The 56,656-nt window shown below is 43.7% G+C and overlaps 1 protein-coding gene across 2 annotated transcripts; it reads right to left on the bottom strand.

Annotated features, from left to right (window-relative positions):
* Window positions 1-10,681: 10,681 nt before the first annotated feature.
* On the bottom strand, window positions 10,682-54,420 carry KCNV2 (potassium voltage-gated channel modifier subfamily V member 2). 2 transcript variants are annotated; one of them, XM_054031245.1, is made up of 4 exons: window positions 53,506-54,420; window positions 38,643-38,723; window positions 16,114-17,882; window positions 10,682-11,928 (listed from the first exon to the last, which is right to left on the bottom strand). In XM_054031245.1, exons 3-4 carry the CDS (start codon window positions 17,545-17,547, stop codon window positions 11,659-11,661), a joined length of 1,704 nt encoding a protein of 567 aa, XP_053887220.1. In that variant the 5' UTR covers window positions 17,548-17,882; window positions 38,643-38,723; window positions 53,506-54,420; the 3' UTR covers window positions 10,682-11,658. The 2 variants fall into 2 exon arrangements, 1 of the variants encoding a protein (XP_053887220.1); XR_008445277.1 differs by lacking the exons at window positions 10,682-11,928; window positions 16,114-17,882; window positions 38,643-38,723 and adding an exon at window positions 39,356-41,659.
* Window positions 54,421-56,656: the final 2,236 nt, after the last annotated feature.

Below are 56,656 nucleotides of genomic sequence, written 5' to 3'. Positions count from 1 at the left end.
ACTTGGCTTGAAGCTTGTTTTTGTTTTCGAGTGTTTGGTTTTTATTAGAACGTCTACTGGCAGCTACCAAGGAAAGTTGGAGTACAAGCTCTTTGGAGCAAGGACTGTCTCTTACCAAGTGTTTACAGCAGCTAACATAAAGGGGCCTCTGGGCACTGCAATAAAATGTTGTTTTGGTTATGCTAAAATTTCTACTGTTTTCACAAGAGAAACAGGTCAAACTTCTGTTAGTGTCACACAACACCACTGAAAACTGATTGAGATGGGGAGGAAGATTTTCACATCTGTTATGAAAGGGGCTTTTTTGAGGGTTAAAGAACTAGTCATATGGAATATGTAAATCATAACTTATTTATAAAGAAAAAGGATTTGACACTGGGGGAGGGGGGTAATTTTTCCTGATCCCTGGTGAAACTAATTTAACAGACACCATGTTGTTAATTTCCTCGTCTGCTGTGGGACCTCCTTTGTGTGGAGATGGAGATTGATAGACATGGTGATTAAAAGACCTTGAGTATAAAAAGGATTTTGATAGTATTTCCTTGTTCTTCCCTCTCTGAAATATTGTACCTGGTAAGCCACTCATGTTAGATAATGTAACTTACAATATTGCCAATATTCAGTGTGTACTGTTAAGTTGTTTTTCTAATACAGTAGAAGATGGCTTATAACTCACAAGAATATTTCAGGAATTTAGAGCTCTTATTTGTGTTAAAACACCTAGCCAGAGGAAAAATGATTCTCCTTCTAGGTCAGTGACGCTCAGATCTCAGTGGTTCAAGAGCCAAACTACTGATCAACATTACCCAAAAGAGTAGTGTGAATTCATTGTTTCATTTACTATACTACTATACATTCAGATTTAAACAGTATGGTAGGGAAAATATTTAGTTTTATGTTAGAGTTGTCGATAATCGCAGTTAACTCACATGATTAACTCAAAAAAATTAATCGCGGTTTAAAAAATTAATCGCAATTAATCTCAGTTTTAATCACATTGTTAAACAATTGAATACCAATTAAAATTTATTAAGTATTTTGGATGTGTTTCTACTCATTTTCAAATATATTGATTTCAATTATAATCAGTAGTGCAATCTCTTCATCATGAAAGTGCAAATTACAAATGTAGATTTTTTTTTTGTTACATAACTGCACTCAAAAACAAAACAATGTAAAACTTCAGAGCCTACAAGTCCACTCAGTCCTACTTCTTGTTCAGCCAAATTGCTACGACAAACAAGTTTGTTTACATTTATGGGAGATAATGCTGCCTGCTGCGTATTTACAATATCACCAGAAAGTGAGATATGCTACCAGCAGAAGGTTGATTTTCTTTTTTGGTGGTTCAGGTTCTGTAGTTTCTGCATCAGAGTGTTGCTCTTTTAAGACTTCTGAAAGCATACTCCACACCTCATCCCTCTCAGATTTTGGAAGGCACTTCAGATTCTTAAACCTTGGGTCGAGTGCTGTAGCTATCTTTAGAAATCTCACATTGGTTCCTTCTTTGCATTTTGTCAAATCTGCAGTGAAAGTGTTCTTAAAATGAACATGTGCTGAGTCAGCATCTGAGACTTCTATAACATGAAATAAATGGCAGAATGTGGATAAAACAGAGCAGGGGACATACAATTCTCCCCCAAGGAGTTCAGTCACAAATTTAATTAACACATTTTTTAACGAGCATGGAAGCATGTCCTCTGGAATGGTGGCCAAAGCATGAAGGTGCATACGCATGTTTAGCATATCTGGCACATAAATACCTTGCAATACCGGCTACAAAAGTCCCATGGGAATGCCTGTTCTCACTTTCAGGTGACGTAAACAAGAAGCAGGCAGCATTATCTCCTGTAAATGTAAACAAACTTGTTTCTTAGCGATTTGACTGAATAAGAAGTAGGACTGAGTGGACTTGTAGGCTCTGAAGTTTTACATTGTTTTATTTTTTAATGCAGTTATTTTTGTACATAATTCAACATTTGTAAGTTCAACTTTCATGATAAAGTTATTGTATTACATTACTTGTATGAGGTGAATTGAAAAATACTATTTTTGTTTTTTATAGAACAAATATTTGTAATCAAAAATAAATATAAAGTGAGCATTGTACACTTTGTGTTCTGTGTTGTAATTGAAATTATATATTTGAAAATGTATAAAACATCCAAAAATATTTAAATAAATGCTATTTTATTATTGTTTAACAATGCGATTAATCATGATTAATTGTTTTAATCCCTTGATAGCCCTAATTTTAGCATGGTGTTTTTCCCAGTATAGGCAAGGTCCATGCAGGGATCTGTATCTTAAAATTTATTCCCTAATATGAAATAACTTGAGAGCTTAAACAGATGAAAACATAAATCACACCCAAACTGTGCAGAGGGGCCTAGGGGAGTGTTTTTCAAACTTCGGGTCGCGACCCAGGACTGGGTCGCCACATGTCAGGCACTGGGTCGCTCTGGTCAGCACCACCGACCGGGACGTTAAAAGTCCCATCGGCGGTGCTGCCCAGCTAAGGCAGGCTAGTGCCTACCTGTTTCGACACCGTTCCGCACCCCAGAAACAGCTTCTAGGCTTCTAGGACTCTGAAGGGGAGGATGAGAAGGCTGAGCTTGATGCAGAAGACAAGAGGTAGCCATTGAAAGTGTTCAGAGAGGCATAATTTGTCTGAGCAATGGATGCTAAAAGCACTGCATTTTGGATGCTGGGTGCTTGGGAGAGCAGATAAGAGGTTTACATTAAATCAACACTGTCGTAAAGGATTTTGTTCTGCTTCCAGTGCATGGAGACTTACAAATTCATATAGCCCCCATGCAGCAAAATAAGAATTTACCCAGACAGCCAGCTCATTTTGGCTTTCTGATCCACCATTCCATTACAGCTCCTGAGCTTGCCATTTGGCTCCAGCCATATCTTGTTTTAAAGCAGAGAAACACATGTTTGTGATTTTGAGAATGTGCATTGTTCGCTGCCTGTTAATCCCATCAGCAAAAAGATGAAGATTAGTGAAGCTGGTCTAAAGCTTAGTATGTTCAACCTACCATTAAAGTAACTTTAGCTTGTGCCCTCATTCACTGGTCAGTTGTGGTGTTTTTTGTTTGTTTCTTTCTTTCTTTTATTAATTGGGTTTTGGCACTTTTTTATGTTATCTACACTTCCTTTTAAACTTGGAAATGTGGACTCTGGCCTTAAAGGAGAAAAATTGGCAGTGAAATTGTAAAAACATTCACTGATCTTTTTGAAACATGCAAGCTGAATATTAAACAAATCCCTGAAGTTCCCTGGGACCAGTGCCTGGAATCAGTGCTGTTTTGTGCAGTGACTTTTGGGAAGTATTTAGGCATTGACATTGTCTTATGCAAGTAAAAAGAATGGGGAAATTCATCTCTGGTGTAATGTATATAGAATTAGACTGAGGGTTCATCTAATTCAGTGTGGTAACAGTGTGGACTTTACAATGCAGGTTAAAAAGTTACTTTTTAGTAGCGTCACCACTGATTGAATAAATATGGAAAACAGAACAGGGACTTTAAGTGGAGTTGCTGTTGGTAAATATGCTCATGTATTTGTCTTCTGTTTTAGCAGGACAGGAGTAGTGGCAGAAGAGGGAAATCAGACACACTCACCCATTAGCCTTTTGATGACAGTTGTCCACTGTTCTCAACACAAAATACTTTGCCTAAATATTCTCCAGGAACTCCTGCCCTAGCACTTGTGCAATAAGATGAGGATAGCGCCCCCATACCACTACAGTCAGTGTTATAGCTATGTGTACATGATGATAAGATATTATATAAAGCAAATCTTCCTGACCTGTCAGAACATTTTTTCATTTGTTTATCCAGTATATAATAAAATATATAAAAAGGCTGCTATGTTTTAAGCACTGAGGACAGGATCCAGACACTAGATCTACCTGAGCAGACTCTTGCCCCCGCATGGAGTCCCCTTGACTTCAGTGGGGCTCCAGGCAGGCACAGAGATATGCTCACATCGATTCTGTTGCAGGCTCTGACCCTTTGGTTATAGCTACACTCCACAGTTAACTCGAGTGATTGGCACCTGGACTAGCCCTAGCCCAGTGATGAGTGTCTCCACTGCAAAGTCCTGCCTGGTGACTGTGTCCTCACTATTTCTGCCCACGCTCACATAGCTGTGGGCATATCCCTTGGTTCTTTATGCTGAGATGCTCTATGATTCTTTCCCAGTCAGTTGTGTCAATTGCAGGAGAACTTCTCTGCCTTTCATTGGGGAATTGTTGGAAGGAGTTTGGAGGTCTATTAGCACTAGGGGGATTTTTCCCTGTGCCGTCACTGCAACATGCGAGTTCCAGTCTAAGTTAAAGCAGAGTCAGGCTCTAACCCAACTCCTAGATAAGCAAGACTTGGCTTAAAGCAGCATTTCATAACTGTGGCCACCATGGCTGCATGCGGCCACCAGAGGCTTTTCTTGTGACCACAGCCTTCTGGGTAGTGATTCGGTGGGAGGGGGAGGACAGCGTTGGGTCCTGCCTCCTTCTGGAGCCATAAACACTGGAGGAGCAGACAGCTGGTGTGAGTTCCCTACCTTTCCGGGGGCGGTGGGGCTCTGGCTTCTGGCTTCAGCCCTGGGGGTGGCAGGCAGCAGGCTCCAGGCAGGCTCAATCCACAGGCTCAGGCCCCCCAGCCGCAGGGCCAGGTGGGCTCCATCCCCCATCACCCCTGGCTCCCATTGCCTCCCTCTCTACCTCCTCATTCAAGGCTTAGGGGTTGTCTACACTACTGCGCAGGGTCGATCTGAGATATGCAACTTCAGCTACATGAATAGCGTAGCTAAAGTTGATGTACTTAGATTTACTTACCGCGGTGTCTTCACTGTGGTAAGTCGACAGCTGACGCTCTCCCGTCAACTTTGCTTGCGCTCCTCGTTCTGGTGGAATACCGGAGTCGACGGGAGAGCACTGAGCAGTCTATTTATCGCGTCTAGACTAGGTGTGATAAATCGACCTCCGCTGGATCGATCGCTGCCCGCCGATCTGGCGGGTAGTGTGGACAAGCCCTTAATTTGTGCCTGAGCTTGCCCTGGCTGAGTAAGTCTGCTGTGAAAAGTGATATCTGTATGTTTGTTAATATCACGTTTCACTGCCTCCCAGCTAGCTAACAAGTCTGCTGCTGTGAAAAGTGATATTAATAAACATAAAAATATCATTTTTTACAGCAGCAGACTTAGTAGCTAGCAAGTCTAAAACAAAAATGCAACCAAAAAATGCAAAAGAAACAATAAGACAAGAACAGGCAAAGCACCTTATCTATGTTTCTATTCTGTTTAGATCTAGTAAATAACAGAGACAACTGTACATTATTTTTATTATTAAGTCTGCAAAAAAAACCCTACATAGATAGATTACAATGATTTGGACATCTATATGTTTATGTTTTTTCTAAAGTTAATTAAGTATTTTAGGAAAAATTTTCATAGCGGCCACCAGCAAGAGTTGCACTCTAAGGCCACCAAAAATTTTGTTGTGCTAACTCCTGGCTTAAAGCATCTTCAAACCCAGGTCATAGGGTTTTCTGTTTCGACAGTAGTGGGATAGGCTAAAATCGGGCGTTAACTGTGCAGTGCTCTTAGTTATGGTTTCAACCCGCTTCCAGCATATGCTGTTGCCTTAAAGCAGTGGTGGGCAACCTGAGGCCTGTCACCGTAATCCACTGGCAGGCCACACGACAGTTTGTTTACATTGACCCGCGGCCACTGGGAGCTGCGGGCGGCTGTGCCTGCGGACGGTCAATTAGCAATGGATATATTCCAGCCAGTGTCACCTACCAAAACCAATGAAGGCAATAGGATTACACAATGAGGAGAAAACTTAGCGTGCAAAATCTTTATTACTGGTAACGATGGATGGGAAGGAAAGAGCACAACCTGACTTTCAGATCCCAGCCTGGGTTTGCTTGGGCAGCAGTTAAGGGAGGAAAAAATTCTTTTGCTTGTAAACTGAGCAAACTAGATGTGGAATTTACTGAGACAGTAAATATGGAACCTCACACTGCTATTCTTACCAAATCACTTTATGGAGTGGAACTGAACATCAACTGTCGTAGCTTTATAATGAGGTGTTTGGTAATCCCCTGTCTAAGGACACCTGGATTATTTTTAGGTTACTCAGACTATTTTTATTAAATTATTTTAAATAACATTCCAAGATACATTTAAAAAAACAACAACAACATAGTGCCTCTGATTGTTCTTTTACCAATCCAAGCTAAAGTCCTGAATGACTGTTATATATTGTACAATTTCTCTACTATTGAATAAGGAAGTTAATAAAGGTTATGTAAATAACAGATAAGCACGGCACATATATATTTTAAGGTACATAATAATAGAACAAACTCAGTTACCAAAACATCTAAAGATCTTTTTAAAGCTAGCTGAAGTGAGCAGAAGCGGTTTCCATTATCTTGGGTTTTAATAAAGTCCCTTCATTTTTTAAAAATTTGAACTTTTTTAGATAACTCTTTTTATGATTCTTAAACCTAAAACTGCCTAGTTTAAGATAAAAAAATTACTACTTGCCTTGGAGGCATGGGAGTAGTACCAGATTCCCATTAAATTATTATTCTTTGGTTGCCCCTTCAACAGCTATATTTCTACATTAGAAAAATAAACTTAGATGCTTAATTGTATCTATAGCGTGATGAACTTTTCAGACAAGCATCTGTACAAAAGCTCTTTCCAATGCAGCTTTCTTTTAATCCTTAATGTTGGGGGCTCACCCTTGGGAGGTCTGCCTTGCCTTTTAATCCTGCAGCGCTAAAATAAGGGAGGGGGGGAAAACAATAATTAATTGTTCTAATGGATGAGACCAGTCCATCTTGAACACTGGCTGCTCCCTTGAATGCTGGAGTCAAGATCTTCACTAAACCTGCATTGAAACATATGGAAAGAATGGATTTTTGGTCTCCCTCAAGGGCTCATTAGTATCTGTAATCGCTTAAAATGCAACAAACTCAAACATGGCACATTAACAGGACAGAATTTTAATTTCACAATGCCATGAAAAAAGAAACACCCTTAACTATCCCAAACTCCCTCTTACACAAAACAAGGACTTCTAGCTAAGGTCTCATGCTCTGTCCCTCCTAGTATTTCCGCTGATGTCTACTACATGCATTGAACATTCCTTTGGTTATCCAACTACTGTTTTCTTCATGGTGGACAAATAACTAAGGTTGCACTAGATGATTTTAAGTTCCTTGACATACTGTACTTGACTTTCATTTTAGTAAGCTTAGTGCACTGAGTACACATACGGAGGCCTTTGTGAATGTGGAAGAGGAGGTGAGAATAATGAAGGCTTTTTATATGTATGCACCTAGGGCTAGATTCACACAAGGATTTAAGTGCCTAAGTGCTACTTCCTCTGCCTAATTAGTCTGTGTATCTGCATTCGATCCACAAAAATTATCTGCAGATATCTGCATATGTGGATTTCTGCAGATTTGCAGGGCTCTACACCGGGGGCCAGACTGAGGCTCGAAGGCATCCCCCCTCCCCGGAACCTGGTCAGGAAGAGATGCGCTGGCAGCTGTAGGGAGTCTTGGTGGACCCTCCGCCTGCCTTGGGCAGGGAGAGGGAGGGACGAGCAGCCCCCGGTCCCTATCCCTGCCCCTAGCTTCCCCGCCCAGTGTCGCTGCTCCTCAGCCCCACCCCACCCAGGGCAAGGGACCCAGGTTCCCCACATGGCTCTCCCCAACCTGGCTCCAGCCGGGGGTCAGCTCAGAGCCACAGTCCGACCATGATAAGAGCTAGGTGGGCAGCTGTGGGGAGCTGTGGGGGATCCTCCACCTGCCCTGGATGACAGGCCCGAGCAGGCCCCAGCCTGTGTCCCTGCCCCCGCCACCCAGTGTCCCTGTCCCCCTGCCCAGGACAAGTGGAGGAACCCAGGCTTCCCACAGCTGCCAGCGCAGTTCTCCCCTACCAGGCTGCGGCCAGCAGGGGAGGAGGCTCAGAGCCACAGCCCGGCCACGGTAAGAGCCAGGTGGGCAGCTGTGTGGAACTGGGGTTGACCCTCCACCTGTCCTGGGCAGGGAGCCCGAGCAGCCCCCGGCCTGTATCCCTGCCCCTCACAGGCCCTCTGCTGAGGGCAGGTGGAGGATCTGCACCGCAGTTCTTCACAGCTGCCAACCTGGCTCTTACCATCAGAGCCCTGCGTGGATACAAAATTTGAAGCTGCATCTGCACTGGTATCTGCAGAAACAGGTCACGGATATACAGCAGATACCCGCGGATTTGCAGGACTCTTCCTGTGGGGCCTGATCCAGTAAGTGTGTTCAGAGCTCACCTACCGACTTGGCCCCATCTATGAGCTTACACAAAATGGCCAGGGGGAACATGAGTAGGATGAGGCCCTCCCTCACAGCTTTTAGCCTAGTGGTTAGGGCAGTCTCCCTGTGCCTCCAACCCCCTCCATGCCTACCAGCTCTGAGATGGGCCTTCCCTGTGCCTCCAGGTCCCCACCGCTCAGCTCCTAGGAGCCCCCTCCTGTGCCTCTGGGGCCCAGCCCCCCCACAGCTCCCAGTAGTCCCATGCATGTGTCCCCAGGTCCCAGCCCCTGCAGCTCCCAAGGATCCCTCTTTGTGCCCCCAGATCCCAGTGTTCCTAGCTTGCGGTGCGGGGCCTTCCCTGTGCCTCCAGGTCTGTGCCCCACCCATCTCCTGGGGGGGGGTCCCTCCCTGTGCCCCCGACCCTGCTCGATGCCTAGCCAGGTCCCAGGGGGCCCCTCCCTGTGCATCCAGGTCCCCATCCCTCAAGCTCCCGGGAGGGGGCTCCCTGTCCCCTTAGTCCTCCTCCATGTCCATCTAGCTCCCAGGAGGGTTCCCTCCCTGTGCCTCCAAGTCCTAGCCCACCCTAGCTCTCAAGAGGCCTTCCCCCCCGCCCCTTAGTTCCCATTGTCCCCAGTTCTCAGGGTGTCCCCCCAGGTCGTTGCAGTTCCCCCATGCTGTTTTTCTGACCCCCCATCTTCCCATTGTCCCTAGTTCTCAGGGGCTCCCCCTTTTTTGTGCTTATCCCAAAGGGAGGTGGTAGTGCAGCAGGTTGGAGATATTTTTGGGCATGAACCTTCCACCATCACCACCCACCTGAGCTACCTTCAGTGTGCTAGGACATTTGCATTTGAACCTCCTCCATCCTCCAATAACCCACCTTCCCTGGGACTGGGCAGGAGCACTTGAAGGGGGATGCTCAGTATTGGGGTGTGGGGAGAGATCTGCCCTTTTGGCGCCCCCATGACGCTCTACCCCCTGCCCCTCACATCCCCACACCAGTGAGACTCTGTACGCCTCTGGTTCCTGCCCACTCCCGCCCTTTTCTGGGGCTCTCAGGTCACCATACTCCCCTGCCACCATACCCCTCTGGTGCTCTCTAGTTGCTGGGCCTCCCCTTGGACTGCTGACCTGTTGTGGGGAGCCTGGGCAAGCAGTAGAGGCTGGGTGGCAATGGGAACCAGGGCGCACCAAAATACAAATTCACCCAGAGCGCTATTTCCCCTATCGCCGGCGCTGGTGCTCTGAATACGGTTTTTGAAGTGAGAGTTGAGAGGTGAGGTTATAACAGGTTTGTCTGATGAGCGAGAGTAAGAAAAGCAACTGGGTTGCTAATTGACTTCTCCTTTGACAGAAAAATAGTTCTTTCTGCTTAACACCACGGTTAAATTTTCATGGCTATGGCAGAGTTAATGCCCTTCCCTTGTGTTTCTCAGCTGTCTGAGAGACTGCCTCACACTGAGGTCTCCAGTGTCACTGTAAGACTTGAACTTGGCAACTTACATTCAGCAGTACAATGCAAACAGCAAACAACAAGCAAAAGCCGACCCATTTAAAATACACATCCCCTGTCAGGTTATTTTGCTATGAAATGACTGCTGTGCTGAATAGCAGCCCTTGATGGCATCAGTCATCATTATTTCCTCGAAAGAGCTGACCACTTTCCCCATTTTAAGCCCTATGTGAAGGCATACAAATAACATTTCTAGCTTTCAGATCATTGCCCTCATTCCTATTTTAACACCCCCCTATGATTTGTCTTATGTGAAAAGAATGTTCCCAGTGAACTAAAACAATGAAACCCTATGTCCACTTGATTTTGGCTATAGCTAATTTAGAGTCAGATTCTGCTATTCTTACTAATGGGGCATTAGAATAGACCTTGTTATGCAAATAATCCCATTGATTTCAAATGATGTTCTCATGGAATAAAATACTACTGAATGTGACCTGGGGTGACAGAATTAGATCCTCAGTAGGTACACGATTCTATCAGGAGGATCAATGTATACTCATATCCCCATTTATTATGATTTTATCAATATTGAAACAAATTCAAATGCTTCTTGTCTTACTATTATATTTTCAAAACTACTGGAAGACCTATTGATAAAATCCTGAGGATGAACATGCCCTATTAGCTAACCATGTCCTTTCCCTTCTGATGGGCAGGGATGGTGTTCTTAGCCTCTGTTTGCCAGACGCTGGGAATGGGAAACAATGGATGGATCACTTGATGATTGCCTGTTCATTCCCGCTGAAGCACCTGGCATTGGCCACTGTCAGAAGACAGGCTACTGGGCTAGATGGACCTTTGGTCTGACCGAGTATGGCCGTTCTTATGTTCCTCTCACTCCATTTTGGCTGTTTTTGAGAACTTTATTTTAACTTAGATCTGAACCACAACTAACCCATATTGTTCTTAACACACTAATAGAAGATATTCACATTAAACACTGTTGCTCATATAAAGTACATTTAGTTTACATCTGCATTCTTAAACAGATTTTTGCATTAAAATGGGCTTAGAAATATATCACAAACATTTACCCAAACTTACTCACCAGTTCTTTGCCATTATGGAGGATATTAATTGAAAAAACAAAACCAAAAAGAATAAAATCAACATTTTCCTCACACCTAAAGTTACTCGCTCTGAGCAAGGAAGCAAGTACAATTTTGCAAGGCTGCATTAAAAAATAATATTGGCAAATCGAACCATGAACTATGTGTTATAGCACAAATAATGTCCAAAAACCTAAGAAAGATGTTGTTTATATGTGAAAGCAACTGATGTAGCTATAGCGGGTACATACTATCTGTGTCCTCTCCATGTTTAAAAGCCTAATACCTAACCTATTTCTGCACAGCAAAGCAATATATTGCCTTTCCCCCTTCTACATCTGTTTAATTTTTGAGGTTAAGAGTCATCCTGCCTATTGCTGAGTAGCAATATATTGCTCAGTTTCCTTTGGTTTGGCCATGGTGGGTCATTACTGTAGGATGTATATTGGGCATGGCATTACAGCCCTGAGTCAGCTGTACAACTCAGAGTCTCTGGCTGGCTAATTCATCGAGCGCCATCGATACTGGCGTCACACATATAAACCAGGCGCATTGCTGCTCTAATAATGAGCACCAGCAAAAAGGTGAGAAGAAACTGTAGTAAAATAGAGCTGTAATTTTTTTAAAAGACAAAAGCTTGAGATTCGCTTTCAGTATTTTCTTATTCCTTTTAGAGCTGTTGCTTTATCTTTATTTGACTTGGGTGATCCGTTGTAATAATGTTTTCTCTGCTTTCCCCTTCTGCTCCTCTGTCCCTTTATATTTCCTGGAGCATTAATTGTATCTAGATCTTGGTAAATAATGGGCCTTCTCCACAGCACTCGGACATTTTCTTCCTGGCTCTTCGTGTAAAGTCAATCTTGCCTCTTTCCTTCCTTACAGCTGTATACTCATAGGCTTTCAGTTTGCTGTAATAGTCTGAGAATTTATTATAGAGGATGGAGATGGGCATTCCATTCAGAATTATTCCAAAAGCAATGCAGAGGAAAGCAAACAGGCACCCGAGGTGAGTTTCTGGACACATGTCACCATAGCCCACTGTAGAGATGCTGACCTATAGGCAAATCAATATAGTAATTCATTATCCAAACAGAGGAGCGCACATACTTTTCTTTAATCTATCCAGCTGGGGATATAGCTTTTCAACACAGTTAAGATATTTTGAACACTTGTATACTAAAAGCTGAATTATTACACACTGGCTCTACATTGTTCCCCTTCTCTCCCCCCCGCCCCCGCCCCCCGGGTACCATCCCAAAGTGTAAAAACTATCCTTAAATAATTAACCCCACGATTGTAATTAGGAAGTCCTCTGGCTTCTGCTGTGTGCTGCAGCCAGCATCCCTGAGCCAACCACACGCAGGTCTGCATAGATGGTCGTGTGCGTTAGGTCCAAGGGAGTGGACACAGATTTATGACCTGACCCATCCAGTAACCCTACCACTCTGTGCAACTAGCTGCAGTAGAGGCTGGGTTGAAGCTGCACGGCAGCCTTGTGCCCTTACCCTGTTTTTAAGGAATGGACTGGTCCTCACCCCCCACCCCCATTCACTTCAGTCCACTAACTTGGCGGTGAAGTGTGTGTGTGAAGTGAATTTTACCTTTACCTGTCTGGTGCATAAAGTGGTGAATGTGGTGAAGAGCAGGACCCAGACTTGGGGTGTGTCCTCTAGCAGTAAAATACATTTTAAAACACTTGCCTCTGAGAAGAACAGTCCATTACTCATTTTAATATGGATTTTTTTAAAATAAGACTAAGGAAATGTGTAAATAACAAAGAGCCTTTTCAGCTGCTTAAAAGTTTGTTTTGTTTGAAGTGTATGTCAGCAAGTGAGTGATTATCTTTCCTGCTCAAATTCTGCCATGTTACAGGCACAGAGAGGATGGTGGATGAGTGCATAGGACTGCTCTGGGTGTTTTAACTGAAGTTTGGGTACTGGGAAACCTTTTGACACCAGATCTCAGTGACAACTCTAGCTGTTTCAGCGAAATCATTTTTAAAGTTCAGGAAATAATTTTTAGGCATCACCATATTACGTGAAAGTGTGAATCCTGCCCTCTCTTTATCCGTATCTCGTCTGAGACTTTAATGACCGCCCCTCTTCATTCAGTAGCATATTTTGCCTGCTCCACCATACACCGATGGTGGAGGTGTTATGCTGGCTTTTACATTGACACGAAATACTGCAACAGTTAGAACTGCATCAAGCGTCCCACTAACATTTGGTCTAGCATAGATCCCAAGTGGGCATTACCAGTCTGCGTCTACAACATACATTTTGGGGTGGGGTGTGTGTGTGTGTGTGTGTGTGTGTGTGTGTGTGTGAGAGAGAGAGAGAGAGAGAGAGATAATAATAAACATGCTAGCAGAAACCAGTGCTCTTGTGATTGTAGCACTGAATTAATTTTTGAACATTATGGCAGGCAGTGTGCCAGCCTCTCACCTTTTAGACAGAATGTTATTTCAGATGAATGAAACAGTAGATTACATGGGGCTGTACCTGGTGCTTCCTGTACCATAAAAGGCATTAGGCATTTGGTTTAATGGCACTTCAGTCACTGGAATTGAATGATCATACAGGATCAATATCTTCAAATACTGAGTTGAAAGCAAGATACATATCTACCATAGCCCCTACAAGATTTTTATCCTGTGTTAAGGGTCTAGTCCTCTTACATTCACTCTTGTGTTAGAATTTTGAGGAAATAATCATTTGTGTGTGTGACTGACAAAACTATCCACTATTTAACTTATCTGAATCTCTTAATTTTTTCCTATAATGCATGGGGGTAAAAGAGATCCATGCCACATAATTGCTATTTGCACATTAAAGACAGTCCTGCAAATCTTTGCTCTTATGTGCAAACCTTTTTTTACAGAAGCCCATTAAATCTAATGGGAATCCTTGGATGAATAAAGATTATTCGCATCAGTTAGCCTTTGCAGGATTGGGCTGTATTTTTACTGCTTCCGAACTCTATGAATGATTGGATATATGCAGCAAAGGGAACCCATGGATCTAGGTCTACTGTCATAATATTCCACTGGCGTGTTCGGCATGAGATTTATAACCTCTGGGTGTACTACGTCTATTGATTAAACGGGACCCCGCAAAGGCAAAATGCTGCATTCCAGTAATTTTTCCAATATGTGCTGGGCACCCCCACAGCCAGGCTCAGAGGGGCACTCAGCACATGAAGTTAAAAAATAATGGGGCTAAATTTTTCTGCTGGTAGCTGGAGTGATGCAAAGGGACTGGAAAGGAGCTCGGTATCCCCTGCTAGAGCTTCCACAGCTGGCAGAGAGTCAGAAAAGAATGCACAGCTGTAGCCCACGGTCTGGGGAGTCTGTCACGGATGTGGCCAGCACACTTGCAGTTTGGCTATTCTCAGCTGACCCGTGGCTCCTTAGAGGCCAGAGTCAGCTGCTGTAAAAAGGAGTAGCCCTAAGGATGCACTGGGGCTAGGACTGGCCCTAGAATCAGGGAACTGCAAGCAGATCCTTTGCACCCCTTCTCCCCACAACTGCTCCTCCCAGACAATACTGGCTGCAACTGAGATTTGAACCCTTTGTTCTTTTAGCACTAGCCATATTACCACGTGGTCTGTTTCTCACTCTAGTCTGACAATCTAGCATGCACCATGCTGTCCTGCCACAGCTATCACAGAATAACAATAGAGCTGTGGCCTTCTCGCGCTTTCATTCTGCAGACCACGTCGTAAAGGAACAACCTCTTTCTCCCCAACTCCCAGCCTGAGTCCCTGCATGTTTAATTCTGCGGCTGAGAAGAAAGGATCTGTGGGCCACTGCTAATGCATAGGATCTCCTAGCTTGGCTTTTAGGAATACTCAGTCAGCACCTAGGAGTAAAGTCAGTAGTGGTGCTGTAGCCTTTGCAGGTCACTGTTAAGGAGAGAACAATCATTTTGACATCTCTATTGTTTGAGACAATAACGTTAGTGCTCTGTAAGGGTTCTGTGTGACTGTATTACTCTGCAGAGGTGGCACAGGTGTGGGATTGGATTCCTTTCCCACACTTCAGAAGTTTGAGCCCCCACTTCAGGAAAATGAAAGCAATCGTGCAAGCCTTCAACCCTGCCATGATAGTAGGGCAGCATGTGGAAAATCTGTATTGTCCTATGTCTGTGCAAATGGGCCCTGGTTCAGCCTAAGAGAGTGCGTCCCACATTTTGGGAAATGCTGGGCAACAGATTGACCTCCTCCGTATAGTCACAAGTACAGCACAGGCAATGGCTGTGAAAGGTTCCCCATGTAGACTTGCCCCTGTGCCTCAAACCTCATCCACAAGGGTAAATGCTAAAGATGAAAAGGTCCCTCAGGTTCCATGTGAGATCAGTCTCTGGCCTCTCAGCTAAGACCACCAGCAACCATGCCACTGGTGATTTTGCAGTCTAAACCTCTGCCCACTAGGAACTAGCCCGAGACCCCCTATTCATTCCTCCTAAACAGCCATGAAATGTCATGTCACCAACTTCTTGTCACTACTGACCTATACTAGATTGAAACTAGTGACCTAGATGCAAAAGGCTCTGTATCCAGTTACCAATCCCTTGAGTCATTCAGACCTCACCTGATCTATTTTTGTCTGCTACTGATATTATATAAATAACAACAAAATGCCATTTTGAGTGTGTTGTAGAGATGCCACCTACTGTTTGAGAACTGCCCATTAGAAAATATTTTACGGGGTCAGACCTCTGCAGCTACTTCAACTCCCATAAAGTTGGAGGATTTAAATGTTGAGCGATGAAATCAGAACAATCTTTTGTCATGCTGGGTCAGCACAGCCTTTTACAAACTCCCCCCAAAAAAGGGGGAAAAAACCTTGTACAATATATTTATCACAAACTACTAGCAGTACATTTCTCTGCAATGCTGACACTAGAAAGAAATGATACACTTCCCCCACCCACATACAAGTCCTCCCCCTTTCTTTAATGAGCAGCAGTGGAAACAGGAGTGTGTGGCATAGCCACCGACTTCCAGCTCTGCTTCACTGATTATCCCCTGATGCAGTAACCGACGTAAGCTTGCAGCAGAGAGGTGTGTGTGTGTGTGTCTGTGCGTGCGCGCGCGCGCATGTCCTGTAAAAGCAAAGCTCTGAATTCGGAACAGATGTTCACAAATCTGGGACGGCCCTCCTGTTTTCAAGACAGGCAGCAACTCTAGCAGGGGAGGGAGCGATGGCTACCTGGCAAAGTGCAATGCATTTACTTACAGCAGCCCACCACCACGCATGGGGGATGCTGGTGAAGTTGGTGCTGGAGATGTCGTGCTCCACAGAGTAGACCATGGCGGAGAAGGCGAAGATGCCCATGGCAATGAAGAGCAAGAGGCAGCCCACCTGTTGGTAGCACTGGCGCAGGGTAAAGCCGAAGGCGCGCAGGCCTGTGGAGTGCCGGGCCAGCTTGAGGATGCGGAAGATCCGCATCAGGCGCATGATGCGCAGCACTTGCCCTACTTTGCTCACCCGTCCCACCTTCTCAATGTCATGCTCGTGCTGAGAGCCCCGGCCCCGAGGCTGGTCATCGTCGGCAAAGCACTCCAGCAGCAGCTGGAGGTAAAGTGGGAGGATGGCAATGAGATCCACGGCATTGAGGGGGCTGCTCGCGAAGCGGCGCAGGTCTGGGGTGGAGACCAGCCGCAGCAGATACTCCAGGGTGAAAAAGGCGATGCACAGCGTCTCAACGTGCTCCAGCATAGGGCGACTCTCTCCGCTTTTCCTGTCCACCTGCTGCATCTCCTCCACGGTGTTGAGAGCCAGTGCCACCACAGAGACGAGTACAAAAAGGCTGGAGGCCACCCCCATAGCCTTGGCACTGACAGAGGAGAAGGGCTTCTCCATTAGGTTCCAGAGGCGCCAGCGCTGGGGGCCATAGTAGCGCATGTGGTGGAAGAGCTGCTCGCTCTCCTGGGACTCTGCTTGGGCACGCAGTTCCCGCTGCACCTTCAGCTGCTCGCTCAGCTCATCACGCCGCTCCTCGAAGCAGATGCGGCAGCAGCGCGGCGTATATTTGAGCCGCACCCCCCAGTAGCTCAGCTCCTCCAGGAAGCTGAGTGGGCACTGCTCATCTCGCACCCGCAGCACCCCAGAGGCGTAAAAGTTGTAGACCAGCTGGAAGACAGCCGGGTCCCGATCAAAGAAGTACTCATCCCCCTGAACTGCATAGTCATCGCACAGACCCAGCTGGCGACGGCGATCGGTAGAGGTGGCCAAGCGGCCCAGACGGGTCTTGGGGTAGATGGCCACTGCCTGGTAGGTGAGGCGGTAACTTTTGCCACCTACATTTATGTTCAGCATAGAAGAAGCAGACGCTGCTGTTCTGGAGGAGAAGGCAGGGGGGTTGGGAAAGGGTGTTGAGAACTTGCTTCCCTCCTGAGAGGGATTTTGCTGTTGCCTTTCATCTTCCTCTTCTTCTTCCTCCTCCTCCTCCTCATCCACATAATAGTGGTAGTTCCCCTCAGTTCCCACAGGTAGCACAGACTGAGAGGCCCATGGAGCAGTAGCAGAAACCCCACCCTTCATCTGTGAGCGCATTATTTCTTTCTCCTCTCCCGCATTGGTTTCTGTGGGAACAGTATTTGTTGCAGCTCTTTCCCTTCCTTTACAGTCTGAGAATGGGAACAGTCTCCTTTGGTTAAACTTCAACATGATGCTTCTCTCTCCTCCTCCTCCTCCTCTCCTTCCTTTGCCTCCACGAACACCAATCCCCACTGCCACCACCACTGAGACAAACAATGCTTCTTTCTTTCCCTCTGGAGCATCAAACACAGCTGCAGTTTCACATTTCTCTACTGTCCAGCCACCACCTCCAGTTGTTGTTAAAGCTCAGGCTGGGATACAGACACATGGGGACTGCTGTTGACCGCTTTAATCTTGCTGACAGGGAAGATCTGAATGCTTAGAGAAGGGGATTTAAAGGCTATTATCCTGTTTCAGCCCCGGCTCCCTGAGTCTGTGACGTGAATGATTATGGATCCATAAATCTGTGGATAATCAGGAGAAAAAGACAGAGTTTTATTGCTAATAAAAAAAAGGGCATTTCCCACCCCCCAGTTTGTATGTGCACAGGATATTCTGAACCTGAAAAAGGGGGGCAATGGGGAAATAGGGAACAGTATTGATGCCTTTCACCAGACACAGCTACAGATTGTCTGAATATTCCATAATAGGAATAAAAATAATTCATCCTTAATACATTGACCTTATTTAGTGATCATTGCGCATAGCTCTTAAAGCTCTTTGCAAAAGGTGGGTGAGTATATTTATTCCCGTTTTCCCTTGGAGAAACGAAAATGCAGTTGGAGAATCAACATACCACCTATTCGGTTAAGGGCTGAGAAAACTCACTGTACATACAACCCCTCCAAGGACTGCTCCAACAAAACCAGAGAAGCTCAGATTTGTCACTCCTGATATTTCTAAGATAAAATAAAAGGCAGAAAAAAAAATCCCCCCCCCCTCCGATTCTGTCCCTCTCTTCCAACTTTCAAGCCTTTTTTTATACATCATAGAGAAACAAGAGGGGTACAAGGCCATTTATGTTTCCGGTACCAGTCACCTTTAAGTGTAAAATTACACTTTTCTGGGAACCATTCAGGACAAAACTCTCCTCTTTATTATTCTGGACCCACTGAAATAGATCATAGGCCAGATCTTTGGCCCTGATCCAGCAACTTCACATAGTGCCAGCAATGCTAACCAGCCTTAATGCCACATTACCTGGCCCAATGAGGACACTCCCTGCTTTGGGGAATCCTCAGCCAGTATAGAGCTGCTGTAATGCAGGGGGTTAAGGGTGTGTCCCTATACTCTGAATCCCTGGATGCCAGAATGGCCCCTTAGGGCCTGTTAACTATAAATAGTTATCAGAGAAATAACAATAACATGCTTCCAAATATAAAACTTAACAGACTAGCCTTGGTTCCAGGTGAAGTCCCTTACCACATATTCCCAGTAACACTGCTGACCAAATTCTCAGGCTCTGCTCCCAAAGACCAAAGGCTTTTATCTTTTTGGGTGAAGGAGGGCATGGTGGATAGGGAGAGAGAACTTATGGTGTTTTTGCCCCTTGCTTTTATAGTTCAGGCCCCCCCCCCCCCCCCCGAAATGCATTTTCCTGAGGGGTACCCCTAGATAAATGTCCTTCCTGCTGGAAGGACAGAGACAAGGTGCGGTGTGGTGAAAGAGGTTTCATGCTGTTGTTTGCTAAGATGCAGAACTGTTTGTTCCTGGACCTTTTCCTTGCCAAAGAATGGGCACTAGACAGGTGATGGCCCATCAGCTTTGCTGACACTGGGCTAGAGGCATCAGTTTGTCCTTTATCTTTGAGAAACAAGTTTATCCACTCCCCAGACTTCTGTGGTAAACACACTTGAATTGTGATTTCAGCTTACGTTTATAACTTTACTTATAATGCTGCTACATACATCTCACCATGGTATTATTGACCAGCCAAGGATTAGGTTTCGAATGCTAATTTACAAGCCATATTTTGTATGAAGATTATTACAGTGCGGTGCAGAATGTGTGAATTCAGGAGCTTTAACTCACACCAGTGATTTCCACCAGGTCAGCGATTTCACTTTCTTTAAAATTTGGCAGCAAACGTACTGCTTAATATTATTATTGTATTTAATTTAAATGATTAATATGTTATGTTGAGGCCCAAACTCATTATACATCGTCAATGTCAAAGTTAATTTTAAATAGTTTTTTTAAACCGTGTATTTAATTTAAACAACAAAATCTGGGCTTTTTTAAATTAAAAAAGAATTGATTTTTATCCACACTCTGTGGCTGGCAGGGATCTCTCTGGTCTGGCCTTGGACCTTTGGAACTCATTTCATCCCTATGTTTGTCAGACTGCTGGGTGTCCTTTTCTTCCTGATTGGTGAGGAGATGTCAGGAAAGGGTAGCAATGGCAGTGGACTTTGGGGATTGTGTGCAGGGTCAATTAATTACTTGATTACAAATAATCAAGTTATATTAATGTTGGTGCTGTGTATTTGGTTGGTGAGGGGGATCAGACAGGTCTATTTATTTTAATGAAATTCTCAAGGACAGTCAGAACTTCGTATCTCTTTCTTTTCTCTTTATCTTCCTGTACCTGCAGATGCATAGGGCATCCAGCAGTTTCCAACATTTATTTTGGTCTTGCGCTGGTCTGTTCAGGCTTCCAAGTGTCATGTTGATGGATTTAGCTTGTCTCTGTATTGACCTTCATAATGTTTCTCTAGGTCACCCTCTTTTTTGTCTTTCCAGCTGGTGTCCATGTTGTCAGTTGACATGGAAGTCATGTTGGTGATACCCTTAAAGCATGTCCTAAATATGTGCATTGTCTTCTTCTTGCCATGTTTGATACTTTAAGGTGGTGTACTCTACTTAGAATTTCGAATGTTATAATAAACTCTTTCCAATGGACTCTGAAAATCTTTCACAGGCATTTATTGTGGGATGAGTTGACCTTCTTATCAATTGCTGTTGTGGATTTCCACGACCCTGCTCCACAGAGGACAGACTTGATGTTAGTGTTAAACATTTGTATTTTTGTGTCAATGCTAATCATGCTACTTTTGTAAATCTTTTCAAGAGGCTGGTCCCCAAAGATATTGCCAGGATTCAGAGTTTTGGATGGATGCTCTTTTATTACACTCCGTATAAATCTAAATATATTAATAAATACACTTATTCTGGTTTTACAGTGCTGTAACTCCACTGACTTAAATGGGAGCTTCATGCATTCAGAGCCACTTAAAAATTAGGTTGGTTTTATGTAGGTGTCAACATAAAAGAGTCATACAGATTTCAGTCCCTAATTCTAGGCATGCAAATTTAGACAATGTTGGCATAATTAATTTTTACTATTTGTTTAAAGTAGTGCTCAGTGTGCTAAAATAAAATACTGTGCAAAAAATTAAGTAAGGCATGATCACTGTTCTGACAGGCTCACAACCTAGAACGACAGGCTGAAAAGTAAGGGAAAGGGACTTATGAAAGTTCAGATCTTAAATTAAATCTTCTCTTGCTCAAAGTTTCTAGATATTAACTTGCATCATTAGTATCTTTCAGCTCTGAGATAAAACACTCTAGAGACCACTGGGAAGAGGCAATGTTGCCCGCTGTTTCATTAGCAATAAGGAACATGAGAGGCAGGCAGAGCTGTAGGAAAGAGATCTTTACTGAGCCTTAACATAGGCTAATGTTACCTGCTGAATGGTAGCATGGTCAGATCTTACATTCCTCAGCCACAGATAATGCACTAAATCATGTCCCTCATGAAACCTGATCCTCTTTCTCCACTTCCACAGATCATAGCATACTAGTGATGTTGTTAAGTTTGCCCTCTGTCCAGGTTTTTCCAAGATCATCCCCTTTTGGAGGTAGCTGTCACGTGAATTCTGTACAGGTGCTCAGTACACAGTGCTAGCTGTCCAGTTTAATGGACTCAGGATCATCTCACATATCCTGTTTTTTGTACCTCATAGGTGGCACCCTAGATGTTATCCAGTGGGGGCTTTACAGCTAGAAGGAAGAAAACCTGAGAAGTATTGGAGAAAAATTCAGTCTGACTGGCAGATGCAGGAACAGAATTCCTCTGAACCTGTACCACTGCTGTGATGGAAGCAAAAGGAACCTACTTCTCATCTGCCACAGAGACAGCAAAGTCTTGTCCCTCACAACTCTTTCTGCTGAAAGTCATTTTGGGGAAATATGGTCACTCTATGTAAATTGAGTCAAGCTCCAGGCCTTTTGAGTCTCCTGCAGCAGCAAATCAAGCTCAGGACAAGAAACACAATGTCCTCTTTGAAATAATTTGAAACCATTCTTACAAGAAGCAGTGATGGCAATACTAACACCAGCAGCAACGATCCTTGCCCTAGGCTTTTATAAAAGCTCCATACAGTAGTATGGGCCAGATCCTCAGCTGGTGTCAATGAAGCTACACTGATTTACACCAGCTGAGAATCTGGCTCTATGGGTCTATGTGTTTGTCTCAGTATGTCTATCTACAGAAGCTGTTTACCTCTCACACAAAGGAATTCAGAATCGTTAACTGGAATCAAGTTTTGGTGCACACTGGATGTTTCATTTGGGGAGAGGGATAGCTCAGTGGTTTGCGCATTGTGAGTTCAGCCCTTGAGGGGGCCATTTTGGGATCTAGGACAAAATCAGTACTTGGTCCTGCTAGTGAAGGCAGGAGTCTGGACTCGATGACCTTTCAGGGTCCCTTCCAGTTCTAGGAGATGGGTATATATTTCAAGGGTCCTTCACTTTTATGGCACTGCAGCTCTAGAAAGAAAGTCTTCAGTGAACATCAAAGATCCTATTTTGTATTGTACATTCAAGCAATAGTTCTGAACTTTCTTTAACATTCTTTGTAGATTTTGGGACTGATAAGAAAGACTGTTTGAAGATAGATTGCAAGCCTTCGGCATCTGTATCCATGTATATGATCACATCCCAGAAGTGCATGCAATTCAGGGCATGCAAAAACAATGACCAGGCATTCCTTCTCTGTTCAAGCATATAGTTTTGTGTTGTTGGAGATGGTCCCCTACAGGCAAATGCTACAGGCTGACTATTTTATAATACCACTGCTCCCAATCTGCATCATGTGCCTTGCACAGAATGGTTATAGTTTCCTGTACATCACAATATCAGGATTGGATTGTTAGCTACTAATTTTTGGATTTGTATGAAAGCATTTTGCTGTTGGATTCTTCCTAGCTGCTAAAAGATAGAGTAAGGCCTCTATTAACAGGGACTGCCAACACCTTCTTTGTAGAAGTAAATCCACCTAACACTTTAAAACATGCAGTACTCCATCACTTGACACCAGCAACCTTGCAAATTAATGCCCAGTTTCCAGGCTTATTTTTTCTAAGCCAGCTAACTGAGAACTAGCTAAAAATAGCCTACAATGCCACCTTTCTGCTGCCAAAATCCTGCATCCTTCCTAATCAGGCTTCAAGACAGGGCACAATACAGAGACAGTACTTGTTGCCCTGATGAATGACCTCCTTTCATCCACAGAGAAAGAAAGCACATCCATACTCATCCTGCATTCTTCTCTGTGACACTCTGTGCTGTTGATCAGTAAACTCCCCTGTTCCAGCTCTAACAGGCTGCAGGGGTGAATGGAAATGAAATGGCTCAGGTCTTTCCTCTCAGACTGAACCCAAAGGGTTATTATGGGCATCTGCTCTTCCACCTCCAGGACCCTTACAACTGAGCTCATGGAAGGCTCTGTAGTGTACTCTCCATCTTCTTATTCAATATCTCTATGAATCTGTTAAGGGCGGGGGTGAGACAAGACAGGCTGACAGGCAGATTCAAAGATGATAACACCAGCTCTATGTCTCCTTTACCATAATCATAAACAGCACCACCACACAGCTGTCTAATGGCCTGTGATTAGGACCCAGGCAGACAGCAGCTGGCTGAAGCTGAACCCAGACTAGAGTGGGGTGATGCTGATTGGGGAAGGGAGGGGAAAACACATGCTTAAAATGTTTTCATTCTCCATCACAAGACCATTCATTAAAGATATCTGTCCTCAGATTGTTAACACACTCCATGGCTTGGGGGCTCTGGGAGCCTCAGACTCCATACTGCAGTTGGATACCCAAATAGGTATGATAGCAAAAAATGCCCATTCCCATCTGTGATTGGCCAGAAGACTGTGCCCAATACTATCTGACACAGATCAGGCCACAGTGACAAATATTTGTAATTTCCAGGCTTGACTATTTATCTTTATATCTAGGAATCACAGAATATCATAGAATGTCAGGGTTGGAAGGGACCTCAGGAGGTCATCTAGTCCAACCCCTTGCTCAAAGCAGGACCAATTCCCAACTAAATCATCCCAGCCGGGGCTTTGTCAAGCCTGACCTTAAAAACCTCTAAGGAAGGAGATTCCACCACTTCCTTAGGTAACCCATTCCAGTGCTTCACTAACCTCCTAGTGAAAAAGTTTTTCCTAATATCCAACCTAAACCTCTCCAACTGCAACTTGAGACCATTACTCCTTGTTCTGTCATCAGGTACCACTGAGAACAGTCTAGATCCATCCTCTTTGGAACCCCCTTTTAGGTAGTTGAAAGCAGCTATCAAATCCCCCCTCATTCTTCTCTTCTGGAGACTAAACAATCCCAGTTCTCTCAGCCTCTCCTCATAAGTCATGTGTTCCAGCCCCCTAATCATTTTTGTTGCCCTCCGCTGGACTCTTTCCAATTTTTCCACATCCTTGTTGTAGTGTGGGACCCAAAACTGGACACAGTACTCCAGATGAGGCCTCACCAATGTCGAATAGAGGGGAATGATCACGTCCCTCGATCTGCTGACAATGCCCCTACTTATACAGCCCAAAATGCCATTCGCCTTCTTGGCAACAAGGGCACACTGTTGACTCATATCCAGCTTCTCGTCCACTGTAACCCCTAGGTCCTTTTCTGCAGAACTGCGTCCTAGACATTCAGTCCCTAGTCTGTAACAGTGCTTGGGATTCTTCCGTCCTAAGTGCAGGACTCTGCACTTTTCCTTGTTGAACCTCATCAGGTTTCTTTTGGTCCAATCCTCTAATTTGTCTAGGTCCCTCTGTATCCTATCCCTGGATGACTGAAACCCCGTCCTGAAAAAGCTCCAGCTCGAACACAACACAGCAGTCTGAAGGCTAACTGCAAAGCATTACCCTAGGCCGACACTTGGCTGAAGCTCCCCATTCGAGATCTCTGTTCTGATTTGCAAAGCTGTAATAGGGGTTGGGTCTAGCTACCTGAGAGATCATCTCTCTAAGGTAACCAACTCACCAGGCAGCTACATTCCACTAGAACAATAAAACTGTTGACTACTAGAGGGTGACTTGTGGGATACAGACTCTTCTCAGGGGCTGGACCAAGACCATGGAAATGCCTACTAGAAAGAGGAAGAATTACCACTCACCTATCCTCTTCCAGGAATAAATGTATAACACACCTCCTAGTCTCAGCTTTTCTCATGAGCTTTACTCTTACATACACCAGTGCGCACACATTTTTATGTACAATTGAAAGAAAATACACACCCTTAATCTTGCTTCCTGTTGACTGGGGAGGTTGAGAGAGATGCTATTGGTGTGATTCTTACACTTGGGAGTTGCTCGGGTATTAAGGTGATAAGTACCAAGCCTATGTGGATAAGATGGACAGTGGGCTTGCCATCTCTGAGAAAATAAACTAACATAAAACAAATTTTCCTTTCTTGTTAGCCACTTTAGTCAATACTTTCTGCAGCAGTCCACCATCAGCTTTTATTACAAGCCGACATTTCCTAGTGGTTAAAAAAAATAATAAAACAAGTAAAAGGAATGGGGAAAAAAAGAAAAAGATAAAAGCCTGATGTGTTATGTTCACAAATCACAAAATTAGCATCCTTTTGTCTGCAAGAGACGGTGGGAATTGCAGCCTATGATGAAATGGTTTGCAATGTCTCATGTGACAGAATAGTCCAATCCGAGATTTGCATGATCTTTGGCAGTTACTGCAAATGTATGTATATTGGTTGGGAGCTGCTTGCTTCCTATGGGTTCTTTTCTTACTTTTGCCAGGTGCAAGGTTCCTGTCTGCCTTTCAACTTTTGGTCTAGCCCCACGCACCCCATGAGGCAGACAGACCGTGGCGGGTTAGTACCTAACTGTCCGGGGACTGCGCGTCTTTGTGGCAGGCTGTGACTGACCAATGGAAGCAGTGATTCTTCCCACCATAAAAGGTGACCCTTTGTGCCCGCCCTACGCCAATCAAGTGAGAACTTATAACCCGTAACTGCCACCTTCTGTGTTGTGTCAATGTTGCAAGCAAGGATGGAGTGTCCTCTTCATATGATGTGGCTGCAATAGCCTGGGCAGTTGATAAGGAGGCACTGCTTTGCCCAGGTGTCAAAATACCCCTCTTGATTTCACTGGTTTGGACCAAAGGAAGGACGGGAGTTGAGACATTTGGAACCAGTTGCACTGCAGGAGTTGCCAGTGCAGACGAGATCTTCCATCTGCCTACCTTTTAGGGCTCCACTCCTAGATTGGTTATCAGCCACCGCTGAAGGGCCCAGTCTGTCCTGTGTGGATGTCGTTGGCAAAAACACTGAGTGAGTTTGCTCAACCACCTTTTGATGGGATTTCCTCTATCAAGGTTTTCACTACCCCGCTCAGGTACTCTGTTGGCTGTTGGCACTTCCTGAGGCTTCTGGGTTAATTAACCGCCACCCAGCACTCAGCGTTGACCAGTACAGTTGTACTGCTTATGGTCATAGTGGTAGCAGGTTTTCAATTATGTGCAGTAATTATGTGTGTGCAGATTTTTTTATGGGCTGGAGGAAGAAGAAAGTAGGCTTAGGTAACCAGGCAGTGGCCAGCATCCCTTGAGAAAACGTTGACTGATCAATCAGATGATACATTTATAACAGACTTCCTGAAAATAGCATTTTTACAAAAGGTAAAACTATTTAGAATTAAAATGGACAAAGGCCACGGGAAGACAAAGCTGAGCAAGCAAGCCATGAAGTGCGCCTATTCCTCCTTGAAAAGTGACTGTATAAAAGTGGCATTTTCTTACTGAGCAGATCTGCTCTGTGGGTGTATTCAGAGCCAGATCTGCTTACTTGGTTGAAAGAAAGTGTGATTTTGCTACTTTTTACTGCCCCTGGCCCTGCACAACCAGCACAGCTCTGTGAAAGTGAATTGGAAGGAAATATCAGTTCATAGATGTCAAGGCCAAGAAGGACTGTTAAGATAATCAGGTCTGATTTCCTACCCAACACTGACCACAGAATTACACCCCGACCCTGCAATCCCTGCATTGCAGCCAATTGTAGTTCAACTAAAGTTAACACAACTTCCATTAACATGAGTCTTTGTTCAACCCTAGGGGCTTCAAATTATGTGCTCAGTTACACTTGCAGAGAGACACTGAAGGGCAGCACATGTGTAATGGAGAGCAGCATTTGGTCTGCAGGACCTTTGTTTACTTGTGATGCACAAACCAGAAAGAACCCAGCTTGGTTCTCAGATCCCAGGGAGATTCTGCTAGGTTGGCAGTTAGAAAAAACATTTTTACTTGTAAACTGAACAAGACACAAAGCCGTTTTCACAAAATCACCGTTCAGCATAGAATCACACTTTTAAGACTGAATGTGGCAAGTAATTAAAAAAATTCAATCTGTCAAGGAGGTAAGTTCCAAGAAAAGGGTATAATTATCAAAATAGCTAGGGCCCCAAGTTTGCCCTCAGATATGAATGCATTTCCTATTGACTTCAATTAGATTTTTACCAGTATATGTGAGGGCAAGAAATGGGCCTTTAAGCTTAATTTTCAGCCATTATACGAACAATCTCTCAGGCTTAGTGAGTGGGGAATTCTTTGGAAAACTCACACTAGGTAATGCTGATGAACATGATACACCAAATCTTTGTATGTTTAGTTTCACTGTAAGCTCTTTCACTTAGACTCAGTACGGGGTAATGGGCTTGGAGAGCTCAGGTGAAAACCTGGCTCCAATGGGAGTTTTGCCATTGACTTAAATAGGTCTGGATTTCACCATTAGACTCCAGTGAGAATTTGGACAACAGAAGTTCTACATGAGCTGTAAACACTCACAAGGCAGAGCAGGGAGCAGGACTTAGACAGAGGGTTGTGTGTGGGGAGGGGCCCTCACAAGGAGGAGCATCATCAGCATTCTGCTCATGCTTGCTCTTTGCTTCTCCTCCTCCACACACCAATCCATTATAAGGAGTGATTGTGAGGGGGAAAAAAAAGTCCTCAACTAGAACCATGCCAAGACTTAGATCCCCTCAGCACTGAGAACCTCCCCCGCTTCCAGTTACGTAAGACATGAAAACAAGCCACAGTGGGCAAGGGGATGTTTGAAGCTTTGGGTTGGGGAAGGGTCAGTCTCTTCTAGTTCCCTGCTGTCCTCAGCTGAAGACTTTCTCTGCTCCCAGCTCTTTATGCTGCTGCTGACTTGGGGTTTCCTCTGTGGCAGCTTCCTCCTCCTCCATGCATGCTCCAGCTGCTGCTGCCTCCAAATAGAGACTGTCACAAGCGCCCCCTCCTGGCTCCTTCACACTACATCCACTTGGAGATTTCCTCTGGGGCTTCTCTCCTCTCCCTCTCCCTTTCCTCTGGGGCTTCTCTCCTATCCCTCCTCTTCCTCCTAAGTCCAACCCCTCTCCAGGTGCTTTATGTTTTCCTCACTTGGGGGCTTCATTGCTGTCTGCTTCTTCCTTTTTCTGTTTCAGCACACAATCCCATCCAGACAGCCCATCCTTGTCCTTATCCATTTCTTTCTCCCTCCCGTCTCAGCCAGCTGGCTCTGTAGTGCCTCTTCCCTGCCCCTGTTAACCTGTCCTGATCTACAGAAGTTGCACATATTTTAATAAAATAAAACCATACTATACAATTTTAATCAGAAGTGGACCCCAGATGCACTTAAAAGAGCCCAGTAAGGGACATACACAGTCAGTCATTCCCTTTGTGATATCATCCAAAAAGCATTTATAGGTAAGACATTATCTTCAAAATAGAAAGTGTGAGCTGGTCATTGGAAAAGTGAGTAATGTGAAGTATGTTACAAGCAATGGGCTATTTATTCTGAATTAGACCTAGCTCACACAAAGCATATGATGCTGGCTACAGAACAGAGAACTCTGACCAAACCAGGATGCTTGAAAATATCAGAAGGATAGCAGAATATCATTGTGCAGATAGCATCAAAGGAAAACAGAATAATACAATTCTTTGGCAAACAAAGGGATTATGAATAAGTGGGGATGAGAAGAAATCAAACCTATGGGGAGTTGGCGCCATAAGCATAGGCAGGTAAGGATCATTGTCCCCATTTTACAGATGGGGAAACTGGGCACAGGAGGTGAAATAATAGATCCACAGCCACAGGGTAGGCAATGGCAGAGCCAGGAATAGAATCCAAGTGTCCTGAGTCTCAGTCGAGTGCTCTTTCCACTAGGAAACCGAAGTGTTAATGCATCATTCCACAAAATATTACTAGGTCCTTTTGAAAGCACACATCCACTTACAGGACTCTGTGTCCCTCTGGTGTGCTGGAGCCTTGGTACCTGGCCACTTCACCGCTGTAAACCCGATCTGAAAGAATCTCATGAATCCATTCACCACATTTATCATACTGCTACTCTATGTTTGCCTGCCAACAGCCCTGCATAATCACATCTGACAGCAGGAACTGCTCATCCTGATAATGGCTACTTGGGTAGTGGCTGTAATTCTGACGACAGGTGCCATAAATTCCAGGCACACTGTTGAGCCATATTGTCAGGATCCAGACCCCACCCCCATCTCTGCACAGAAAACATCACAGCTGGGACAGTGCATGTGATCAGCAGGCTGTGGACTCATTGTGGTGAAATGATGGTGTCATGCTGGACAAGATGGTAGAACCACAAGGTACACACCTACCTGCTTTGGGTTGAATAGACACTCCATGAGTTCAGAATGCCTGTTCTCATTGTTATAATTTATTCCATGCTGCCTTAGCCAGAGACTAGAGGCACCAATACTCAGTATAAGAGGCAGTCATCATGGAAGTTGGATAGTAACAGGAAAAAGGTAACTTGTGTGGTCTGCAGCAGAACCCTCTAGGAGTGGATAAAGCATCAACAAAGTCTAGATCTACTAACATTGGGGGACCTGCTGACAGACTTTTCCTCCAAGTCTTGCCTCCCTTGACAGACACTTCTGTCCTAGTCATGCCCCTAGGTAAGCCCTTCCTCTCAGCTGGTAGGGATGGACTCTTTTTCTTCCCACTCCTGGGTCCTTGATTTTCCTGCTGAGTGAGGCACTCCACCTAGCAATTAGTTGGCATCACTCATCCTTGTGTTCTGCCCCCTGGTCTTCTGCTTTGCTGTTGAAATTTGTGTCCAGAACCCTTGTAACTGCAAGATACGCATCCCAGGGATCCTGTCTTGGTCCCACTGGGAGCAGAACCTAGCTTCCTTATTATGAAGGATGTCACCGATATGTTTGCTTTCACCTCAACCCATTTGTGGACCCCTTTGACTCCACTTCAGAGATGGAGCACTCTGGTGCTGCATACTTATGTGGATTTTCTAAGCTCACATGGGGGTTTGTGCAGCTGTTTTTTTTTTTCATGCATGTGGATTATTCATTTGCACAAATGACACCACTTTGTGCCATTCTACAGGCTCGCACATCAGCTGCAACATAACTGCTTTTATGCCACTTGTTTCTGGAGTTGGTAATTGACTACTTATTCTGCACATAGTGCTCTTGTCTTATGCTGCCTTGAATCGCTCACTCCACTTGCTTTACCTTGCATATGTGTATGTGCAGTGGCAACCAAGATTTGCCCCTTCAAGTATAACCAATGATTTGAGTGTATTTCAGTTGTGGCTTGTCTGTATATAGAATGAAATATACTCTATATACAGCACACTGAAGGGCTTATCTCTCAGATTCATTATGAGACTTTAATATGCTGTCAGTGTGAAGTTCACTCTGTTGAGTTTTAGCATACAAATTGAAATATTTGCCTGCAAAATTATTTGCACTTCTTTACACAAAAAAAGCTGTTTAAAAATAAACAAGCTACTCAGTGGTCTTTTCAGAGAAAATGTATGGTATTAAAGAATTCATGCTGCGGAAGAAGAGATTTCACTCCTGATGAAGACACTTCAGTCAGTAATAAGCTCTGATTTAAGTTGCAGGGAGGATTTTCTGAGAGCAAATAGAATGGCATACTTCAGGTGACAGAGCTGTGTACCGAGGCATACATCAGTCTATATGGGCAGAGAAAAGTTTTGCAACCTGGACTCCTGTCATATTTTGTGTGTGTGGTTCTCTGTCTCCCTCACATTCTCAGAATTGTTATCCATACCATAACCATGTGCCATTTGTCAGTCACTTTAATATCCTGAACTCTCATCATGCATTTCATGAGTTTATAGGTGAGTGGTTTTAAAAGGTTATTTGCATTGTCTGTTAGTCTCCCACACCCACTGAACATTATGTACTGCTTGTTTGATTTACAGTCTAGACCATTCTTTCTCGGATAAAAGTTCAATTTCTAATTCTGTACTCCTCTGCATTCTAAAGGTATTGTAATTATCCAAGAGTTCAACTTCTGTGTCCTCTACTGCTCTCAGAAATTGTTTCCTTACATTGTTCTGAGAGTGAGAGACAGAAAAAACATTTTGCCTGTGCTGTCTCTGAAGGAAAGGAGAAGCATTAATATACCCTTTATTAAACTTCCATTTTCTGTGTCGTTTGGAAAAGGCTGTAGCACCCTCAGGATAGCCAGCAGGAAAGAAAGGCAGACCGAGCTGCAGTTGAGTGATCTGCAGAAGGTCACTGGAAGGGGAGGGGAGAGCCAACTGCCTATTTAACCTCATTACCACCATCATAAAATACCATTTAGAAAAATCATACTGAAAATAATTCCTTTGAGAAAATATAGTAGGCACAACTTTTTGGAAACAGGCCCCAAAGCCTGATTTATTAATACTGAATGCTAATTTCTGATGAAGACTTAATGACAGATTAATTGCATGATGCTTTATATCATACCAGAGTTGCCAGGTTATCTCAAACCTCCACATGGCAAGGTAGTTATTCTCAGATTTACCTGGCAGACAGTATTTACCAAGTATTCTGTAGGCACATGCTGCCGGTACTGCAGGGAGTAATTATGGGCTAGATCACTGATTCTCAAGCAGAAGCTCTGAGGGGGAGGAAAACTTTGTGAAAGTCCCTTACAGGAGTTTCCTCTGAATTCTACCGCCACTGAGGCAGGGTTCAGCTCTATTGTAGCCATACTGCCAGGACTTCCCCCACTGGGATATGCAGGGGGATTGATCCCCCCTCCACTGTGGTGTTTATGCTCTGCAAAAGTAGGTGGGCTAGATCCTCAGTGAGTGCAAATTGTCAGAGACTCATTTGTTTCAAAAGAGCTGAGACAATTTATACCTGTTGAGGATCTGGCCTGGTGCCTTAAAGGCAAGTGTTCCTTCTTTTTACCGGACCGAGGAACTGCATCAACTTAAATACAGTGTTAAATATCAGGAGCCAGGCAAATAGGATTAGGGAGGATAAGAATTAACATGGAGTTTTCATCCTTCATTATGCATTTCCTTGCCTTTGGCTTCTTTTAAATATTTTATTCAAATATGTTGAAATTAGAATAAAATCAAGAAAGTATACCAGCTGTCCGCAAAATGAGGGTCATGTGAGAATTCTTAGTAAATACAATATTGGCACATGATATGTTGCTTCCTGGACACTGGGATAAAAGATATCAAAATCAGGGTGCCAGATAGCCTAAACATGCTGGAGATCTACCACTGCTTGTAGTTCTAGTGGGAATAAATGATACCAGAGAAAGATGATTTAATATAAATCAGTATAATCAAGAATTACTTCAGGAGCCTGGGAGAGAAGTAAAAACAAGCCAGGCCCAGATGATCTTCTTAGAGAACCCTCTGGTGCCAAGTACAGAGTGACAAAAAGAGAAAACTGACACTAGAGAGCAACTGACAGATGTGCAGATGGTGCAAAGATGAGGGTTATGGATTCACACAGCAGTGGAATGCATTTTGTGATGGGACGTGATTGTTGGGACTAGACAGTCTCCACTTAAGCAGATGGGGTGCTATCCTTCAGGATTCAAAACTGGCAGAGCATGTTAGGTTGTCTTAAAACTAAGTAGGAAGGAAGGAGGGGGAAATCTTTTGCTTAACTCAAATGATCAGGCATGTACTGCCCACACAGAAAATGAAACAGAGGATGGAGTTGTTCTGAAACAGCAAATGAAGAATAAGAACAGCAGTAAGGTACCAACGTGTGCAAGTTATTCACAAATATAAGAGGGATCTCGGGGAAAACAAGCCAGGCACACTAACAGTGTTAATAAATGATAAGGACGACTGTATAATCAATTAGGCATAACTAAAACAGTGAAATTATTTTCCTAACTAGAATGTCACCATGCAATCTGCATCAGGAGATAGAAAGGGAAGAAAAAGTATAATTATTATTTATTTGTAGAGATCATGGTATATTCAGCACTTTACAGAACCTATTTATAAACATTCCCTACCTTGAAGACCTTACCAGTCTGTGACACATGACCAGAAAGGGTTAAGCAGTTTGCAGGCTAATTGACCCAGATTCAACTTTTAGAGACATGTCAGAAAAGTATGTAAATGGTAATTAGGGCCATTCCATGTTAGATAGGCTAGAACTTTGAAATGCAAACCTGTATTGTTAGAAAATTAGAGGTGATACTAAGGCTATGTCTACACTACGCATCTTTTAGCAACACAGCTGTGCCGCTACAGCCGTGCTGCTAAAAGGTGTGCAGTGTAGCCATTCTTTGTTGGTGGGAGAGAGCTCTCCCACTGACAAAGCGTTGTTCATGCTGGTGCTTTTCGTCGGTAAAACTTTTGTCATTCGGGGTGTGTGTATGTTTTTTCACACCCCTGAATGACAAAACTTTTACCGACAAAAGTCCAGTGTAGACAAAGCCTAATTGTATGTGTTTATTTATATCTTGTTAGATGGTAGACAGGACCTGGCTATTACTATCTCTATTGATTCAGAGATCAAAAGGGAATATTAACATTTAGATGAATCTTGGGTAAAATAATGTCACTGTCTATATGTCTCTTTAAAGTCTGTGATAAAGTGCTAAATGGATAAATTACCTTATGTTAATACATGTAGTTAATTACCGGTGATGTTTGGGAAACAGAAGGTTACATCAAAAGCCTATTGTTCACCCAGGACTGTATGGTCAAGAGCTGCCAGAAAACTATACAAAAACTCTTGAGACCTGATCCTTTCATCTCAGATCTGCTTGCTACTTTATGCAGGAGAAGCTTGAGTTGTAAGACTGAGATCTCCAGTCCCAACTAGATCACCCTGCATATAAACACTGGCCTATCACCTAAGGACTAATTCTGAAAGAACTCTTTGCAACTACAAAGCTCACCATCTCTATTATGAAACTGATCTCAGAACTCCTGTCTGTATGTATACTGATCTTTTAATCAATACTATCTCTCTTTTCTTTTTAAATAAAATTTAGTTTAATTAATAAGAGTTGGCTGTAAGTGTGTATTTGGGTAAGATCTGGAATATTCATTAACCTGGGACGTAATGTGTCCGATCCTTTGGGATTGGTAGAACTTTCTTATATGATGAATAAGATTTTCAGTAATCTTCATCATACCTGGATGTCTGGGTGGAAGCCCAAGGCTGGGTTGCTAAAGGGAACTGTGTTTTGGCTTCTGGGTAACCAGTAAGGTATTACAGAAGCTGTTTTCTGCTGGCTGGGTAAATCTAAGTATTGGAATATCCCACAGCTTTGGGGATTGTCTGCCCCACTCTTTGCAGTTTGCCTTAATTGAGTGACCTCAGCATGGCTCCCCTGGGACCTGGGTCACACAGTCTAATGTCAGACAAGGTGCAATAAAGGAGAGCTACAGACAAAAAGGAGGATGGGTGGATGAGGTTTACAAATATAAGGTTGTGGTTAGTTAGGTGTTATGCATGTGTCCTATCACTCAATAAGTTCCACAATATGCATGTGACAAATGGAGGGTTTTGTCTGTACCACTTCTGAATTTTGGATAATGTTATGAAATTGTATCATGAAATTACTGTGTCATGGAAAGCTGCTGTATATGTGGCTCTCGCCATTGTTAGGAGGGTTGTGTCATGTCTCTGCCAGGCCAGAGCCAATAGTGAATAATCAGCATTCCATGATCATCTATTCAAAACAAAATACCGTGGGACAATAGGTTTGTTCTATCTGGGGAAGACACGTTCTCCTCTTTTCTGAAAGGAGGGTGGGGTGGGGCGTTTGGAAATAATGGAAAATTACCAAAGGCAGAACAAAGAAGCAGGTGATTCCAGTCTCAGTCTATAAAGGGCCTCACAGGTGGAAACTAGGGGAGAGTCATTTTGCACTGGATTCAGATGAGGGGGGCTGCTGCAGGGGCGGGGTAGGCAAGGGGGTAGTGGACCCTGCTTGCCTGCTGGAACCAAGATGATTCTCCCAAGGCCAAGAGCTCCCAAGAGAAGGGTGAGTTAGTGAGGGACATTGTGTTTAGGATGTTTTATTGTTTAGCATGATCTGTACTCTCCTACACTTTGTGTGATTAAACATAACGACCATAAAGTTGAAATATAGTACAAAGTGTACATGTGTGAATATGCTTCACAACTACCATGTGCCAAAGGGTGTTAACTGAAAACCAGAAGCTTTACCCCTGGTGAGAGCGGGGTATGTAAGTAGCCAGGGCTCTGCCCAGAGTGGGTAGGTGGTTTGACAGCAGGTCCCAGTACTTGGAAGGGGGTGCCAGATGGGTCTGCACCCAGAGCGTGCGGCTTGGGACCCTGAGGCTTGGGCAGCGGTTGAACTCCGTTCAGGCTCCAGGTGCTTAAAACAGTCCCTGGAAATCCAGAGGCTTGGATTCCCCTTACAGTAATCCCAGTGAGTGGCCAGCAATGGGCACTCACTAGGACCTGTGACAACATACAAAACACTTCCACCCCAATAATCCACTAGAATCCCCTTCCCGGGTAAAGTGCCCCTTAAAAAAAAAACCCATGTCACCATTAGGTTGGCCACTCACACATTCCTAGAATACTGGATATTCCTTCTGGGAATGACCTGGGTCCACCCTCCAGGTGTGACCTCACAAACACAGAGCATGTGAAGTCACGCCATGGGGGGGGGGGGGGAGTAACACCATTTTTAAGAGCAGGAGGAGGCAGAGTGGCATCCCCCATCCCCCCAAAATTACGTGTGTTTTTGTCCCAGTACCAGATGAGGACAAACCTTTAAAAAAGAGGACATATGGTCTAATACTGGATGAAGGACCTTCCTAGTTACCATCCTCTTTCATGAGCCCAGCACCCTCCCAACTCTGTCATAACTTTGCAGGCCAAATTCTCTACAGGAGTAAACCAGTGCAGTTCCACTAACGTCAATGGGGCTGTGCCAGTGTAGCTTATGTTTTACAAACACACCCAATCTTGATTTAAAAATTGCAGTTCTGCAATACAAGTGTCCCATGATGAAAAATCCACCACAGCCCTTGATAAGTTGTTCCATTGGTTAATTACCCTCATTATTAAACATTGCACCTTAAATTTGTCTAGCCTCAACTTCCACCCATTGGATCTGGTGACATCTTTGTCTGCTAGACTGAAGAGCCCGTTATAAAATATTTGTTCCCGAAGCAGGTACTTATAAACTGTGATCAAGTCACCCTTTAACCTTCTCTTTGTTTAACTGAATATAGTGATAGACTCAAGGAGCTCAATCTAAAGACTGCCTTCTATATGTTTTATGGCTATATGTATGTTTCTATAATTTTGTAGCAGTAAGCCAGACAGGAAGGACACTAGGGAAGATATTAGCTAGGCTCTCTAAGGTGAAGTAGAGTGACAGAAATAATAGTTTTAAAAATAACACTGTTTTCCTTATTCAAATAAAGATCCTTATTCAGTGTTAGAAGAAAATAACTGTTTCTGTGATGCTTTATCACAGTAATATGACAAACATGCAGGGGTTTAACTATTCAGATATTTGTTGGGTAATATAGCCAACCATACATCCTACTAGAGCAGGGTTTTTCAAACTTCATTGCATCATGACCCCCTTCTGACAACAAAAATTACTGCATGACCCTGGGCAGGGAGACCAAAGCCTGAGCCCCGCTGCCCCTGGCAGGGGAACCAAACCCAAAGTCTGAACCCTGCCACCCGGAGTGTGTGCGTGTGTGGGGGGCAAAGCCAAAGCTTGAGGGATTCAGCCCTGGGCAGGGGGGCTGTAACCTGAGACCCCTGCCCAGGGCTGAAGCCCTCGGGTTTCGGCTTCAGCCCTGGGTAGTGGAGCTCTGACTTTGGCTTCAGCCCTGGGCCCCAGCAAGTCTAATGCCAGCCCTGGTGACCCCATTAAAACAGGGTCCCGACCCACTTTGGGGTCCTGACCCACAGTTTGAGAACTGTTGTACTAGCGGGTCTTATGCTACACAAAAGGCAACTTTATAATCCCAAAAGTAGAGAGCAAAGCCACAAAAGAAACCTTCTATGATCCACTTCCTTCCTGATAGAGACCAACAGGTTACAAAGAATAGGGAAACTTGGAACCAGTGACTGTGAACTCCTTGCATTCAGTATAGTCAGAAATATGTTTACAAAATACAAGAGTATTAGATTTCAGGAAAGCAGACTTTGAAGAATTAAAGAACTGTTGAATATGGAGCAATGGGAAGAAGTATTGAAATCCATCTGTGTCAAAGGAGGCTGTGGGATACTATAAAATATCATAATTAGGCTCCATCCCCAAAGATATTATCTATGTTTGAGACAGGTAGATATGACAAACAGATGGGTGAAGCACAAGGTAACAATGAAATGGTGGTGATCACTCAGATAAGCAGCAGTCAGAGCTCACCAGCTGCCTAAACATTGTGTTTTGTAGACATCACAGCAGAGGTGGGTTTTAAGGAGAAGGGAACAAGTCAAGAAACAATGATATACTATAACAATCTGATCCCATTCCCAGAAACAGAGAATTCATCTCTGTTATCCCCCGAATGTTCTTTATGACCAAAATCTGGGAACCTTTTAAACATATATAGCAGGGGTCAACAACCTTTCAGAAGTGGTGTGCCAAGTCTTCATTTATTCACTGCAATTTAAGGTTTTGCATGCCAGTAATACATTTTACATTTACAGGGGCTGGCAGATGGAACAGATGGGCAGCGGGCTGAGAGGGACCTGTGGCTGGGACCCCAGGCCGGCAGCGGGCTAAGCCACTCAGCCTGCTGTCCCTGCCAGCGAGCCAGGGTCCTGGCCGCCGGCCCGGCTTAGCCCACTGCCAGGGTCCCTGGCCACCAGCCCCGCTCAACCCGCTGTCGGCCCGGGGTTCCATCCATCCAGGCCCGGGGTTCCATCCATCCAGGCCGGCAGTGGGCTGAGCGGGGCCGGCGGTGGGGACCTCAGGCCGGCAGCAGTGTGCCACTGTAAATCAGCTCGCGTGCCATAGGTTGCCGACCCCTGATATATAGACTCATTCAACCTATCCTTGTGAGTTTTATCTACTTCATTAGACCACCTTGCTTTTGACAGTTGAAGACTGATGCTTAAGAATTCTTATGTTTTTAACCTTACATTTTATTAATTATGGGGACACTGATCATATGTAGGTGTGTGTGCACATGCGTGTGTACGTATATGCCAATGGATGTGTAACAGTTGGTTGAAAAACCAAAATACACTAAAAGGTCACTCATGAACAGCTCTCAATTAACATCTGAGCTCACATGATTCTCACTGCAGGGGCCAGAGTCCATACATGGTTTTCATTTTAAGGCTTGTTTTCAAACTGGCAGAATTTTCTTTTCACCACTAATGCTGGGTTGTTGTTTTTTTAAAAACTTTCTCCATTCTTTCAACTTGCACCATGAAAATAGATCATTTTCACTTTTGTCCCTCCTCAGTATAATTTTCAGACTGCCCAGCAGTAGCAAAATTCTGCAATGTCTATGTTGCCAAGTGTGTTACAGGGCTAGCTGCACCTCTGTCTCCTTTCTGGTCCCTCTGAGTGCACTCCTTCAGGTGTCAGGTCGTGTGCTTTTACTTCTCCCAGCGTGAAATTTCACAATGCTCTCACTCTTAGACTGGGCCCTGTGCATCAGTTGTACTTACCCTGCAGGTCTGAATGCAGGCTTCTGTGGCTTTTCTTTTAGGGAGCCTGTGGCCAGTGGCATCCAGTGATCAGACAGCCTACTTAAAACAAACAAACAAACAAACCTTTATATTTTATCAGCAGGAGCAAAGGATTAGAGAAAAAAAATCTTTAAAGAACAAACCATCCACACACATCTGTCTTATCTAAAGCTTTACCATCCTTTGATGTTGCCCTGGGCAGGACTCGCTTCTTCAGATGTCCCTGACATGTTCCTGAAACTCCCTCTGGTTCTCTCTGAAAGACTCTTTTGAGAATGTTCCACTTTAAACGCGGCTATCGATCTTTGTTCTTCTGTGGTTTTTGGCCTTTTCTGTTCCTGGTCTAAACCAGTTTTGTAGATTGATGATTTTTTTTTCTGTCTCCAGCCAAAGCTAATAGTTCTGGCATTGTCTCTTAACAACCCTTATGTGTTTGCTGAGAGGTGACTTATCTTGAACCATTCTTTTCTTTCCCGCCTGTTTTTCTAAACAGGCTCATATTGAGCTAAACCAATATGTTCATATAGTAAACACACCAATAACAGGCCAACATAAGTATTCAGAAATTGTCACAGAACAGCTCCAATTCCATCACACCAACACTACAGACAAATATTTGTTTATTTCAAATAAACCATAATTATTGGAATTAAATAATTAAAAGAAACAATTCTATTGACTTAGATTTTTTTAAAACTATGCTTTTGTAAAAGCTAAGTTTTGATCTTAAATTGCCCTGGCAATGTCAGTTTAAGTTAGGAATTTATTTACTTCCATTTCCTTTTTTGACAGCTATCTTTTCAGAAAATGCAGTAAGAGCAAATAAATATCCATTCCACGAAGGCATGAACACTTACAGACTAAATGGTAATGATTTCTCGAGAGATGTTATAGTCTATTAGTAACTGCAGAAGCTTAAAATTAATACTGTTTACTTGACTGTAGTCTAATTTATACAGGCATAATTGAAGATACATATTATTTTCTAACACGTCTCCCTCATTGCAATAACAGTACTTAGTATGTTTCAGGCTTGATTCTCCTCTCATTTAAACTAGTGTAAATCATTATGCTATTATATGTTATAAAAATTGCATGGACTTCATTGGAGCTACAACATTTACATCAGTTGAGATTCTAGACCAATATATTTACATCCCATATTTAAATCAGAATTGAGGTATTATATGTGCATATTATATATGTATAATAGTTTGCATAACAGATAAGATAAATAATTACAAACCAAATTCCTTTTATTTTTTTCTCAGGCAAAATCCCCTGGAAGTTTTGCCCAAGTAAAAATAAAGTAAAGACCCTCAGGATTTGATTCTTCATGTATCATTATTATGGGCCAAATCCTGCTCATTTAAGTCACAGAAATAGCCCAGTTGAAGCCATTGGGACTACTGTATTTGGATGGACAATGCAAACATGATCTGGCCCTGGAGGTGAAAGATGGCGCTATATATGTAGATAATACATAAAGAGAGGTTTCTATTGGGACAAGATACCAGGGTGACTGGGTGCAGAAAAAGATAGATGGGTTAACTTGATAGTGGCTTTCTATGGCATAAAGTGTCAGTTCAGCTAAGGGTTCCCCTTTCTCCCTACACTCTAGTGAGTGCCAGCACAGCACGTCCATCTAGCTGGCAAGACATTGGAATTTTTATTTTTAATCAGTTGTATCTGGCCTCCTGCCAACAAGCCGTGCCTGAGGGCTTTCTGAGGATTCTCAGTGGAGAGCCTGTAATGTCATAGCCCAGATACGTTTTATGGGGAAAAGGGCTCCTAATGAGATCCACAGAAAGGGGAATCTTCCTCTAAGCAATTTGGAAGCGTATAAGGGTTTGGGATTTGCTGACGGAAACTCAGCACTGTGCTGGATGGAAATGTTACACTTGTCAGTTTTCATAAGTAACGCCCTGAAGGGAAGTTCCAGCTATCAGGCCTGCTCACAGGATAGTTTGTGCCCTATCTAATGAACTGAAAAAAATGGATTTGTTTCTGTATTTTAATTTGCAGTGTTGGCTGTAAAGTTAAATTATATTAATGGATTACTGTGTTTCTGAGAGCTGAAGTACTTTAGGTAATTAATCACCCTGGAGTTATACGCTGTGCACAGTGTGATGAGTGTAATATTTAGTATGTTGATGAGACCAGACAGAGTCTCACTTCTTGCCTGAATGAATATTGTGAGATGTTTAAGGAGAGAGACCTCACAATTTCCCTGTCTGTAAGCAATGTGTTAAGTAGTGAGTATATGTACGGCTACATTTGAGATAGCTGTGTATTAGAATTCCCAATGAAATACTGGAAATTTCATAGCTCAAAAAGTACAAGGCATAATATTGTCTCAAATGCAGAGCCGATTGTTTGACTGCACCTGTGGTTCATTCTTCAAAATGTTCAAGAGATCAAATAACCAAGTTTATTATCTAAAGACAAAGCAGTACAATATGAAAAGGACACCGGTATAGCCCCCCCTTCCGGGACGCAAGTTGTCGCAGCATGTTTGTTTTACGCAATAGGTGTGCTTCAAAGATACGCATTTCAGCCAGTAGCATTCATTGTATGATTTTACAAGTTAAAAAACTCTTTACACATCACTAAAATCCAACCCACCAGTTTGTACCAGTTCCTTAACTTGTTTTGTTCTGTACCTTGTCCTGTGTGCACAATTTACCATTGTTATGGCACCTCTCACCAACTGCAGCAATTGCTCCCAAGATGCACAAAAACATGTGTATGGTTAAATATAATATCTGCATATATGTAGAATTTAAGCCACTCAACAGTCCAGAAAAATGAATCACGGTGTCTTGCAAAGTCAGCGTGCCATGTCAATTACTACCGGTACTACAGAATCAACATCCAAGATGAAATATTCTCAAAGGAGCATTCTGTCATGAGACACCGTATGGGTCTGTCTTCCTCTTGCAGCACATAACCGAACTACATAACAGCTCGTTCTCCAAAGTACTGAAGAGATGTTGCTGGAATGGCAAGAGGAGAAGAACTGCTGGAGAAACTGGAAAGCAAAAGACAGTCCTAGGCCCTTTTCAAAATGGTCCCTGTCACACTATCTAGAGGGGCTCATGACTGAGTACCTGCCACTGAGCAGACTGTCAGAAAACAGAGCAGATACGCTTTCCTTGTTTTCTCTTTCACTAGGGTCCGTCTTCCCCTTTTCTATCTCGCCTTCTCCTAAGGGGGCAATGCCTCTTTATATGGACCTCCCCCTGGCACCATAAGCAATCTCTCTGCCTTGTCTTGGGGCCTCCCATTGTTCTTCTCTTGCTCATCCCCTTCCCCTGGGCTAGCCTTGACAACATAACTCATGTATGAGCATTCTCTCTGCAGATGTCCCTGTTGCCCACAGGCCCAACATGCTCATCCCTTCCCTGTTCTCTTCACAGGTCAGACTCTCTTGGGCTTTCTCTTCTTCCCATTCTCTGGGTGAGGCTTCTGTCCCCCATCCTGGCTGAGGGCACTCCCTCCTCAAGGGTCGCTGTTGCTCACAGGCGTAACACAGTCCTATTCCAGCAGACAGCCTCCTGGCCCTGGTACCTTGCTTCTTCTCTTGCTCTCTGCTGCTTCTATTGGCCTCTTCCTGCAGGAGCTTGAATATATACAGCTGCTGCTCAGCTATCTGTGCCAAATAGGCCTGTAGCATAAAGTCAGTCACTGAAGGTACAGTAAGCATTCATCTGTAGATACTTCAAATATAACAGAGCATGCTTCTCAGTGAGACTATTCATAGAGAGTAAAATTCAGTCCTCCTTAGAGAGCACCACAAGGCCTATGAACCACATAAAGTTCCACCAAAGGCCTCAGAGTAGGGTTTAAATAGAGTTTGACTGGTGCATAGGACTTGTGCTGGCTCTCTGCTCAGGGGATAAATTCCACACAGAAAGGAAGGGGGTTCGTAATCCAAATTAATTAGTGAATTTGTATAGAGAAAACTGTGTACTAGGAAGGGATCAGATTTTCAAAAGTGGTTAGGCACTTAAAGCCGCAGATAGGCGTCTAGTGGGATTTTGAAAAGCACCCAAGGAGGTTAGACACCTAAGATCCATTGATTTCAATGGGTGTTAGGCACCTAACTTGCTAAGACACTTTTGAAGGTTCCTTAGGTGCCTCCTTAGGCATCTTTGGGTGCCAAAACACCTTTGAAAATCTGGCTCACGGTGCTTAACAGAGAAGTGTGAAAACAAGCTTCCTGGCCTGAAAAGTACCTAGAGCGCTGCATAGGCACTGAGAAAAGAAAAGAAAAGGAAAGAAAAGCTTGCAACCTCAAGTGACAACGTACAGAAAAAGGATAACAGATGGGGCACAAGAGGATTATGACTGCTCAGAGTTCCGGTATGAAACTGCAGAAAAACCTGAGAGTCTCTGGATAAAGTTGAGAAGTGTGAGCAACAAGGCTAATGTCATGGTTGGAGTCTGCTATAGACCACCAGACCAGGGGGATGAGGTGGACGAGGCTTTCTTCTGGCAACTAGCAGAAGTTGCTAGATCACAGGCCCTGGTTCTCATGGGAGACTTTAATCACCCTGATATCTGCTGGGAGAGCAATACAGCGGTGCACAGACAATCCAGGAAGTTTTTGGAAAGTGTAGGGGACAATTTCCTGGTGCAAGTGCTGGAGGAACCAACTTGGGGCAGAGCTTTTCTTGACCTGCTGCTCACAAACAGGGAAGAATTAGTAGGGGAAGCAAAAGTGGATGGGAACCTGGGAGGCAGTAACCATGAGATGGTCGAGTTCAGGATCCTGACACAAGGAAGAAAGGAGAGCATCAGAATACGGACCCTGGACTTCAGAAAAGCAGACTTTGACTCCCTCAGGGAACAGATGGGCAGGATCCCCTGGGAGAATAACATGAAGGGCAAAGGGGTCCAGGAGAGCTGGCTGTATTTTAAAGAATCCTTATTGCGGTTGCAGGAACAAACCATCCCGATGTGTAGAAAGAATAGTAAATATGGCAGGCGACTTGCTTGGCTAAACAGTGAAATCCTTGCTGATCTTAAACGCAAAAAAGAAGCTTACAAGAAGTGGAAGATTGGACAAATGACCAGGGAGGAGTATAAAAATATTGCTCAGGCATGCAGGAGTGAAATCAGGAAGGCCAAATCACACTTGGAGTTGCAGCTAGCAAGAGATGTTAAGAGTAACAAGAAGGGTTTCTTCAGGTATGTTAGCAACAAGAAGAAAGTCAAGGAAAGTGTGGGCCCCTTACTGAATGAGGGAGGCAACCTAGTGACCGAGGATGTGGAAAAAGCCAATGTACTCAATGATTTTTTTGCCTCTGTCTTCACGAACAAGGTCAGCTCCCAGACTGCTGCACTGGGCAGCACAGTATGGGGAGAAGGTGACCAGCCCTCTGTGGAGAAAGAAGTGGTTCGGGACTATTTAGAAAAACTGGATGTGCACAAGTCCATGGGGCTGGATGCGCTGCATCCGAGGGTGCTAAAGGAGTTGGCGGATGAGATTGCAGAGCCATTAGCCATTATTTTTGAAAACTCATGGCTATTGGGGGAGGTCCCGGATGACTGGGAAAAGGCTAATGTAGTGCCCATCTTTAAAAAAGGGAAGAAGGAGGATCTGGGGAACTACAGGCCAGTCAGCCTCACCTCAGTCCTTGGAAAAATCATGGAGCAGGTCCTCAAGGAATCAATTATGAAACACTTAGAGGAGAGGAAAGTGATCAGGAACAGTCAGCATGGATTCACCAAGGGGAAGTCATGCCTGACCAACCTAATTGCCTTCTATGATGAGATAACTGGCTCTGTGGATGAGAGGAAAGCAGTGGATGTGTTATTCCTTGACTTTAGCAAAGCTTTTGGTATGGTCTCCCACAGTATTCTTGCTGCCAAGTTAAAGAAGTATGGGCTGAATGAATGGACTATAAGGTGGATAGAAAGCTGGCTAGATCGTCGGGCTCAACAGATAGTGATCAATGGCTCCATGTCTAGTTGGCAGCCGGTTTCAAGTGGAGTGCCCCAGGGTTCAGTCCTGGGACCGGTTTTGTTTAATATCTTTATTAATGATCTGGAGGATGGTGTGGACTGCACTCTCAGCAAGTTTGCAGATGACACTAAACTGAGAGGCGTGGTAGATACACTAGCGGGTAGGGATCGGATACAGAGGGATCTAGACAAATTAGAGGATTGGGCCAAAAAAAACCTGATGAGGTTCAACAAGGACAAGTGCAGAGTCCTGCACTTAGGACGGAAGAATCCCATGCACAGCTACAGACTAGAGACCGAATGTCTAGGTAGCAGTTCTGCAGAAAAGGACCTAGGGGTCACAGTGGACGAGAAGCTGGATATGAGTCAACAGTGTGCTCTTGTTGCCAAGAAAGCTAACAGTATTTTGGGCTGTATAAGTAGGGGTATTGCCAGCAGATCGAGGAACGTGATCATTCCCCTTTATTCGTCATTGGTAAGGCCTCATCTGGAGCTCTGTGTCCAGTTTTGGGCCCCACACTACAAGAAGGATGTGGAAAAATTGGAAAGAGTCCAGCAGAGGGCAACAAAAATGATTAGGGGTCTGGAGCACATGACTTATGAGGAGAGGCTGAGGGAACTGGGATTGTTTAGTCTCCAGAAGAGAAGAATGAGGGGGGATTTGATAGCTGCTTTCAACTACCTGGGGGGGGGGGGTTTTCCAAAGAGAATGGAGCTCAGCTGTTCTCAGTGGTGGCAGATGACAGAACAAGGAGCAATGGTCTCAAGTTGCAGTGCGGGAGGTCTAGGTTGGATATTAGGAAACACTATTTCACTAGGAGTGTGGTGAAGCACTGGAATGGGTTACCTAGGGAGGTGGTGGAATCTCCTTCCTTAGAGGTTTTTAAGGCCCGGCTTGACAAAGCCCTGGCTGGGATGATTTAGTTGGGAATTGGTCCTGCTTTGAGCAGGGGGTTGGACTAGATGACCTCCTGAGGTCCCTTCCAACCCTGATATTCTATGATTCTATGGTTCTATGGAAAAGCATGATTGTTCCAACAGACTGTAACGTGTCAGGCTGGATAACCCTGCTGACCTCTTTGCCTCAGCTACCTTAGGCTCTATGAAACAAAATCGTACTTGTATTTAATTAGTGCTATAGAAGGCTCTCAGATATGCAGTTATCTCAGTTCTCCTGGGGATGCAGTGAAGGTTCAAAAAGTGAGATTGCTAAACTCAATTCAGTTCCTGTATCAAACTTTAAACCTAGAGCTTCAGAGACGAAAGACCACTGCCCACCTGGACACCTTTTTCTTTACAAAATGGCTAACCTACTGCAAACAGTGCAAACCTGTTATCTGTAAGACCTGTGGTGTGGTAAGCATAGAATGTATTAGAATCACTGATCTAATTAATGTTATCCAAACTCCACTATACCCACCTAGCCAGATCCCCAGCTGGCATAGATCAGCATAGGTGATTAATGGAGTTGCACTGGTTACACCAACTGAGACTATGATCCAGTCAATTTAGACCCCCCACACTGCTATAGAAACTCATATAAACTATGTAAAGGGATTGTTTCACCCTCAGTGAATCACAACTGCTTCCAGGTGGCTGAGAGCATGTATTCAGCTATTTAAGAGCGGACAATAATTCTATACAAATGTGGAGTGTAGGACATAAAAAAGAACACAATACCCTTTGGCACTGCACAAAGCCTTTTTTTCTTTCCTTAACTTGCAGATACTCTGCAAGGAAGAACCTGCAATGGGAGAAAAACAGCATGTTGCCAATACCACCACTAGCTCTTCCTCTGGCTGTACCCGCCCCCTCACCTGCCAGACTGACATCCTGACCCTGGAGGCTTCCATTTGGGCCCTGGTCTTGAATGAGGAATGGGAATGTGGCCTACATGCTCCCATTGACAAAAGCCAGGTGGGGGAAACCACCATGTGAGAGGTGCCTGTTGTTGAAGTGTTTCAGGAAGCAGTTAAGAGAGCTGAAAGAGGAGGTGGCTCGTCTGCGTAGCATCTGGAAGCACAAGGACTTCATAACAGAATGAATATCAAAACATCTGGGATGCAGGATGCTAGCCAACTACAGATAACAACAGTGGCATCAGAGGAGGAAGGAGAATCAACTGCTTTAAGGGGAAGAAACTGGCTGTTGGCCACCTAGGTCCTCCGTCCTTTGCAGTCAAGAACTGATATACTCTACTGGCAATTGGAGGTGAAGAGCAGACCCCAATGGCTGAGAAGGAGGAGCCACCTGTCCCCAAGGCTGGGAGGATCATGACCACCACAGCCAAGAGGAGAAGGCATAGGGTGCTGGTGGTTGGGGTCTCCCTTGTGAGGGGGATGGAGGCATTAATCTGCTGACCTAACACAGTGTCCCAGAGGTATGCTGTCTGACCACAGCTTCCATCTAAGATGTTACAGAACGGTTGCCGAGGCTCATCCATCCTTTGACCACTACTCTCTGTTGCTCATCCATGTGGGCACTAATGATGGGTGGGTACAAATTGTGGGCACATGACCCTCAGCAGATCATCAGTGACTACAAGGCTCTGGGAGCAAGGATGAAAGAGTTGGGGGTGCAGGATGCGTTCTCGTACATCCTCCTACTTGAGGGTATCAGTCAGTGACATATACATCTTGGTGATGAATTCATGGCTGCACAGATGGTGATGATGGGAGGACTTCAGCTTCCCTGACCATGGGATGCTGTTCCAGGAAGGAGGACTGCTGTGAAGAGATGGGATCTACCTGACCAAGAAGGAGAAGAGCACCTTTGTGTACCGACTTACCAGCCTAGTGAGCAGGGCTTTTACTACCTACAAAGGAGGCACGTGACAAAAGTCCACAGGTAAGCATAAAAAAGGTGACCTTAACAGACAACTAAATATTGGGTGGGGACATGGAAAGTTATAATAGGGTCATAGGAGCAATTAGTGAGGGGAATCGGCTCAGCAGACTTGGTGGGATAAATCTCATGACTGGTATAGAGGAGTATAGCTTGTTCAGGAAGGACAGGCAGGGAGAAAAGGGAGGAGGTGTTGCATTATACGTCAAGAATATATACACTTGTTCTGAGGTCCAGAAGGAGGTGAGAGGCATACCAGTAGAAAGTCTCTGGGTAAAGATAAAAGGGAGGGAGGAGGGAAATAGCAGAAATGTCATAGTGAGGGAGGGTCTACTACAGACTGCCAAACCAGGGAGAGGAGGTGGATGAGGCATTTCTAGAACAAATAACAGAAATATCTAAACCACAAAACTTGGTAGTAATGTGGGACTTTAACTATCCAGTCATCTGATGGACTTTCTTGGAATGTATTGGATACAACACTTTGTTTCAGAAAATAGAGGAAGTAAGCAGGGGGACAGCCATTTTAGACTTGATTCGGATGAACAGGGAGGAGTTGGTTGCAAAATCTGAAGGTGGAAGGCAATTTGAGTGAAAGGGATCATGAAATGATAGATTTCCTGATTCTAAGGAAAGGAAGCAGAATAAGGAAAATGGACTTTAAAAAAGCAGACTTTAACAAACTCAGGGAACTGATAGGCAGTGGCATGCTGTCTATGTAAGCAAAGAATGCACTGCATATCGTGTGTGCCATACCAGCTGTGTGCACCATATGTGAAAGGTCTTGCCACATGGAGGATGCCATTTTGGACTGCTTAAGGCATGCCTTACTAAAACTGTCATGGCACTCTACTGCTGATAGGTAAGATCCCATGGGAAGAAAATCTAAAGGATAAAGGAGTTCAGGAGAGCAGGCATTTTATAAAGGAGACAATATGGAAGGCACAACTGCAAACTATCCCACTGAGAAGGAAAGATAGGACAACTAGTTAGCGGCCAAAATGGCTCCATCAGGAGTTCTTTAATGATCTGAAAATCAAAAAGGAATCCTACAAAAAGTGGAAACATGGATGAATTGTTAAGGAGGAGTACAAATGAATAGCACAAGCATGCCAGGACAAAATCAGAAAGGTTAAGGCACAAAATGAGTTATACCTAGCAAGGGGAAAAAAGGCAATAAGAAGATGTTCTTCAAATACATTAGGAGCAAGCAAAAGATGAAGGAAAATATTGGTCCTTTACTTAGCAGGAAAGGAGAGCAAATAACTGATGACATGACGAAGGCTCAGGTGTTTAATGCCTATTTTGCTTCAGTCTTCCTTAAAAGAGTTAATTGTGACTGAATGCTTAACATAATTAATGTTAACAAGGAGGAAGGAACACAAGCCAAAATAGGGAAAGAACAGGTTAAAGAATATTTAGATAAGTTAGATGAATTCAAGTCAGCAGGGCCTGATGGAAATTCACCGTAGGGTACTTAAAGAACTAGCTGAAGCAATCTTGGAACCATTTTCAATTATCTTCAAGAACTCATGGAGGACGGGTGAGGTCCCAGAGAACGGGAGAAGACCAAACATAGTACTTGTCTTTAAAAAGGGGGGAAAGAGAACCTGGGGAGTTATAAATTAGTCAACCTAACTTCATTACCTGGAAAGATAATGGAATAAATTACTAAACAATCAATCTGCAAGCACCTAGAGGATGATAAGGAATAGCCTAGCACGGATTTGTCAAGAACAAATCATGCCAGATCAACCTAATTTCCTTCTTTGACAGGGTTATTGGTCTAGTGGATAGGGTGGAAGTAGTAGACATGATATATCTTGATTTCAGTAAGGCTTTTGACACAATCCCAGATGAAAGTCTCATAAGAAAACAAGAGAAATATGGTCTAGATTAAATTATTATAAGATGAATGCACAATTGATTGAAACCCATACTCAAAGAGTAGTTATCAATGGTTTGCTGTCAAACTGGGAGGACATATCTAGTGGGGTTCCACAGGGTCAATCCTGGGTCTGGTTGTATTCAATATTTTCATTAATGACTTGGATAATGGAGTGGAGAGTATGCTTATAAAATGTGTTGATGACACTAAAATGAGAAGGGTTGCAAGGACAGTATTAGAATTCAAAATGACTTTGACAAATTGGAGAATTGGTCTGAAATCAACAAGCTGAAATTCAGTATAGACAAGTGCAAAGCACTACATAAAAAGGAAAAATCAAATGCACAACTTCAAAATGGGGAATAACTAGCTAGGTGGGAGTACTGCTGAAAAGAACCGGAGGTTAGAATGGATCACATATAATATAAGTCAACAATGTGATGCAGTTGCAAATAAGACTAATATTATTCTGTGGTGTACTAACAGGAATGTCTTATGTAACATATGGGAGGTAATTGTCCCACTTACTCGGCATTGGTGAGGCCTCAGCTGGAGTACTGTGTCCGATTCTGGGTGTCACATTTTAGGAAAGATATGGATAAATTGGAGAGAGACCAGAGGAAAGCAACAAAAACGATGAAAGGTTTAGAAAATCTGACTTATGAGAAAAGGTTAAAAAAACTGGACATGTTTAATCTTGAGAAAAGGAGGCTGAGGGGGGCTTAATAACAGTCTTCAAATACATTGAGGGCTGCTATGAAGAGAACAGTGCTCAATTGTTCTCCATGTCCACTGAAGGTAGGACAAGAAGTAATGAGCTTAATCTACAGCAAGGGAGATTTAGATTAGATATTAGGAAAAACTTTCTAACTATAAGGGTACTTAAATTGTGGAATAGGCTTTCAAAGGAGGTTGTAGAATCCCCATCGCTGGAAGTTTTTAAGAACATGTTGGATAAACACCAGGCAGGGATGGTCTATGTTTACTTGGCCCTGCTTCAGTGCAGAAGGCTGGACTGGATTACCTCTCCAGGGCTCTTCCAGCCCGGCATTTCTATGATTCTATATAGCAGGGGTCGGCAACCTTTCAGAAGTGGTGTGCCAAGTCTTCATCTATTCACTCTAATTTAAGGTTTTGCGTGCCAGTGATACATTTTAACGTTTTTAGAAGGTCTCTTTCTCTAAGTCTCTAATATATAACTAAACTATTGTTGTATGTAAAGTAAATAAGGTTTTTAAAATGTTTAAGAAGCTTAATTTAAAATTAAATTAAAATGCAGAGCCCCCCGGACCGGTGACCAGGACCTGGCAGTGTGAGTGCCACTGAAAATCAGCTTGCTTGCCACCGCCGTACTTATTCTCTGCAGAACGGGAACCAGGTGGGTAAGCAAAAGTGATCTAAATGGCAACACAAATCACCTATTCATATGGCTAGAATCCAGCTGAACAAATATTTGAAGGGCTGAAAAAGCATTATTATTATTACTCATTCTGGATCAGTGCCCACAGGGCTAGGGCCCACAGGAAACTGTACAGAGTTTCCTTAAAATTAATATTTCTCTAACTAGAGATGAATCAATAAATTTGGGGGCAACTTCCACATGTGGATCTCTGTAGGATTATAACCTATAGGAAACGGAATAGTGAAGAGGAATACTAAAGGAATTCAGTACCTTCTGCCTCTGGATTACTGCTTCAGACTCAGCTCTGGCCAGGAGATGACCAAAAGTCATTACTATTTGCTGGCTGTTTGGTGATCTATGTGAAATTAGTTGGTGTCTCAGTCTGTGTTCCAGAGAGCTGGTCTCTATATTTAAAAAAGCACTAGTTGGCACTGTCAGTAGCGATGACAAAGGCTGAGTGGTCATGGAGACCAAACAACTATACTGCTAATGGGATGAAGCATAAGGGCATGTGGGTATATAAAGGACTACGGTTACCAGGTCAGCAACTTTCACCCACACTAAATCCACTTAAAAAAAAGTTGAATACAATCTCCCTAAATTATAAGTATAGCCTACAGACAGTGTCTGATAATGATTTGGTTAATTAAAGATTGGATTCCCTGAAAGCAACTCTTATATCAATCAAGCTAAAAATGCAAGAATATGGAGAAGGGGTTGCCAGAGAGAGAGAGAGAGAGAGAGAGAGAAGTGTTTCCCGACAGGAGTTGACAATGGAGGGACATTATGTGCTTATTATAGAGATAATTAATGACAATAAAAATCTGCAAAATAACCCAGAACTTATAGACAAAATTGAATTTAAGAACAGGAGGGTAATCAGAGGTTCAGTATTCCTAATAATTTCACCAGGCACAATCATTTTAATAAAGAAATAAATATTTTAAAAATTGCCTGGGGCCCCGCCCCCAGTAATTTATCAGATTTGCTACATTTTTTCCTCCACTAGATTACATGCCAGGCAGGACAATGGACAGCCACATGGCCACCAACATATCACTTGCATATGCATTGCCTGCAATATCCCTTTGTTCTAATCAAAAGAAGACAAAGCAGGGATGTTAAATCATGCACTCTGTACTCTCACAGTCATAGAATCATAGAATATCAGGGTTGGAAGGGACCCCAGGAGGTCATCTAGTCCAACCCCCTGCTCAAAGCAGGACCAATCCCCAACTAAATCATCCCAGCCAGGGCTTTGACAAGCCTGACCTTAAAAACCTCTGAAGAAGGAGATTCCACCACTTCCCTAGATAACCCATTCCAGTGCTTCACTAACCTCCTAGTGAAAAAGTTTTTCCTAATATCCAACCTAAACCTCCCCAACTGCAACTTGAGACCATTACTCCTTGTTCTGTCATCTGGTACCACTGAGAACAGTCTAGATCCATCCTCTTTGGAACCCCCTTTCAGGTAGTTGAAAGCAGCTATCAAATCATTCAAAGTCATTCCAGGGGCCCAGATCCTTGCCTGATTTGTCTTAGCAGTGGTGTGTGGAACAGCCTTAAAGCTGGCTTAGCCAGCTCCTGGAGGATTTCCTCTGCATAAGGGTGTCCTTGGGTGTTGTGGAGACACTATAGTAGCTCTTAAACCTTCCCATCCCCCACAGTTGTTGGCATGGGGGAGTGGCTAAGGGGATGATGATGGTGCAGGGGCATCCCGGTGAACCCTAGGCTAGTCCTAGTAACTGCTAGCAGCATGTACAAAATCTGCTCTAATTCATGCCCAGTGTAGAGTTGCCCTACAACTGCAAAATGCAAAAGGCACCTTTGTATCATCTACCCCTGCAGCTGTGCTGAGATCTGCTCATTTGTAGCTGAGGATCTGGCCCAGTGTTTCATCTCAGACTTTGGAGTGATTCATAGTATTTATTTTGGCCCTCATTACCCAGTAATATCTGGGCATTTCTCATATACTAATCCTTCAAGGGAGCTGAGGGCGTTCAGCGTGAAGAGAAATGAGCTCTTGGAACAGTTCAGAATTCTGGGGCTACTTCCCTGCTGGCACCCAAAGTTATGTTTTGCCTCCATTACTCATTAATCTGGCCACCTTACAATAAAGGCTTTGGTGGATGTTACAAATTCATCTGAAATTCCTCCAGCTGTATTGAGTTAGTCATGGGGATGCATATTTTGCTCCTTTTAAAAAAGTCACACTGCTGAAGCTGACTCTAATACAGCCAGCATCTCCCTTCCCCCTTGTTTGCATGTCTTTATAAGAATGTTTGTGTGATGATTTGTTAATCACTTCGCTGATTGTTTTACACAGCCAGCAGTATTCATAATTTGGAAATAATTGCACTGGATGAGTGGACAGCTTGTGGACCTGGTAATGTGTATGAGACTTTCACTGCAACATTACCAATGAAAATCTGTCCCAGCCTGATGATGAACAGAAAGGGTTACTATTGGTGGAGGAAGAAGGCACTATGACTCAGAAATACACCTCTAAGTCACAATTTCTACACTTACAGTATTTCTCCTTCTCCTGGTGTGGTAGAAACCTATGGCAGGGTACACTGCTGGTGGCCAGTGAGTAGAGGCTCTACTCTATTCCCTGCCTCCTCCCTTCTCCCTGCTCCATGTAGGGAGTAAACAGGCACGTGACACCTGCCTTCTTTTGCCTTCCCAGAGCCAAGATCTTGGTAACCCACACAATGGCATAAGGCGAATTCTTACCTCCTTGTGCAGGCATGTAGTTCAAGTCACAATCTAGTCTGGAAAGCAAACAGAATACCATTACCCGGAAAAATAAATATCCCTGTGGTGGTTTCAGTGCTATTTGCAAGATTATAATCACAAAGACATTCAGTTGCACAATACATGATATGAAATCTTAAATTGAAAGTTCAAGATAAGTTCTATGGTTTAATTCCATGTGAAGATAAACCAAAATAAAATTAGCATCCTCCATTCCAAAAATCTCTTCCTCTTCTGGAATCTTCCTATACTTAAAAATGACCACTCAGCCCAATTAAACCCAAGCCTCATTGCTTACAAGAGAGAAAAGCATTCAAATTAAGAGTTCAAATTTTCTGAAAATATCATTTTGTACCTAACCAAGACTTCATTGAGACCTAGAAAACGTGAGGAAGTCTGATATCTGTGACCTGGCTTATCCCTGATCGGTGACAATTTCTTATTCCTAGTAGACCATAGGTGCCAGGGTTGGAGCACCCAACAGGGAAAAAATCATAGAATATCAGGGTTGAAAGGGACTTCATGAGGTCATCTAGTCCAACCCCCTCCTCAAAGCAGGACCAATCCCCAGACAGATTTTTATGCCAATTCCCTAAATGGCCCCCTTGTGGGCTGAACTCACAACCCTGGGCTTAGCAGGCTGATGCTCAAACCACTGAGCTATCCCTCCCCCCTGAACACCCACTGGCAGCTCCCCTATTAGCTTTCCTCCACCTCCCCAGTGCCTCCTGCCTGCCAGCATGCCCCATGGATCAGCGCCTCTCCCTTCCTCCCAGCACCTCCTGCCCACTGCTAACAGCTGTTTTGCGGTGAGCAGGAGGGTGGGAGGGAGGAGCAAAGACACGGCATGTTCAGGGGAAGGGATGGAACTGGATGGGAAGAGATGGGGCGGGGGTGGGGCGGGAGGGGGCGGGGCGGGGCCCAGGGAAGGGGTGGAGTGGGGGTGGGGCCTGTGGCAGAGCTGGGGGTCAAGCACCTCCCGGAACTTTGGAAAGTCGGTGCCTGTGCAGTAGACAGTAATTCACAGGTCACCAGACTGTCAGTGGCATTGTTGTAGTAGAAGTTTTCATATTTGGCAGGCTCCACGTAAAAAACAATGTGGTGCCACTCATTATCACAGGATCTAATCCAAGCAGCCAATGAAGCAAATAATATCTTCCTGTATTGCTCATTCAAAAATATTAATCAGTCTAAGATGTTTCATAGCCTGTATGCCAGTATTATCCAACTCATCAATTCTTGAGATACTTTTCAATTTCTCATTCATTCCAAGAATCCCTATGTGTTCCAGAGTTGGGCTAGAGTTCTCCAGACCTGCTATATAACCTCCATCTGTTACATCAAAACAATTGAAATATTGCTGTCAGTCTTTCAAAACCATAAAAGGACAACATAAGAACAGCCATGGATTAGACCCATGGTCCATCAGTCCAGTATTTTATCTCTGTCCATGGCCAGCAACAGATGATGGTGAGGAAGTTGCATGAAACCCAACAGCAGGATAAGAGAGAACCTGTCCCCCACGAAAGTCCCATCCAAATTCCTAATAGTTAGCAACTTATTGGGTGAGATTTTATATACTTTTCAAAATTTTATTTAGCATCAACTATTATAACTTTGGAGAACCTTGTTGTTCATGTAAATGTCCGATCCTTCCTTGAATCCTGCTAAGTTTTTGGCCTCAGTGACATTCCATGGTAACGAGTTCCATAGTTTAACTAAAATTATTTGAAAATGTATTATTGTTGTGTTTCTTTCCATCTAGTATGTAACAGCACTTGGTAGCACCTGTTAGACTCTAGCTAAGGGTGCAAAAAAGCTTCCATTATAGCCCCTCCCCTTACATTATTCTGAAAATATTTCAAAACATTCCCCTTTTTGGGTTGAGATTTTCCATTTTTGGTGGCTGCCAGAAGGTGACTATTTCTAAACAATTTGAGTAAAACCTCTTCCGCCATATATGAGTTTAGCAAGGGTGAAATAAGTAAGTAAATTATATTGAAAAAGGACTAATAAGCTGACATTTGAAACTTGCCTGCATCATCGGGTAATATCTGAAAATTGAATCATGTGCAGTAGAATATTTCCATCAAGTGTGCACCAGAGCCAGAGTTTGTAAACCTGGCTCCCACAGTTAACTTCTAAATAAAAGTGACTTTCAGAAGCGCAGTGCACCAACAAATTCAATTGAAGTCAATGGAAGTGGCAGGTGACCACCACTTTTGAAAATCAGGTCACAACTTCAGAATCTTAATGTGGAGCTTAACTTTAGGCAGCCAAGTTTGAAACTGTTGCACTTAGCATTTGTGCATAGTTGGTCAGGTGCACACTTGTTTCAGAGAACTTACCAGCTCTGTGGGCCAAACCAGTGAACTTGGGGGTTGTGCAAGGTGGACAGTTGTGGAGAAAGGAACTCAGAAGCACTGCATGTAAGTCTGTAAGGTGCACAAGTGGAATACGCAAAGATCAAAGAATTTAGGAGTTTGGTAGCAAAGGCAATGGAGCTTGTAAACTGTGCAAGGTGATTACACCACTACCTCAATATAACACCACCCGATATAACACGAATTTGGATATAACACGGTAAAGCAGTGCTCCAGTGGATCAAAGCAAGTTCAATATAACACGGTTTCACCTATAATGAGGTAAGATTTTTTGGCTCCCGAGGACAGCGTTATATCGAGGTAGAGGTGTACTTCCAGATTTTCTTTTCCCTGCCTTCCTGTTTCTCCTAAGGGACAACAAGGACTTTAATGCTGCGTAAAGGTACAATATAAAGGTTCCAAGATCAAGAAAAACACAAGTATGGTTACTCTAGTAACATTAACATCAGCTACATTGTATTTATTTTTGATTCCCTGTTCCCTTGTTAAATGTAAATATTTGTTATTACTATATACTATGACATATACAGGATGTAAAATGGAGAGGTGTTAACATTTTGGAAGTAGCATTAACATTTGTGATGAGGAGAGATTAATAAGACTGGGACTTTTCAGTTTGGAAAAGAGACGACCAAGAGAGGATATGGTAGAGGTCTACAAAATCATGACTGGTGTTGAGAAAGTGACTAAGGAAGAGTTGTTTACTCCTTCACATAATACAAGAACCAGGAGCCAGCCAATGAAAT

Source organism: Malaclemys terrapin, chromosome 6 (genome assembly GCF_027887155.1).
Source record: "Malaclemys terrapin pileata isolate rMalTer1 chromosome 6, rMalTer1.hap1, whole genome shotgun sequence".
NCBI lineage: Eukaryota > Metazoa > Chordata > Testudines > Emydidae > Malaclemys > Malaclemys terrapin.
The sequence above is the reverse complement of the archived record's forward strand: the minus strand, read 5'-3'. Positions and strand labels throughout refer to the sequence as shown.

Coding starts and splice junctions, on each gene's coding strand:
- KCNV2 (XM_054031245.1), bottom strand. CDS start 17,547: ATGTTGAAGTTTAACCAAAGGAGACTGTTCCCATTCTCAGACTGTAAA. Junction 11,929..16,113: donor ATGCGTGGTGGTGGGCTGCT/GTAAGTAAATGC, acceptor ATTTGCCTATAG/GTCAGCATCTCTACAGTGGG.